The sequence below is a fragment of the Centroberyx affinis genome, unplaced genomic scaffold, assembly GCF_046629955.1.
Source record: "Centroberyx affinis isolate AG114_WGS23_722 - 3 ecotype Tasmania unplaced genomic scaffold, CSIRO-AGI_Caff_v1 ptg004742l_1, whole genome shotgun sequence".
Classification (NCBI taxonomy): Eukaryota; Metazoa; Chordata; class Actinopteri; order Beryciformes; family Berycidae; genus Centroberyx; species Centroberyx affinis.
In genome coordinates this window covers 89,390-161,478 of record NW_027282295.1, presented here as the reverse complement: position 1 = coordinate 161,478, position 72,089 = coordinate 89,390, and the positions used below count along the sequence as shown (strand labels likewise).

At 41.2% G+C, this 72,089-nt stretch overlaps 1 protein-coding gene across 12 annotated transcripts; it reads left to right on the top strand.

Moving 5' to 3' along the window:
• Positions 1-43,442: 43,442 nt before the first annotated feature.
• On the top strand, positions 43,443-62,918 carry LOC139665924 (Wilms tumor protein homolog). Of its 12 annotated transcripts, none has more exons than XM_071544976.1 (11): positions 43,443-43,772; positions 43,881-43,959; positions 48,702-48,824; positions 50,025-50,127; positions 53,792-53,875; positions 57,173-57,205; positions 57,901-57,970; positions 60,685-60,829; positions 61,717-61,806; positions 62,247-62,330; positions 62,797-62,918. In XM_071544976.1, exons 1-11 carry the CDS (start codon positions 43,443-43,445, stop codon positions 62,916-62,918), a joined length of 1,263 nt encoding a protein of 420 aa, XP_071401077.1. The 12 variants fall into 12 exon arrangements, with proteins under 12 accessions (XP_071401077.1, XP_071401076.1, XP_071401072.1 ...); XM_071544975.1 differs by having other exon boundaries at positions 62,247-62,339; XM_071544971.1 differs by lacking the exon at positions 57,173-57,205 and adding an exon at positions 43,838-43,850 and having other exon boundaries at positions 43,443-43,786; positions 57,871-57,970; positions 62,247-62,339.
• Positions 62,919-72,089: the final 9,171 nt, after the last annotated feature.

Here is a 72,089-nt window from a genome sequence, read left to right as displayed (position 1 = left end):
TTTGTCGTTCATTGCCATTTGGTTTTTATTGTTATCGTCATGTCGACTGGGACACCAACACAAGACGTTATATCAGTCTGATCCTCCTCAGGCGCTGCTGTTATCAAAGTAGCACTTTGTAGTTGTGTTGTTCACGGGGCGCAGAGGTTAAGAAGCAAGAGGATGTCATGATGATGCCGGACATTCCTGAGCAGGTCAAATTCCAGTGCGTCTGTTTTCTTTTTTTTAATACAGGAGGACCCACTGCTTGAGTTGGTGAGGATGTGGTATACTAGTCGGTTTCACCCTAAATGAGAGAGCAGTACATGTAGGGAGAGATGCTGAAAAAGTGAAATGTTTGCAAATGCAATTCAGTCTTAGTTGAGAGGTTTAAAATTAAAGTTTAAAATGAATACTAAATATTCTAAACTGCAGGTGAACGAAAGCAAATTGTGTGTGTAATGGAAACATTCAAGAAACTTTAAACTTAAACTAAAGTTTTCCATACACAGATATTTACATTCTTCTTTTTTGAATGCCTGATTAAAGACATTCATTTAGAACAGCCATAAAATAGTAAAGAGATGAAAATCCATGAGATATATATGATTTTTTTCAGTCAGGAATTTCCACATAATACGGAAATTCATATCTCATGAGTTGTACAAAATATAAATTCAGATGTTATAGTGTCTAGCCTCTAGTTTATAGTTGCCTATTTTAATTTACATGGATTACCAGGCTTAATAAAGCTTTTTAGTGTCTTTTTTTTTAAACACACACACTTGCACACACACACACACACACACACACACACAATAATTATTGGCCAGTGGAAAAATAACAGCTTTATCTCCTGTGCACTTCTTTTTTAAAGTGCAGTGCCACGCTGGTAGCATAGTTTAATGGGAACTTATAAAATAAACTCACTGAGCTGACCAGCTCCCACATGCACATAAAAAAGTCCCATGGATATAGAAAGCAATTGACTTTTACCTGCCTTCTTCAGGGGAAGAGGGAGGATAGGGATGGCTTTCCACAAATATCACCTCCCTTCTAATGTTCCTCTTTCGCCTGGTGCTTCTATAAAAGATACGGAGGGATGAACCGGGGAAACTTACTGCGGAGTTCTGGCTCAACTCCAGAGATTTATTTGCCCGCGTGATAGAGGGAGATAACATGTTTTTAGCAGGTTATTCTGTACCACGCTTGCTGGGATCGCACTCTGCCAGCCGTCGCTCAGTGTAAATTCACTGTCTTGTTATTTCATTTAGCAGGTGCCTTCAGATTGTCTGTTTCTGACTGTGAATAACTCCCTCCACAATATTCATTTGTGGTCTTGGCTAGGTTAGGTTCAGCATCATGTAAACTTTGCCTAAATGTATTTCACATGCTGTCTTTCCATGTTTCAGGATGCAGAGACACGCTTTGAGGATCAGATCAGTAAGCTGGTGTTGGAGAAACAGGAGCTGGAGTGGCAGAAGGTACGGCTGGGCCTAGCTGGTTCCACAACAGCAGATTTCATTTATACCTTCCAGGTGTTTAGATAGTCGGTCACTATATACAATACAGCAGGTACTTTCAGTATTTTTTCATTTTAGAAATTGATCATCATTTTTAGATTTATTTTGTCTTTTCTTGTGCGGCAGGAATCGTTACAACATCAAATTGAAACAATGGCAAACCAGCACACAGAGTCACTCACCAATGTTAAGAAACAGGTGAATTTCTAGGGTTTCAGTTTGTATATCTCAAGTAAGACCTTTATGCTGATAACTAACCTTGTGAATAATTAATGTTTTTTTAATTAAGTTTCAGGCCAAAATAAGAGGCATTGAGGAGGAAAAGGTATGAGGAGTTTATTCCCAAAAATGTCGACTTGATCTTGATAGTATTTCACTCAATTGATATTTTTAGTGGAATAATAAATTCAGTCATATTTTAGTTGCACAATCTTGGCCCTTATAGTGAATTCCTTTCTCCTGTGCTTTGTGATTTATTGCTTGTTTTCTGACAAAAAAGGAACGCAACATGCACAATAATAATTTTACATTTTAGGGAAAACACCAGCTCAGTGCCGAGTTGAAAGACAAGGAGATTAACAGCTTGAAAGAAGAGCTGAAGTCGCTCCAGGTACTGAGATGTAAAACACTCTCTCTCTCTCACAGTCTCTTTCACACAAACACACACACACACACACACACCAGTGTACACACCCACACTCACACAATCATCTTTCCTCTCTGAAAGATACATAAACATTTGGTAAAAAAAAACAGATTTTCCAAATTCTCATTGAAATTGAGCTATCATAAGAGATGAGTTTATCCCTGTGAATGTCCAACACAAAGCACCATTTTGTGGAAAGTTATGTCCTATTCTATTTAATCTAATTCTATGCAGCAAAAGCAGCGATCCCATGACCGGCCAGAGTCAAGGGCGTATGGTGTTGGTGCGTAGGCCTGACCCGGTCTGGGCCCGAGAGTGTTAGTGTGTAGGCTTGACACTGCAGAGGTGATATACTGCCGTCCTCACGGTCCACTGCACTTTAACAGCCCAGCCGCGTTATTGAGACAATAGAGACCGTTTTTGATATTCTATCTGGGAGACATTGACTGCGGTGCTTGGCTAAATTGAGGCCCGGGCGTGTTCATTGTCGTAACACGGTCTGGTGGATTCCTTTAATTTAACACGTTTTCAAATCAGTGGCAGTTGGGATTAAAGTGATTTAATTGCCATGTACTTTAAAATATGCTAAATTCCAAATTTGAGCTTTATTCATTTTGTTCCATAAGCCATAATCAAATGCTGGTATTTTTTTATCATAGCATGCTAATTTAATCTTAATAAATAATTTGGCTAATTATTATCTATAGTAATATAGCTTTTATAAGCCTCTCAATTCAATCAAATGACAAACAAATATTACTGGTTATGACTATCCTCAAGGTTTATAGATAAAACAGACAAGTCATCTTAATCTAGAATGCCATCAGTAACCCTTTTAATTGTCCAAACTGACATGTTTTTTTATTAATCAACAGTTAATGTCTTGAAGGCCATTGTTTGATGCTTGTGGACATGAGGTTTGTTTTGATACAGTCATGTTCACAGCAAAAATGTGCAAGATGCTGCAAAATTTCCTGGTCTCAAATAAATGCCTGTCTCTTTAAGTAGGCCGGGAGATCTATCTACTGTATATACTGGCTAATAAAGCGTTGGTTATTAAATACGTGGTCCAAAAAAGCTGATTACATTGCTGGCATTCTATCATGTACAGGATTCAGTGCATGCAACTTTAAGTGCTAGAGGGGCAAAATGTAATCACAGAGGCCCGAAGAAAGTAAGAAACTTTACATTTTATTCATTGCAAAACATCTGTTCCATCTGACATACCAAACAGAGGAGTGTAGGTCTTTTAGGATTTACTTCTTTTTCTTTTTGTAGTTTCCTGTTTCAAGTTCTTCATAATTACACATAGAGAATATTGTATAAAATATATACCCCATATACTAACAAATATTTGTATGCAATTTCTATCAAATCTGGCCTCACAGCTACTCCATAGAATTGCATAGAATTGATATTATCTATGTAGCATGTTGATAAAGGTAGCAAAGTTTTAATGATGAAATATTAGACTATATGCCAATATAAATAAAATGTCCAACCATACATTTTCTGTCTTGTATACAGAATTTAGATGTGGCATCTTGGTTTAATGTGCAGAAAAAGCCTTTCATGGATGATTGCCTGACGCAACGTCTCCTTGTTTTCATTTTTGAAGGAAATAAATCTATTAACATCTATCGGAAGTTTTGCTTTCTGACTTTGACCTCGAGAGAAAGGGTGGAAATCCTCCCTCAAAGCTGCACTGTGTAAACTAATGCTGGGCTCATCAGGATGAAAACCTACACCTTGTTGATTTTCCTTTTACTGCTGTTTTACAGTTGTTCAAGTACAGTTTGGAGAAGAAATCAAGCGAGCTGGTAAGGAAGGATTTTCCAATTAAACAAATTGTTGACAGAGGACGGGTGGGAGTGAGAGGAATTAAAAGAGGAGGATGAGGGGATGGAGAGATGGTGCAAAGGAGGGACAGTTTGGAGGGAACAGCTCATCAGGAGTAACGGATAGGGAGTGTGTGACACTTGAACTGCCAGCGCAGCAGAGAAAATATCTCTATTAAAATATTTTATAACCGGGCCGCGCTCGGTTTAACCTTCTTCACATAACAGTGGCTCAACGGAGTGAGAGGGAGTTTCAGAGAGCCGTGTGTAGTCGAGAGAGGGGGAGGAGGGAGGGAGAATGAGAGCGAAGGGAGTGAGTGGGGGAAACGAGAGAGAGGAAAAGAATCCGCTTGATACAGACAATCAAACAGTAATGGCAGTTTGAAGAGCGATAAAGCGCTGCGAGGCGTGCGCTGAGTTGATTCCCTCGTCCCGGGGAGAGAGACAGGCGCTGGCTGTGATGTTAAACGATGATCCTCTCACTCACTCCACAGCTGTTTCCACTGTCGTCCTCTATGTCTATTACTATGACTTTTATACTCAACAAACTACATACTGAAGTGCCTTTTTTGAAGAATAACTTCCTCCCCATTAAGGAAAAGAAACATTTTCTGCAGAGCTAGTTATTTGGGGTTTTTTTAACTTTGGGTTTTTGTTGATACTGCCCAGGAGTTTATTTAAAATTTTGTGCAAGGCTTTGACCTCTTCGTCACCCATTGGCACCTGCAAAGTTCTTGCCTCCCATCTTTTCATTTTGGCAACAGCTTTGGTGCTAAGCGGTCATTGCGGTCATCATTTGTTTTTTTGTACGGCACGTTAACTACGTAGTTCTAATATTTATTCCAAACAAACCGCTGTTGCTGCTGCTTTTGTATATCTCTTATAATCCTGCCCCCTCCACAGGAGCAGAAGCTAGCCTTGCAGAGCCGGTCAAAGGACAGCCACTTGAACCAGTTGGGGGAGGTGGAGAAACGCTTCAGTGCCCTGTCCAGGCAGTGTGCCATGGTCAAACAGGCCCACGAGAAACTAGAGCAGAACGGTACTGGATGGATGGGTGGATGGATGGATGGATGGGTGGGTGGATGTATGGATAGACCCACAAGCAGCTGGAACAGAAAGACACAAAGCAAGTGATTAGTAGGTTAATCAGTTGATTTTAATATACTTTACTTCAAAGATACGACGAGTTGCCTGAACTCAGACACAGCTGCGCTCATTTGAAAATTCCCCCCAGATCCAAACTCAACAAAAATCCTAATGTCTTGTCAGACATGGGGTTACGTTAGGATACATACAGTACATACATACAGTACATAGTACAGAATGTCACTGAGGTAGTGTGCCTTTATAATGCTGAGTCGATAGCATCATCAACCTCATCCCAAATGTCTCTACTGGGTTGAGATCTGAGGAATGACCATAAGTCACTGTCATGTTCCTGGAAACGTCTTGAGAAGATGGCGCTCTATCCTCCAGGAAATATCCATTTGAAAAAGGGTAGACTGTGGCCATGAAGGGATGCACCTTGTCACCAACAGTGTTTACATACGCTGTGTTGTTAAAACGATGCTCAGTTGGTAGCAAGGGGCCTAATGTGTGCCAAGAAAATGTCCCCCACATTGCTACCATCAGTTGAACACAGCATGGTCTTCTGCTGCTGTAGCCCATCAACTTCAAGGTTCGATGAGTTGTACTTCCTGAGATGCCCTTTTGCATCACTTTTGCATCACTGTTTGTATAGTCAATATTTGAATACTTGTGGCTCGCCTGTTAGCTTGAACAACCTGAGTCTTGCTATTCTCCTCTGACCTCTCTCATCATCGAGGTGTTTTTACGCACAGGGACCAACAATTATATCACGTTCAAAGCTGCTTAAATCATTCTAATGTTTAGTCGAACAGTAACTTGTACCTGATTCACTGAGGAATGAGCTGTTTGCATAAATGGTGAGGTATACCTAATAAAGTGGATACAGAGTATATGTCTTATTAGTTATTGTGAATGTTGACAATAATGGATTGCAGGTTCTATAGAGGCTTACACCAAAGTATATACACTTTTCTAACATAGTGCATTAGCTCGCCTTGGTAATCAGAAAAAAATGTGAATATGTTATGTTGTCATGAGTGCTGTTAACAGTAGGAGCCTACACATTATCAGGTAGCTGTTCTAATCTCAAGTTTTAGCCAGTTACAGTGTTGCAGCTGCATTGCCCAGGTATTTAAAACATATTTATCTTACATTCCTAAACCATAGTATCTGTATTTATGTAAAGGGATGAGGCAGTAATACAGTTGTCTCAGGTTGCCGCGGCTGCTGCTAATTTAAAAGAGATAGGAATGTATTTAACTCTGTTCTGTGGCCCGTCTGGAAAATGTCACACTTTCCATTCACCATAAGGAATGCAGAGCAATCAGAATTACCATCTGAAATGTAAAACTAAATTCTATCATATAGAATTGTATTTATTACTATTATTTAATTAATTAAAAAATAGTGAAAATCATTAAAAGTTATTTTTGTTCATTTTGAGTTCTGTGTTTTGGTTGTCACTACAGCAGCTACAGCAAACCATATTAGGTATGCTGTAGCATTTATGATTTATTTATTTATGTATGTATTCATGATGATTGTTGTCTTACCATGTGCTATCTCTTACCATTTTTTACAGTTGATGAGGCCATGAGAATAAATAGGAAACTGGCTTCTGCTAATGAAAAACAAAAAACAACCATCAACTCCCTAAAGCAGGTGTGTGAGAAAGTATCCAAATTTTTTGTGGTTAACTAGAGGCGAGAAACAAATGTCATATGTCTATGGCAGCCAACTTAAGGCTTTTTCTGAAAATAAGAAATATACAAGATGTCATACAAAATGTTTTAATGCCTTGTGTAAGACATGAATGGCTTCACATAATACATAATTTCCTAAGCGTTTAGCTTCTAAATGTGTTCCAATAGCCTTATGTTTGAATCTACGGTTCTTTCCCCAGGAGTTGGAGGAGCTTAATAACAAGCTGATCAAGGCCAAGGTGTCGTCAGTCGGACATTGCGAGACCCATGGTCACTCAGCCAGAGAGCAACATGTACAGCAGCTGCACCAGAGGCTGCTCATGGTAGATGGACATCAGTAAAAATGAATAAATCTTGAGGATTTTCTGTACTAGCCTGTAAATTTAGTTGACACTCACTTGTGTCTCCTCTCTGTTGCCTCACATTCAGATTCTGGCTATTTAGGGCAATGTTGCCATAGCCTAGACCGCAATGTACTAGCCAGAGGCCAGTCAGCAAGTAAAACTTTCATCTGCAATATTGCAATATGTGTATTTGTGCCAAAGTATAGTAATTTGTTCAGACCATCACAGAGATCAGCACATACAGCAGCTCCAGCACTAGCAGCTCATGGGAAAGCTTCACTAGGATACCAAGTGATCCTGAACTATTTCTGCCTGTGACCCATTGTGCCAGGCTCATTTAACTCATTTAAACATACTTGCACTCTTTGTGTCTTGCTCAAGATCACTTTGATGGTAATTGTTTTGTTTTTATATAACACATTATGTCCTCTATGTTTCTCTCACATTTTTAGGAAACTGAAATGAACAAGAAACTCAGGGATGAGAACGCAGCTGAACGAACAGAAAAGCAGGTGAGTTGGAATCTGATATATGGCGCACACCGTATGCTGCCAGTAGCTCCACCTTGATGCTGTTTTTTTTTCTCCTGTGATACTTTTTGTCAGTGTGATATAGGCTGTTTTGGAGGATGTTTTGCTGCCCAAAGAAATACTGAAAAACAATCTTTTCTTTGGAAAAGATGATATTAGAGAAATCAACCAGATTCCTGGGAGTCTTTTTTTTTTATTTCCTTCATTTTGTGTGTGTGTGTGTCCAGGGGGTGATGAGGTCTCTGCAGCATGCCCAGCAGCTGTTGTTGAGCCAGACTCAGTCAGTAAGCAGAGTCGAGCTGGAGGTGCAGACACAAAGAGAGGAGTACCAGGTCAGAGTCTTTTGTCTGTGCTGGTCTCAGGACTTAGCAAAACTGTAGAGATGGAGGCAGCTAGTGCAATGCTAAATTCTTAACCTTAACTGTTCCATTGGATTCTAGCTTTATCTTGCACTAGCTTTGGTGAGAGCACAAGCAGTAGTGAGTGTATTAATGTACACCATACCTTACACTCATGGAAGAGTACCACCATTTCTAACATATGGGTTCGTTGCAGGGTTCCCACTAGTCCTGGAATTCCTGGAATATATTCTTGGTGTATAAGTCAGGGAATTTAACTAGTTCTCTGTAGAAGTCAGGGAATATTAAGGAATTTTACAAATGGGTCACTTTACAGGGAATACGCAAGAATGTAATGTATAATTGATTCACGCATTCATTGCGTTAGATGGTGATTTTCAGCCATTTTTCTCTGCAGCAGCCCAGCTGTTGCGGAAACCGGGGTGTTCACTCCTGTAGAACCTTTCTGAGCTGAAAAACAACATGAGCAAGACAGGAAGAAATACATTTTTTAGGCCATGGAAGCACTTTGACTTGGAAAGTCTTGGAAAAGTCATGGAATTTTACATTAGGGCCACAGTGGGAACCTTAGTAGTACTTAATATCGTATCTCATAATGTTGTTCAGCTTGCTTGTTTATGCTAAACTAATTTTTGTCATTTTTATTCTTGGTAGTTTTCTTGTTCCTTTTTTCATAGCCTAGTTTTAAACTGTTTGTGCTATAGTTCATTACTGAGCAAATGTATGACAACATAGAATATGTGTTACAACACAGGCAGGCATCCTCTCTCCTGGATGCAAAAGCTGTACATGTGTACTCACTGAAACTTTTTCATTCCATTACAATACCCCAGTGATGCTACACAGCACAGGGGTTTTTGTGTTGCACACTGTTTCATGTACAGCAGTGGAGAATCTGCTGTATGTCTCCAAGGAAAACCCTGCACCACCTATTGGCTTCACACAGTCTATGGATCAGGGATTCTTCAGGCGCTATTTAAACGATTACAGAGTGAATTTATACAAGGACAGGAATAAATGATGACTGTCGTTTCTGCCCATAAACGTGACGGATAGTGTTGTATATCACACCATGCACATTAGCGCATACAGTCCACTCCGCAACCGAATGATAGTTAGTGTGTTTATTCTCCATTTATGGCCTTACAGTTTATTATCCGCCTTCTTCTCTTTTTACCCCATTCCCATTTTAATTCACCTATTTATTCATTTATTAAAATCATTATTAAGATGACACAACCCACCTGATTTGTATTAGCAAGCTCTCTCTCTCTCTCTCTCTCTCTCTCTCTCCTGCCCTGTTTAAGACCCTCTGTTCAGGTTAAATAAACACATAAAAATTTAGTATTGCATTAAAAATCCTCCGGGTGATTAATTTTACTGCAGGCCCTTAAGCGGAAACACGAGGTGATGCGAGAGAAGAGCGAGGCAGCGGAAGACAAGATGGCCCGCCTGATGGAGGACTACACCACCTCCAAGACCATCTGGGACAAACAGGTAGCGCAGGAGAAAAGAAAGTGTGAGAAAAGGTTAATGCTGTGAGATGGTGGAATTGTTTTTAAAAACAAAATGATACTATATGAATGACATGTTTTATTATATTGTAGAAAAAAAAGATGGGTTATCAAAGAGGGTTCTCCATACCAAAACATCTGAAAGTGCAGCCATTTGTTTTTCCTTTTGCTTCTGTGTGTGTGTGTGTGTGTGTGTGTGTGCATGTGTGTGTGTTACAGAGGACAGTGTTTCTGGAGCGTATCAAGAGTGAGCAGCAAGACCTTCAAGCAGTGACAGAGGCTTACGACCAGCTCCATCAGAAACACACTGAATTGTCTTCACAGGCCATACTGCAGGCACAGCACATATATGGATTGGAGGTGTATACACACACACACACACACACACACACACACACACACACACAAAGAGGCCTATGACAACCTCCATCATAAACGCACTTGCTGTCTTGGCAGGGTGCACATACACACACTGGAGTTAGTGGTGTTAACACAGATAGACGCACATAAACACAGAGACACAGGCATTAACGTGCATTTACATTTTGGCATTTAACTGACATTTAACTGCTTGTACACACTGCAAGCAACTTGGTTGATTAGTTGCTCTATTTTGACCAGTTGTGGGCAGTGCGAGAGGCTCAATTGCATCTATGTAGCGGTCGGCAGCTACAAAGTTTTAAATAGTCAAATTATGTATTTTTTGCTGCTTTAGGATTGTCATAACTTTACATTGTTTTGATGAGTTAACATAGCCAGCTAACAAGCGCTAATTAGGTAGCATTGATAAAAAATAAACAGCAACAAAACAAAACTATCTCAGAGTTTGCCATTGACCCCAATGGATACAAACGGTCTCTGCATCATTTTTGAGATATTTATTCCTGTAATCTTTCAAACAAAAGTTGTAGAGAACTGAGAAGCTTTGAATGGCTGTAATCAAATTCTCGTCCATTTTGCACTTGCCAGGCAGAATTATTGTTCATAGATTCAAATCACATTGTTAGGGAAACAACAAAGCACAGATTTGATTTGCTGTGATTTGCAGAGTTTCCCTATTAGTTCACTTCTACAGGAAATGAATGGACTTCTGGTGACCTGTTGCTAGCAGTGTGAACGATGGTTATCCAGAGTGACTTAAAGGAATAGTTCACCCAAAAATGAAAAGTCAGTCATTATCTACTCACCCCCATGCGACTTGAAACTCTGGTGAAATTTGTTAGTTCATATACCACTCCCGCAGATTCCCAGCACGACTCTGTAGCAGCCTTCTCCAAAACAATTGAAGTCGTGGAGGACCAATGTTTAGAGTTCCAAAAATAACAAAAAACAACCATAAAATTACTCCATACAGCTCGTGAAGCATAATCCAAGTCTTCTGACGCCATACGATCGCTCTGTGAGTGGAAAAAACTGAATTTGATCTAGTCGTTCTGCATTGTATGTACTTCGGCATTACCAAACCTCAAGAGTTGGAGGTCGTGCACACACAAACCTTGCACGGCCACGCGAGGTTTGGTAATGCGGAAGCTAGGTAGGCTGCTACAGAGTCATGCTGGGAAGCTCCGGGAGTGACTAACAAAATTCACCAGTTTCAGGTCATATGGGGGTAAGTAGATAATGACTGAATTTTCATTTTTGGGTGAACTATTCCTGTGTTAAAGTGAGGAGAGGGGAAATGATTCAGTGGGGAGACAGTGACTTGAGATACTTTGAAAAGATGAGTTTTCAACCCTATGACGAAGGAAGAGGAGTGACACACGCCTGCGATCACTTTCATCACAAACCCACTGAGCTGTCCTCATAGGCCACATTGCTAGCTTAACACATACACAGATTATGTGGTGGCAAAGCAAAATGAATACCAGCAAAATTCAGGTTTATCGTTTGACGTCACACAGTACATGACAACAAAAATATCAGCCACCTTATCTGTCTATCTTTTCAGACCGGGCTGGAACAACTTGCTAAAGACAGTCTGAGTAGTAAGTCCCTAAACGTCCCTAAAGAGGATTGTGTCATGAATACCAAAGATCAAGCAATGGAATTAGACCCTAACATGGAGAATGCAGATGTGACAGGTACAAGAATTTGTGATTGCATACATTTCAGTTGCGTAATTTGGTAGTCTTTTATTGAAATGTCTTATGACATTGAAAGCAGAATGTGTATATCAGACATGTCTTTCAAGGCACATTTCAGACCCATTCATTTTCATTGATTAAATATTGACTTTTGTAACTTTGTACATTTGTACTGACCTAGAGATCAAATATAGCCTGTAATGTTAACATATTACCATGGAGATGAAGATGTTATCCTCCTGCTTTATATATGTGCCTGTTTGTTTGTCCTTCACAGAAAAAAACAGTGAGGTTGGCCTCCACATGGAAACAGCTTGTGTTGACTTCTCACAGATTGCCCTCAGCCAGGTCATCAGTAACTCCACTAAGACCATTAACTGAAAAATTTAAGAAAATTGATACAGTTTAGACATTTAATAAAACGAATATGATGAATATATTGTCCTCCTTATTGTACAGCAAGTGAAAAGAATCCACCGATACTTTTAGATCAGGCAGAGATACATGGCTAAAATAAGGTATGGGTAATGAAGAATTTCCCAAATATTAAAATCCAATATCAAAAGCCATGATATGTCAGAAATTAAAGCAAAGCAAATTTTGTCTTATTCACACATAAAGGAATGTTAATATATCTCATGCAGGCAAACACACTACATCTCAATCTGAACAGTACACTTAGACCCAAAAGAGGTCTAAGTGTACTGTTCAGTAAAGGTAATGGATCATATCAGGACTCAGTACTTTATGGTTAGCGCTTGGGAATTAGTATCAGCAGTGAAAAAGAGGCATTGGTGCATCCAAAGCATGTGGCTTGTGGTTTGTTTTTCTCTACACAGATAAGAGACTGCAGTCAGAGCCACAGTGTTTCTACCCTGCTGTTCCCCACTGTAGTGGAGGGATCCAGGGGAGAGGGACCTCTTAATGAATCCAGCCCTGGCTCTGCGCTGCCTGGCCTGAGCAGTCTGCAGGGCTTGGCCCCCTCCCACACCAGAGACCCAGACTGTCTGGTGGTCACAGAGGCAGTGGATAAACTGGTTGCCACTGGAGCAACGGGAGGTCAGCCAACTGAATATAAACACAGACACAGAGAAGACACACATCTTAGAGATTATTTTGTGTGTGTTAGTGTTTTATTCTGAGAAAAAAGAAGAAAAACACGCAAGCAATTTATTGACAGAGTACAAGAAGCACATACAGATTTTGGCAGTAATTAAGCTCCTAGGCTTTGGTTATTGCCATTATTATGACCAGTACACCTTTGTGCCATGTGTTCTCTTTCAGGACAAGAAGTCTCAATCCACCATCAGCGATCTGAATGTAACAAATCCCTAATCCCTTCAAATCTGTTAACCAGCCCACCTGCCGCTAACAATCGTTTCAGTCTCTGTACTCTTTCTGGGGCAACAGGCAGCAAGACAAACAACTTAAACACATACATACCCAACTCGACCACAAGTGAGAGTGATCCTGCACTGGTTTCAGATTTGATTAGTACTTATGTCTCTGTGTCTGATGATGGTCTCTTGATTGGCGAAGGTAGCTGTGTGAGCGCCACGTTATCTGTATCAGGCCTTGAGAACAGGTCTGTTTATGGAGATACAGACTTACTGATTGAAGGAAAGACGGATGAAGAGAACAGAGGAAGGGGGAAGCAAGACAAGGGAGGAAAGGATGGTGTGAATGAAGGAAAGACTGATAGAGAAGAGGGGGCGGGAAGAAATGGCGAGCAGGGAGCAAGGTGGAATAGAGAAGAGGTCTACAGAAAGGATGTGGAAGAGGGAGGAAGTACTGGAGAGGAGAGAGGACAGCTCATCACCAAAACAGCAGATGGGGAAGGGTCAATAGAGGATGCAGGGGAAACCAAGAAGGCTGAAACAGAAACAAAAGACAGAGCAGAGGCAGAAAGGAGAGATGGAGAAGAGAGAGAAGAGGCGGGAGGAAGGTCAGCGCTGCACACACCAGAAACAGAGCCACCAGCGCAGACGTCTGCTGATAACGGACACAGAGACGGAGAGAAGAGCGTCACGCCACAGGCCATTGACTCCACGGACGACAGTGAGCCACCGCTGGCCGCCTCTCAGCCCCCGGACTGCTCACACACTCTGTCTCAGAAGGTCAGTGAGATCAGTGCTGACACAAGCCATGTGAAAGAAGGGCATGGGATCGGGACAGAAGGACATTCGCTCCAAACACTCACTTCTGATGAGTTCCAAACCCTCACTCATGGGCCTCTCCCCCTCAGTCATGGAGTCCCACACCTCAGTCATGATGGGGTCCAAGCCTTCACTCATGATGTAGAGTCACTTAATCAGTTGCCGGCTACAATCCATGAGAAAACCACGGAAGAGAATCCATCCAACAAAACAGCAGCACTCTCAGCCTCTCAACCTGACAGTAATCTTTCTCACAGTGCCATCAACATGACACACATTGAAGAAAAGTCTGACATACATGCGAGTGAAGAATGTGTAACAGTGAGCAGAATGGTCGAACTACATGCTTTACGTGTAAGCCAGGAAATCTCAGAGCAGGAGGATGAGCTGCTGAAGTCTCTGGCAACTGATGAGAAAAGGGATAGTCAGTCAAAGGCAAACCTCTGTGAGATTGCACAGCAGCCAGTAGAAAAGTCTTATTTGAAGGATGCAAGGCCCCTCAATGATTCTTCTGTTGATATCACAGTGGAGAATGTAAGCTCAACCCTGTCAGAGAAGGGCAGCGACAAGGGACCCTCTACTACAAACACTATAGCTAAAGAAGAAATTGGTGGACATCAGGAACACATGAAAAATAACAAAATAGAAGATGCAGAAGATGCCAAGGTCTCTTACAATGAAATGATTTTGAAGCTCCCTGACCCTCTAAGTCTCGAGGATGATGTATCTCCAGAGACTGGCAGCTCAAAATGCCACGAGAAGCCTCTAGCAAAGGAAATGCTGTTTGGTGATATCGATCATTCCTCTCTGCCCAGCAATAAGAAGTACAGGTCGTCGTTTGAATGGGCAAGTGCGCAGAGAAAGAAGGTAAGCTCCAGAACTAAGTCTGATGTCTCAGGTCTGCATGGATTTGGTCAGGTACTGTAATATAGATTTTAAGTAGTCTTTTAGTGTTTTTCTAGAGAGTCTTAAGTGGTAAAGTTGGCATTTGGCTGGTTTCATACATGGATGGAGGTTTAAATATCTGTTAGAGCACTAAACAGACTTGCCTTTGGGAGCTAACCCCATCCCGCAGACATTTGTATGTTACATTAAACACTACATGAATGAAATGCCAGCTAGGGCCTGTGGAAAATTAAACCAGGGATTGCTTAATCCCTCTGTGATGCTGGAATATTAAGTGAAGAAAGAATATGATTGATCATGTGATGTGAGTATTTTGACAGTGACTATTTTGGCCTCCTTAACCTTGGTGCTTTCCCCACATCCTATAACCCAGGGTTCACCTGTGTCTGAGCCGAATACAAGTGGGTCCGGTGGCTTCCCTGGGCGTTCCTCTCCCAGCACACTACCCACCTTCCTCAAAGGCAAGCAGAACAAAGGTGATGGTTGCGTTCATATGATCCACCGAGTTAGAATAGTACAGAAGTTTGTAGAACACTGTTGCACTGCAGGCCCACTGCACCATGATGCATCCTCTTACAGCCAAGCTCTTAAAAAGTGAAACATCTACTCTGTTTATATCTGTGTCACATACTGTATGTCATCACCATTCATCATTCATCCCTTACCTTCTTGCTTTTCCATCTCACCTCATTCCACGCAGACCCCTTGGCGATTACCCGGGCGTCAGATCTGTTGAGTGTCTCTGGGCCTCCGGCCTCCTCCAAGAGAGACCAGCAGGGAGAGTGGAAGGCTATCAGAGAGACCTTCAGAGAGACAGCAACAGCAGACATGGTCAGTTATAGAAGCAGTTATTATGCAAACTGTTCCTCTCAGGGCCGCTTTGAAGTTTACAGATCAAGCAAAATGTGTTCTTGTCTTTATTGTCTATATGGAAAATGCTTTTCAACAAAGAACCGCTTTGCCAAAAGACTAGATCTATGGGATAAACTCACAACTTGAAAAGTAAAAATAACATTAAGCTATACGGCAGCATCAGCCTCTACAATACAAGGAGCAGGGGCTAGTTTGCAACTGACCCAAATATGACAGATGACATATGACAAAGCGCAACAGGGCTGCTGATTTAAATAACTGCCTGCCCCTGTCCCATATAATGTATCTTAGAAATGATTCCTTTTTGTATGATCTAACCTTACAGCTATGTGGATAAATGAATTTTAACTGTTCATGTCCAAGTTCATTTCATCAGGGTAAAGCCACAGCATTGTTCTCTATTACAACTTGACGCTGAACAGCAGGAAATGTCCGCGGTGTGCTGCTCACGTAGAAATGTATCAGCAACCCCAGAGGAGGTTGGATACAACTGCAGGGAAAGACCCTTGTGAAAGTTTGCTGTATCAAATAAATTGGCTAGAGCTCATTCTCTTTTCCACCTATTCAGAGCTCCATCATTTTACAGAATGTATCAGAGTGGACTTGAGGGAAATCTGTGTATGAGCTTAAGAAATATGTCTGTTATATCAACCAGACATGTCCTTTTCATGACAGACCCTTATAAGAACTGGACAGTCGAAACATTTTTCAACATTTTTGTGGTCCAAAAAGCACAGCATGTGAGAATGAGCTAAATGCTTCCTCAGGCCAGCACATTTGAAGGACCTGAGAAAGATTTTGACAGTATGAAACTTTTCCTTCACTTGATAGGTTAAGTCCAGTGTTGACTGAAAGGACGTAGTTGACGCATGTTCAGGACATAGACACGTCCCATTGACAGCCAGACAGACAGAGAATGAATGGCCTGTGGGAGAAAACCACCCTAATGATGCTTGGTTACCCCTGCTCTCTCACTTACTCAGTCTTTATCCATCTCCTTGTTCTCTCTCTCTCTCTCTCTCTCCCTTTCACACTTCATCATCTGTCTCTCACTCGTTCACTTACTCCATTCTCTCGCTGTCTCTCTCTTTCTCTCTCTCTGTTTCTCTTTTTCGCTCTCACACACTCTCATTCTCTCTTTTGTCACCATCACCGCAAACTGTCACACTGAGTTTTATAAGATCCAGGTGCTGGCGATTGAGGGAGATAGAGCGCAACATGTCTAAAGTATGAGAGAAAACTGGCTGGATAGGTTAACAAATTGTAGCCAATGCCTTTATTTTCTGTAGGCTATGAACACTGGGAACATGAAACAGAGTACAGCCTGGGCCTGGCTACTTTCTCTGGGCTGGATACTGTTACATATTAATTTCCACTGGTTATTGTCCAACTGATAGCTGATTCTGCCCTACATTTGTTTATCAGATTCTGTTGCTTTTACTGGACATTGTCAGTTTCCTCAGGAGGGAGACACTGAGGCCTGAGAAAGAAAACAAAGAATTTCTCTAACTGCTGTATCTTACAGACTTAAACGAAAATGAGCGCTATTGTTTCGCTGCAGATGTTTGTATTCTGCTGTTTGGTGTCATTTTCATGTAGGAGAGGAGAGCTCCTCTGTCCACCACTTCTTTTCCAGTCTCCACCTCCTCCAGTACAGTCAGCAGACTGTCATGGCAGGCAGCTCCAGGGTAAGTCCATTCACACGTAGTAACCAGAAGACTCTACCTTAAAGAAACAGTTCACCCCAAAATAAAAATTCTGTCATTATCTACACACCCCATGTCAGTCAAAACTCCGTTTAAGTTTGTCTGCCCACCAAACACACAGCAAATAAGCTACTGGAGTTCGGTATCAGTTTTGTCCCAAACAATTGGAGTGAATCAGGCTTTGTTGACCTAGAGTTCCAAAAATGTGGATCATCGAATTTCTCTTTACAGTTTGTGCAGCATAAGCCAAGTGTTTTGTAACCAAACAGTTGCAGTGTGTGGGTCCAAAAAGCCTTTATATATCCCATTAACCCCATTGAGATGTTAGAGAGAAAGCTGAGATGGAACTGTGGTAGCTAACTCACTGTGTGTTTGGTGGTTGTACGAACTTCACTAGAGTTTTGATTGACACGGGTGAGTACATTTTTATCTTGAGGTAAACTATTCCTTTATGCCATCATCATTTTGATAGCAATGTAGATAGGGATGCCATAATGTGTCACTTAATATATCTTAGAGCTCTATCAGTGGCAAAGTCATTGAGATAGGATGCCCCCATTTTCAAATAAAATTGCTGACCAAAGTTAGCTTCTTGATGTCATGAAGTGCTGGTATCACTGTATCTCTTTTCATCCTACCAGGTCTAGCAGAACCCCTACTCCAGGTCCAGGACCATCTCCAGGTCCTAGTTCAGGATCTGATTGTTTTCCCCCCAGTTCCCAGGAGAGTGAAGACCAACAGTCATCTTTCAGAGCCCAGATCTCCAAAATCGAACAGTTCCTCTGTGCAGAGAGGCTCCGCCTGCCCAAAAGACGACGAACTGACAACTAAACCACCAAACATTTACATACAATACTTCTGTATTTAGGGATGCTAACTGTAGTTAGTAGTGTCTTTATAGAGGCAACTAACAGACAATTAAGCCATCACAATTATATACAGGCCCTGCATTTTTGTACTGCGTACAGTGTGTATTGTTGGTAAATATAAAGCAGGAAAAAGCAGTTCTTTTCTGAGATGCTTGTAGAAGAGATTAGACTAAATAAATTCGAAAATCTACTTTTACAGCATAGTAACTACTGGCCAATGTGTTCAGGTTTGGATATTTTGAAAGCCACTTCATTAACTATACAAATGCACTACTGATTTCATTTCCATTTAAGTGTTTCTTTTCATGTGAAACTGTAAGAATCTAAACTGTGTAAACTTATGCAAAGGTGTCTAATTGGCTCAGATCATTGCCTGTTCACATTGCTGTTCTCCAAACAGTTCCAGGTTTTATTGAGTAGATCACCATTCATTTATGAGCAGTTCTCTTGATCACATTGTGAATTTATAGATTGGCAGGAGAAGAGAGGATTATTCAACTGGTTATTTAGATATACTAAATATTTATTTCAGTATTTGTCGCCTTTGTATTTTCATAAGGTGGTGTAGGAATTGATAAAATAATATAAGAATAGACATTTTTTTGCTTGTATTGGGCTTTTCATTAACACTATTCCTGTCTTGTGTTTTGTGACAAAAGGAGTCAGTTTCATCAGTTCTGTTGTTAGTTTACAAACTTTCAAATAAAACTCATAAAACAACTGAGCAATGAACGTTGGTGCATTTCTATGTAAAATCCAGCTCAGTGTCTTGCCCATCTCAGCCCCAACATGAGCACATTTTGACCGACAACTAGGCTACTGCTGCCTTACTGACAACAGCAACCCCTAGAAGCAGCTGGCTTGCCCGTCATAGTCAAAGACAAATTTATTGACGCAACAAAACAACGCATTACAATTTGCTGATAGGAAACCCGTATTTACAGGTTGCTACAGACCTTCAGTGAATTATTTTGGTTGAAAATTCCATATTTAATGTTTTGCAATATGAGTGTTGTCTGTAACATCATAATGTAACATTAAGTTTGAAGAGTTTTTCAGCTCATGCACCTGAGCATCTGCTGCACTCATTTATTTCACTGCAACAGGCCCAATAAACAGCAGAGGCCAGGAGTGATTGTCAGTTAAAAGCGGCTGCTAACTGTTTACATGCTAATTAACATTAATTAACTTCATGGCCAATCAGGGTTGCATGTCTCAAAGGAGCTCTAATTGTGGAAGCACCTTTGGTCTCCACCATGTTGTTTGTACTGCAGCTGTTGTTAGGGCAATTACAACTTGGGACATTAAATGGAATACACAACTGGTTAGAATCAGTTAACACATATTAACATAAAAATTAAGAGAGAACAATTAGCACAAACCCCCTAACCCTAATTAACAAAAATCAATTAGCGATCATAAAGTCTAATTAACACATTCTAATGAGCTTCTCGTTAACTTTATGTTCCCTGTGAGGAGGATATGAAGAGGAAAGAGCAAATGGGCCCATGTGAGGATGAAACAGCTGACAACAGATGCTGCTTGGCTCCTCAGTACTTTGACTGACGTATTCTAAAGAAATGACGAAGCCATTGGCACTGGTCTAGTAGAACAAAACACTAGATTGGAGTTTTAGTTAGAAAGACATTTCTATAGGCAGAGCTGCTCTGGAGGCAGAAATTATTTTATTGCTTAAAGTCACACTGAAATGAAGAATAACTTTTTTGCCTTTTTAGCTCTTTCTAACTACACTTATTTGACAATGTATGCTTAACCTCAATGGGTGAAGTCCAAGAATCACAGCTTTTCAAAGCGCAAGTTAGCTAACTGGCAAACTTGAATGGCAAAGAAGGGATTCTGGTTAAAATATACATAAAAATACAAATGGCAATGACTTCTTTTTTTCATCCGATCTTGGTCATGGCATTCATGATGTTGGAAGGTCAACAGGTAGCTAACTAGCTTACCTAGATAGCAATAGGCTAGTATGGCTAGTTTGAACTTGGAAGGGCAGCTAGGCTAACTAGCAAACCTAGATAACTTAGTATGGCTAGTTAGTAGCAGAGCGCTAGGCTTCATAATATTAGCTATGCTTCTCTGACTTTTTTCACTAGGCTTCAGTCTAATGTTAGCCAGAAAAACTGTGGTTCTTTGGCTCCGCCCCTGAGGTTTAACTCAACCAATGAGATTATTTCTGCCTCCAGAGAAGCTCTGCCTCTGAGAAATGTTTGTAGAACTAAAGCTCCGATCTCTAACTGACTCTTTGGGCTATTGTATAGGCTTATCTAAGACTTGTTGTTTTTTAGTTACAAAAGTGGCCATTCAAAAATTTTCTGTTGTTGAGGCCATCAATTTTTCCAAAAGTATTTTACCTGTTATAATCTACTCATTACCCAACTGTGGGTCCTGACCCAATTTTTTAAAAGATCCAGTGGCGAAAGAATTAAATCTTAGAGACAAGGACAAACAAAGGTTAAGCTGATTTCACTTTTTATGCTAATGCAGGGAAAACAAAGGAACTGTTTGTAATATACCTTAATACTGATTCAGGATAGTTTCTATAATGGCTGTGAGTAAATGTAAAGATCCAAAGCAGAGCCCCTGTTGACTTGACAAGGAAAGGAAAAGAGGCCTCTGCTCCCCCAAGCCTTCGCAAACATTCTGCTCACGTACTGAAATTAACGGCGCACCTTTTGATGGTGGCACAAGGTCTCCGCTAGGTCCATCTTACTACACTTACTGATAATGAATACGCCTGAATGTTAATGCCCTCATAAAGAAATCTGGAGCGTTTGAGTGGCTGTGCCCACCGCTGTTGACCCTTATCCTTATAGGGAGGAAGGGAGGGCGAGGAGGAGAGGTGGGGGAGATGCGGAATATAAAGGAGTTAATTTTAATACACTCACGCATGCAAACACATACACATTCAGTTTCTCTCTCACATACACAGTTTCTGTCTCTCACACACACACACACACACACACAGCCTGGGTTATGAAGTGTTGGCGCTTTGAAACAGTCAATTACCCTCTGGCTAGGGAGGATACCTGCTGTTAATTACTGCACAGTGTTTTATATGGAGAGTAAATAAAGAGACCGCTGACATTCACATTCCATCAATGTGTCCCCCAGCACACACACTACTGGGGTGTGTGTGGTGTGGTGTGGTGTGGTGTGGTGTGTGTGTCCAAACTGTGCTCATCTGATGTCAGAATAACCCCTTAGGGGAGTAGGGCACCATGGGAAAACGCCACACTGTTAAAAAGTCTACTGTGTAGGCAGGACCCATATTCTCTCTTTCTATAGTGCCACCAACTCTGACACTTTGTAAGATACATATTCACATACTGTGTCTTAGGGATGGGACGATATGCTTATCTCACATATATCTCACGATACATGATATGGCGTTCACGATTCAATACAACCATGATACGATGTAATAAATAATTCAATGACAACAGAGTGTGACTGAGCAGAATTATGTTTATTTCCGAGACACAAATCTTTCTAGCAATGGCACCTGCTTGCTAGAATGTAAACAACAATTTTAAATTACAAAGTGCAAATAATATAATTTCAATGGAGAGCTTGTGAAATTGTGTTGGGCAAAGTATCCCATTCGTGATTACCACAGCAGAATAAAATGTAGCTAATATCGCGATTTGTTTTCCTGCCCCACGATACGTATTGTCACATTTTTGTATTGTGATATATTGAATTTCGATATATCGTCCCGTCCCTATGTCTGCATTCCCTGCATTTACTACTGTATCACTTGCTGTATTTCCAGAATGAGATGGAATATGTTGATATTAGCTGTAAAGTTGTATTCAGTGTAGATATGTCTTGTGCCCAGGGATATATCTATGCATCTGAGGCAAGTTTGAGTTTATCTCATGTTAATCCCAGCCAGGCCAGAGGTTTAACCTGTACACTGATGAAAGCCTACCAGTTGTAGAGTCTGTAACACAGTACACTGCAGCGCTGGACAGTACTTACAACCCCCCCCGCCACAACAATTCCTCCTAGCTCAATGCAGAGCCCTATATATTCAGTAAAAGAGCAGTCGCAAGTTTGAATCCAGCCCTGATTTACCACCCCATTTTATTGAAATTCTGTACATGAGAAGGGAGTAAAACAATATATTCGCCAATCCCCCCCCAGCTAAATGGGTCTCACCACTAAACATTGTTGAATATCCCGGGGTTATGGGGCCATGTTTTGTCATATTATACCTCTTTGCCTCAAAAGCCATCACAGTAAATCTGGCCGGGAAGTCGTATTAAACGGTGCAGTGGATGTCTGCCGAGACAGAGGCTGAGTGCAATCCTGGCACTTCGAGTGTACTCCGAGTCTTAAAGTGAAGAAGTGCAGCTGCTTCTTTGGCCCTATAAAAATACTTAAATGAGCAGATTATTATGGAGAGAGCGGATTTTTGCTCCTCTTGACTCGCCATATAGCGTAGAGCCGAGTTTTTTTCAACTGTGGGGCCGGAACTCAAAATGGATCGTGAGACTGTTTCTGAAGAGTCTCCATATGGTGAGAGTCCTAGTATGTATTTATTTGCTCCCGGGTGAGGATCAATTGATTCATTTTGTGTCTGAGGTGCTGAAAACGGTTGACAAGCTCCCACTTTAAAGAGACATTTTCTGGAACGGATTGTTCCTGTTTTAACAACGATGTTAATGTGAACATTGAGTAGATACTGGCAGTCAGAAACATCTCTTCTCCTTTGTCTTTCGCTAATTGGTTCCTAGTCTAAGAGTACTGAGTTGTAAGGTGAAGAAGTGCAGCTGCTGCTTTTGCTCTGTAAAACTACAACACTTCCATGAGTAGATTATTATAGAGAGAAAAAGGAGATTGATCCTCCTGACTCTCTGTACTGTGTATATCCACCAGACACGGTTTTCCTGTTTTGAAGAAACAATGGACATTTCACCCATAATCCATCTAAACTAGTTTGTGCTAGCCTTCAGTGTAATTGATTTTCCAGGAAAAAAATTTGCCATGCTCTTGAGTTCAGTAGATATTAGCACAGAATTCTTTATTTTACTTTTAATTCATTAAAAATAGCAATGTAGTGGAGGGTAAACCCACCTAAACTCAGTTTTACCCACCATTTTATTTGCTGAACAGAGTATACATCAAAGAAAGCAGTATCAAACTAATCAAAGTTATGTAAAGACAGGGTCTTTTAAGGAAGAAATATAAAATATAATTGTTATAATTTTGTTTATATTGGTGGTTGTTTGCCTCAAGATCATCACTACCTTTTTATTTATCACTACATTACTGTTTGAAAAGCCTCATTCACTGTGCGCCACATTCACAGTATGTAAAACTAACTTGAACTTCACTTTTTAACTTGAAAACTATATTTTCCCAGTAGTATCCCTTCATGAGACTTTAAGCCATGCTGTTTTTTTTCTTTTCCTTTTCATCATTTCACTGATCTGAATGTAACACTATAATACCTATCTAAATCAGTTAGGCTCAAACAAATGCGTCTGTGCAAATCCTCAAGCAGGTTTGTGTGAGTTTATGCACACAATAAATCAGTTAGCTGCCCCTTTAACAGTTAAATACATCAGTTGTTGACCCAAGGATTAAAAAAAAATAAAGCATAACAATAGACATTTAAACTAAAGCCTCTCATTGTTTTAGTATTTTCTTCACATAGCAATTCCTACTCACAAGTTTGAAATATTGTTTTGCTATTTGTCCTCTGTGGTTTCTGTCTCTGCACATTTTTACTGTGGTGAAACCTCACAACGCTGATAAATAACGGGCTTCACCTTTCCTTAGCAGGGCTTAGCATGACTGACTGCACTCCTAGTCTCTCTGAGAGTGTGTCCTCAGCTGTGAATCACTTCTATTCAACACACACACACACACACACACACATACACACAATCACACACACTCCTCTCGTCTTACACCGGCGCGGAGAGAGCAGAGCAGAGACGATAATCTCCGAAACGTCGCCCCGCTGTCAAAGGTCAGCAGAGTTGAAAGGTCGCCCTCCACATCATTTATAGGCTCTTAAATAAGCCCAGGCCTCATGCTCCAGCCAACTCTCCCTTTTCAACCAGTTATCAGTCTCTACAAATTATGAATTATCTCCCTGACGCACAGGTCTCGGTAGTGAGAGATCAGAGAAATGGTGAGAGAGAGAAAGAGAGAGAGATGTGGCGAGAAGAAGAGATATGGGAGGAAGAGAGACAGAAAGAAAACAAACAGAGATGGGGAAAGAAAAAGAGATTCCCATTGGCAACAGAAGAACATGGTAAACAGAGATATGGGGGCTGATAGACAAAGCCAGCAGAATGAGGAATAGTTAAAAGGTGCTACATGTAGACTTTTAACATCATCATCAATAACTCATTACCATATTAATTTTGCAACATTAGTGTAATTACTGTAAACAAACAAGACGTTGATGGAAAAATCACTTCTAACATATTTATCTTCTTCAGTAAAGCCAAAAATAAAACCTTTGACCAAAGAAGCAACAGGGTTTATGGGAAATGTAGTCTTAATTTTGAGAAACACCAGCACTAACAATACCACTGGCCTCATTTGATCTCATTTGTTTACAGTAATTATACCAAGGCATCACAGTTAATTTGACAGTGATATATTGATGTTTAAAAATGCTACACAATAGCACCTTTAATTATCCCAATGAGAGAATGCATAAGAACCCACGTACAGAGTAGATAGTTATGCAACTCAATACTAAATCAACAGCACCAAAAGTCTCACCATATGGGACAAAATCTTATCAAGTGGCGGTCTGTGGCCTCTACCATATTTAGGCGTCTGTGACAGGAAAACGTTTGAGAACCCCCGATATAGTAAATGGGTTGGAGACAGTAAAGAGAGAGAAAGAAAGACCAGCCAGAGAGAGAGAAAGATGGGACAAAGTGCGAGATAGAGGAGATGGCGGGGCTAATACTCTGTGGGCCGCGGCTGTGACTGAGTTATCCTCCGTGGAGGACCACCGTGGCGGCAGACATACGTTTCTGATTTCCTGGGAAGGCTTTAACTTCTTATGGGTACATGGTCCTCCCACAGACCGACACTATGTCACTGATGCCTATATATCTGGCAGGAATGTGTGTGTGTGTGTGTGTGTGTATGCACTCCGCTCCAGAGGATGAAGCCATTTTGTTATTGATGGAGTGGGGGCCCAAAGCCTGGGTCTTAACCCAAGCTTGGCCTTGCACATACACGCACACACAAACATGCACACACACACACACACAGACAGACTACAGGAGGTGTCAGTCTGTAAGTCCCTCCCTCAGTGGGTTGCTAGCGGTCAGTATGATGGAGAACCCTTTTTCACTCCAGGGGATCCTATAAACCTGTCACAGCCATGATCTCTGTCTCTCTCTTTCTCTCTCTCTCTCTCTCTTTGTCTTGTCTCTCTCTCGATATATCAGTTTTGCATTTCTGTGAGTGAATCTTACTTGTCAAGTGTTTTGCACTGTAAGAACTTTACGCCTGAATCCTCTAAGTTCAAAAGTCTTCCTTTTCTCTCTCTCTCTCTCGCTCTCTCTCTGTCTCTCTTTCTCTCTCACACACACACACACACACACATACACTGCCTCCTAAATCACTGGCCCAGAACAACCTGCCAAGATCCATTATGCTACAAATGTATTTAGTTACCGGCTTCAAAATGTTAAAGAGACTGGAGGTCTCTCGGTCCTTAACAACACGGTTGTGTTCTTCTTGTTTTGACGTTGGACCATGGCTTGAACTCGTAGATAACGCCCGCTGTGTTCGACCTTGTTTTCCTAGATTTTGTTTCAAATGGATGGGACTTGTGAGGGTGAACCAAAAACAACCCAGGGTGTCATGTAATGTGCGATCTGTGTATCTTCCCGACTGAGATATACTGTATGTGTATGAATTTTAGAGGTGAGCATAGCAGTTGCGTAATGGCATAAGAGGAACAGTCCTATTAATAACTTCAGTGCATTCAGAGGGGAGTGTGAAGGCAAAAGGTCAAGCTGGATTCAAACCTATGGAGTCTTGTGAAATGAGTTGTGATGATGCATTGTAATGCTAGCAAAGACAGTAGCTCCAAAGATTTGCTTTGGGCTTTCATTTGGTCTAGTTTGGGAGCTTGGGGAGTTAAAGAGCTCCATTCCCCATAAAAACATCCTTGATAGTCAATGGTAGACTGGTAAGTCGTTGTTGCTGCTGTATATTGTACTTTTGTTCACCTGCCTGGATACCCAGGATGAATTTGCTGTTCATCTATGCATAGCACATAGGCTTTTTCTCTGAAGTTTATGTCTTTATCACACCTGACTCCTGTTATATTAACTTCAAGTCAACCCACAACACTCCACAATGTGACAGCAATGCTTGTTATCACAGCACATTTGACGATGGCCCACTGTACCCCTGGCAATACCATGCGTCTCGTATCCAGATTGAGTCTAGATTTGATGTAGCTGGATTATATTTACACCAAATGTGTCTCTAGTGTACACATTGAAATCTGACTTTCCTGTCTCTCACCAAAACACCAATTACCACCCACATCACTTCCTCTTGTGACACGTCGAAAAAAATCGCCAGTAAGCATCTCCTCTGGCTTGTTCCCCATCATGTATCCTGATGATCTATTTTTGACCAGCATGCTGAGCTGCCTGATACCTGTAGAATCCGATCACACAGGCTATGCTAAAGCCAGGTATAAAGGGAGTTAACGTTACTGTATATTTAGAGTAAATGCTGTGGAGAAAAGCAAACAGGAGAGCAGAAAGTGATGGCAGTCATGATTAAAAATGGACTGGTAATCCCACTGACCGGCCCATTAACCACTCAGATACAACTCAAGCAGACTTTGTTTTGATAGGGCGGCAGCGGTGACACAGATGGATCTCTTTCTCTATTATGATTCCATTAGCAGAGCCAGTGTCAGTTTTCCAGCTCTCTACGGCCCATGGCCTCTGTGGTTCTCCATGGTCTGCCCTACCCACAAACCCCTCTGCCCAGAGAGGGCCTTCCCTCTGGGGGGGACACGTCTGGATGACCCCCTGGTATGCTGGAGGGATGAGACCCAGGAGATAAAGAGTGAATAAAAAGGACAAAGCAAATATACACTGTGTACCAGGATGGAAATTCTACTATCTCACTAGAGGGAAGTATTTTTTTACTCAGCACCAATAACGAAAATGTTCTCACTAACCACAGTTTCAATTTGAATAGGGTCAAAGATATAAGTATAAAATTGGCAGGTCACTAGGCCCCATGAGCCAGTGCTCATATTCCCTCAGTGTACTTGACAGTCCAGTCCTAATCAAACAGTAGTGTGGTGAGTGGGAGCATGTGTTTTCAGCAGTTGCTTCAAGTAGGACCAACGGCATAGGAAGAAGGGGGGACACATGGGACATGCCCCCTCTATCACTGAAGAGAATTAAACCATCCCCCATAAGCAAAATTACATTTCTCATTGCATGAATCAACTCAGAGGCCGCTGATCCCTAATGGGACTTTTATTGTGAAATAGATTAATGAGAGCCTTTGTATACTTCCTTTCACATTGGCATGCTCTGGGACCAAGGGTATAGTAGAAACGGCATTTCGATGGTGTCTTGCTTCCATAATTCAATGTATTTCCAGTTGGAACAGGGTGTTGGGGCGCTATGGGACATAATGAGGGACAGTTCAAAAGTTGGCAGGTTGGATAACAAACATGTGACTCAGTGCTTTGTGCATAATCTTGAGCATCACATTCCAGATTCTTCAAAACAAGGAAACAGGGTTTTCACTGTCATACCATGTTGTCACTAGTCACTTTGACAGCTGTGAAGTTGCAGGTTTTATATGATGGAAGGGGCGGAGTGGGGTGATTACGCCTACTGATACACCATGTAGTAATCACTAAAAACTAATAGTAATGCTTGATATAAAAAAATTTTGTTTAATTTTGATATAAAAAATATGAGACAATAAAAATCTGTATTTTTACGTTATGATGTGTAGAATCAGCCAACGAGGTGAAAAAGTCATTTTTCATTTCATTGTGACTTTTAAATAATTAGCCCAAAGGCCCATACTGTGGGTTGTTATGGTTGCATAATGCCCGCCACAAAACTGCATATTTAACAAAGGGGAGCCGTGACATCAAGTGGACCAAAGTTAGAAACACTGCAGCAGGTCTTTTCTATGTCCATTATTGGCAGCTTGAATGCAACATATTGTATTTAACAATTCCTGCCCCAACCTAAAAAGAAGAGTATGTATACCTACACATGCAAAAACCCTAACTTGTTTATTGTGTGTATTCCCGTGTGGGAGACCTAGTTTGGATGCAGTTTATAAGTGTCTCCCCTAGATGTGGCTCCTAACACTGAGTTTCTTGTAGAAATTTGCAAGTTGCAAGTTCCTAAATGTATCTGCAGGTTGTATTTTAGTAGCAGTGGTGAGTTGTAGTGTGTTAAAGCCAAGAATCATTTTTCTATCTTGAGGCTAAGCATTCACATGCTGTTGACCAGTAATTTTAGAAACAGCTCTAATGGCTGATTTACTGATATGCAGAGGTCAGCACTTTGATTTACTCACTTCCTGTAGTGTCTGTCTGTTGTTTGTGTTTACTCTTTTTTTTCCTCCTAATGGTTTTTCATGACTGGTAAATGCTATGTTAGCTAATTGATAAACGTATTCCGCTGAGAATAACTTGATTATTTACTTGATTGATTTAACTTTAGTTCTTCATATAACATTTCGAGGATGATACGTAGACTAAGCTGCTCTAAAACAAACTCTTTTGGAGGGAGAGACAAAAGCAACATGGCTGATTGCAATCTTTTAACCCCCCCCCCGAAAATAACCTTTTGATAACTAATTGATAAAATGATGGATAAACTGTTTTTGCTTTCAAATAACTATTCGGAGGGAGGCAATAACGCGTGAGTCGATGGTAATCTGTTAGCTGCAGATTGATGGCGCTCAGCTCAGCCCTTAATGACCTGTCAGATGGCGGGAAAAATGAGGTCAAAGGTCATCGGATTCAGATCGGCAGAGCTCCTGCCCCACCACTGGCCGCTGCCACTGTGGTCATCTCTCTCTCTCTTTCTCTCTCTCTCTCTCTCTCTCTGAAAAGAAGTACAGTGTGTGTTTTTTTTGTTTTTTTTTGCGTGGTTCTTCATGTCGGAAGTGAAGTCGGGCCGTCCTCCAAGAGCAACACGTGAAACTAGAAATAGAAATTTGTGCTTTGCAAGGGAGTTCTGATGGAAAGAAAATAAACAGATAGAAGATAAAGATGTTAAGAAAACTGCGAGAAAGTAGAACAATATCCTACTGGGCTGGAGAGCACAGTATTATTGTTTCTGAATTTATGCGAAACGTATCAGGAGCTTCACGGTGACAGTAATAGTGAATATTCCAGGGAAATGGGAGCACGGATTGGGAATGCTCCATCATCAAAGCATCGTCCAACAGTGTTAGATGCGTTTACACTATTTTGTCCCATACTATGACATCCAAATAATCTATTATTCCACTTGATGACTGAACCCGTACCCCGCCATCATCATTCCCTGTCAGCCCATTCGTTATTAAAGTGCTGGAATGTGTCCGGTGCTTCATCATGGTGAGTGGAGCTGAGCGGTCACTCTGCAGCAGGAGGCCGCATGATTTAGCTAGACACCCCCCCCCCCCCCCCAACACACACACACACACACACACGCAAAAAGATATACTAAGGTACACACACGTATCCATCCAACCACCAGCACAAGTGCACACAGAGGGCACATTATGGCAACGCATGCATTTCCACACACACATACAAACACGATTATGCATGACCGCTACTTTATTTCACGAGAATGGGCTTGATTATTAGTCCTGGATTTGCATATCAAGGGAGTATTAAAGGAAAACTTGAATAATTAGATATGAAATAAATGTATGAATGTACGTAGTTAATTTCCCACTGCATCTTATTGTTTCATACTGAAGCATTGTTTTGCAAGCAAATAACATAAGATGGCTCATATCTTTTCAGAAGTAGAGCAAAATAGATGCTAAAATTTTACTTTTTAGGGGTTTTTTTATTTTTATTTTTTTATCAGAAATGGATAAACCAGATTTGGGATTCATTCTCCACATAACAACAATGAAATCGAGCACTTTAAAAACATGCTGGCACGGCACTTTTCAAGCCCAAAGGTGAGCCACAGGAAGCTTAAAAGCGTATTCTGAAGAGAGCGATGGCTTAAACAGCTGAGAGCTTTGACTGCACAGTTGTAATTTGGCTCGAGGCTTTAAAAGACAGTGCAGTTGTTTAGATTAACCGGGGTAATCGGCACAGAATCAGCTTTGTCGAGGGAAAAAAAAAAAACTTGGGAAAATGCGGATCCTCAAAGAAAAAGGTTTAAAAACCATCGGTTTATGGGGTGAAACCTTTTCTTGTAGCGTAATCCCCTTTTTTATATGAGGACAACCCAAGAATGTCGCTTTTTTTTTTCCCCTCTTGTGAAACACTTTCAAATGACCAGCCGGTGAACCCGACACACACACACACACACACACACACACACACGCGGGCCTTTCCTCTGTATGGTATCTGTTTCGGCGTTCCTCTTAGTTTCCTTGCCAGAAGTTTCTGTGTTGGTCTCCCTGCCCCGGTCTGACTCCCTGCTAGCTGCTGCTTTACTGCGCCGGCTGGCTGGCTGACTCCGGCTCATTATGAGCAGGTGACAAGGACAAGATGAAGATGGAGGGCAATGTGAGATCGCTGGAGCCTGGGAGTCAAGTGCTTAGCAAAGTGAAGGGGGGGGGTGGGGGGGGGGGGGGGAGGGGGAGAGAGAGAGGAACATGTCATCAGGTGGCGTTTTGGAGGGTTAACCCACCTAAACATGAGTTACACACCTTTTTATCTGCAGGAATACAGTTTCCCCTCCCTTTTATCCACAGGAATACAGTTTGCCCTCCTTTTTATCTGCAGGAATACGGTTTAGTCTCCTTTTTATTTGCAGGAATACAGTTTAGTCTCCTTTTTATTTGCAGGAATATAGTTTATCCTCCTTTTTATCTGCAGGAATACAGTTTATCCTCCTTTTTTTCTTCAGGAATATAGTTTGCCCTCCTTTTTATCCACAGGAATACAGTTTACTCTCCTTTTTATCTGCGGGAATAGAGTTTACTCTCCTTTTCATTTGAAGGAATACAGTTTCCTCTCTTTTTTATTTGCAGGAATACAGTTTACCCTCCTTTCTGTCTGCGGGAATAGAGGTTAGCCCCCTTTTTAGACTGATATAAATCTTTCGGACCTAAATTACGTAAACGTAAACAGTATCAAATTGATGTAAGTTATATAGAGCATTTATGAATATTTTTTGAAAGAAGAATTGATTTTTGTTCATATCAGTGTTTGTTTGCCGTATAATAGTGCACCCACCTTCTGATTTACCACTGCTCCCATGGGGGGCGTGTGTGGTTTCCAGTGTGTGAGTCAGAGATTAAACGTGCCCCGAAGCCGTGCCGCCTGTGGCACGACATCAAAACAGCCTCTCCACCGCCTCCATCACCACACTGCCATCAAGCCCTGCTGTGGCCTTGACTGGGTTACTTTCACCGTTTCACACTTTGTTGCATTTCACTCTCATCACAAGTCTTTTATCTTTCTTGACTCTGATCCCTCATGCTTAGAAGGGCGAGTCGAGTCACATTCCTAGAATGTGTGAATCCACAGTATACATGATAACAGATCAAACCGATGTAGGTTATTTGAGGATAGGATGAAAAACATAAAATCCCTCTGAAAGTATAACTGATCCTTGTTTATATTGGTGGTTGTTTGCCTCATGATGATCGCTGACAGAAGGCCATAGTTCACCCTCCTTTTTATTTAGCAATACATTAGCAGCTACAAGCCAGTGATGCATCACCGATTCTCTGCAGGCTGTTTGTGCGTCAGACAATTTCAAGTATCTGGCGCGTTAAATCAAAGGCATCTCGAGTGGTTCGAATGTTCGAATCTATTTTCAGATGTATATTAACTCATGTCTGTGACTTCAGCTCGCGCCGAGCGGATTTGGCTGCGTATGAGGGAGAGAGCCGTGATTTGTTGCTCCCGTGAAAAAAAAAAAAATATACTGATTTGGAAGTTCCTCCTTCATTCGAACGCTGGGAGACAGAGATAGTATCTTTGAAGAATTGTCTGCAGCGGCCAAAACATAACTTACTTCATGCAGCCTGTTAAACCTGATAGCCGGCCAACATCTGTGTCTCTCTTGACTGTCCGCCTCTGTATTTCTCCCTCCCTGTCTCTCCCTTTTATTCTCCCTCTCTCTCCCTCTCTCTCTCCCTCTCTGTCCTCTCTCTCACATCCACTTTGACACAATTCATCTGTAAAGGTTGCTAGTTTGTTCCTGGAAGTCAACACTTCCATACTAACACAGGAAATTTCTCTCATGTACGTGATTACTGAGTTATTTGGTGTTTTATTTTACATATCTGCTATCTGGAAAAAAAGACTTTACAGCTTCTTTTATAAATGATTGATAGCACAAAATTGGAACAAATTATGTAAAATGCATACATAGCATTTTAGAAATAATGTGTTCACGTGTAGCTTCATGATTTTACAGTATTTATTCATAAAGCATGCATATAAAATGTACAGTAGAGAGTACAAATATTAATTATGTGACTATGTCTATAGGTAAATCCTCCACCGCAAACCCCACCGCTCTGAATTCCAGGCAAGAGTTATTTCAAACCATAACGCTTTTTTTTCCGTTGTAGAGTTGTGTTTGTGTGTGTGTGCATATTTGCATGTGTGTGTGTGTGTGTGCCGTTGCAGTGGATTCAAGGTTGTCTGAATACCAGGGTGTATTAATAAATGAGACTGCAGCTGGTAGTACCACTCTCTCCATCTCTCTCTCTCTCTTTCTCCACTCCCCTCCACTGTCTTTCCCTCTTATCTCTCTCTCCCTCTCTCTCTCTCTCTCTCTATCTCTTTGGATGTAGTCCCATATCCGCTGACTAAGACCCAAGTGCTCCCTTTTATACTATTTGCAAGGTGGCCAGTGTTTATTCACAGTAAGAGAGAGAGAGAGGGAGAGATAGTTGTGTCGAGTCCAATCCAGTTCAGTCCGGTCGGAGCACCACCTGTGTTTTCAGAGAGCGTGGCTATCGTCTGTCGGGTTGTAAATTTGAGAGACCTACATGGAGCAGCGGAAAACACTAGATGGAGGGTCAGGTTGAGGATCATGGCATCCCCCCCTTAGTATTGTCAGTGGAAAACATCTGAAAACTTAGGAATTCCTATTTTCGTTTCATTGATCCAAGTGTCATTATTAAAATTAAAGTAAAATTTTGAGTAAAACGGGAAAATACACAACGCCAAACTCCCCTCCTGCTGTGCTAAAGCTCATCTCTGTTATCTGTGAGTCACCAGCTGCAGGGAGTGTTTCTGCAGAGCCGAGCGCGGCTTGAGCCAACTTCAATATGCAAAGTGTCCAGTTGGCTGTTAGAAGGAATTGTTGTTGATACAGTTTCGTAATACCAGTAGCACATTTTTCTTCATAATCCCGACTCCCTCTTGACACCACTTTGGGACAGTATCTCCGATTTTCCTCACTTTCCTTGGCAAGTTCCAAAAAATGAAATAAGGTGAGCGTTTTTCCTCAAGGGCACGGCGCTCTCGGTATTGTTCGAACCTTTTGTCAAACAGCTACAACTCCCTATATGATAATGCACTTTTGGTAATGGTACTCTCACTCGATCTCTCTCTCTCTCTCTCTCTCTCTCTGTGTCTCGTTATCTCTCTTTTCAATTTCTCTCTCAATTCAGCTTTCAGTTTTTGGAATCGCTCTCAAAAAATATAAATACGGGGCGCCCTGATGGCTCACCAAGTAGGGCGCGTACCATTTGGCTCAGGCCTTCCCGTAGCGACCCGGGTTCGAATCCGACCTGTGGTCCTTTGCTGCATGTCCTCCCCTCGCTCTCTCTCCCATACCTTCCTGTCTCTCTCTCACTATATCTCTCAAATAAAGCATAAAAAAAAAAAAAAAAAAAAAAAAAAAAAATATAAATACAATACAGAGAAATGATCTCTCTCTCTCTCTCTCTCCCTCCATATTGTTAGCCAGGTGTATGTAGAAGACCCAAGCCCTCCTCCTTGCTATATCAGTAGATAGCACAGACGGGGGGGGGATCCAGGATGGACATACACACACACATACCCACTCACACACATACACACACACACTGTAGGAGAGCAGGGAGGATCCAGCTGGGCCTCAACGGATCCAGACACAACCTGCTGAAATAAAAGAGGGCCTCACACACATACATACTGCACAAACACACCTGGGTGCGCATGAACACACACACACACACACACTTGGCGGAATACACACTCAAAAACCCAAACTCAGACCCATGTATGTAATGTAAAAAGTTGGTAACACTTTCTGCTAAGGGAACATGAATTATTAAGTAGTGCATGAATTATCGTGAATTAATGCATGATCTAGCAATGATCTATCAGGAATTAATGATGCTACAACATTAATATCCCGGGTGTTTCAAAAGTAGGTATACATTTTATATACATATTAATACTGCATTATTAATGCTATTTTTTTCCCCTAGCTTTTCCTGGTACACTTATTATTTAAGGACTATTGAATGTTGAATAATTTTGTAAAAACTGACTAAATTGTTGGTATTATTATACACATTGTGCCTACTTTTGAAACATATTGTATGATTGAAGTCACACTTTTATAATCATTAGTAAGGACTTGCTAATAACTACGATGTTATAATGAAAGGACATGTGCACCCAAAAAGTCTGCACACACAAACACGTTTATACTCTTGCACACAAAAGTGTATTACTCAGGTACAGTGCATAAAAGTGAAGCACCTGTATGCCTGTATAGGGTTTTTGAAAATTGATGCTGCATGTACAGGAGAGGAATTTCAAAAACCGATGAATTACATTCACACACAATCTTTCTCTCACTCTCTCTCAATGTGTGTGTGTGTGTGTGGGGAAGAGAGAGAGAGAAAGACTAGAGTTGAGAAAGTCTTGAAAAGATGATTGGTGTGATGTTGATAAGATAGTGTGTTCTGTGCAAAAAAAAAAGTGAGAGGAAGAAAGGAGGAATACCAGCAATGATGTAGTGGTAGAATGACCTGTGTCATATAGAAAACAACCACCGATATGAACAAAAATTATATTTTCAGTAAAGCATTTATTTTTATCTTTCCCTTATAATTCACTCTAGTTTCATACTACTTGCAATGATGTGTGCTATAAATTTACTTCAGAAAGATTTATGTCAGCCTTAAAAAAAAGTGGATGAACTCTATTCTGCCAGAGGGAACTTTTTAAAAAAGGTTCAGCATCAGGGAAAGACGGCAAAGCGCCGGTGTGTGTGAGAGAAAGAGAAAGAGCAGGAGGAGGTCGAGGGAGACCCAGACTGGGCCTGGGCGATCATCTGTTATCGAATAAAGCCTCAAATGAAGCATCAGAAACCGCTGCCGAAAGCCCCGCCTTTAAAAAAGCCAGCTCCCCGAGTGATGAAACGTCGGGCGTCTGGAAAAACAAAATATTTCCCGGGTCACTGGGATCCCTGTGTTTCTAGAGAAAGCACTGGGGGTAAAGTAGTCAGGTTTGCATTTGAAGATAACTTGTTGTTTGTGGAGCAGGAATGTGTTCCATTGGCCGTGGGGGCAATCAATCTTTAGACGCTATTTAAAAGAGGGGGAAAAAAAAGGAAGAAATGGCAGATTGGTTGACCGGCGAATGCCTGAAAGCTCCTCTGGGATAGGAGGAAGCCTTCTTAATATGGAGAGTGGAAGGGGGTGTGTGTGTGTGTCTCAGTGTTGTTCCCTGTGAAAGCTAGAGAAAGAAACAGAAGCACAAAAAAAAGAAAGGGAGAAGAAGAGGGATAGATCGACTCGAACGGATGCCCCTAGCTATCTGCTCTCGCTGCCGCTGGCTTATTTCTCAGCCCGAGCGCTATCGGAGATCAGAGGGCTTATCATGATGGATCAGTGTCCCTCTATCAGCAACACGCAACAACAAAAGAGACGCACGTGTCCCTCGGTCAGTCTCATGGAAGCTGAAAACACATTAGACTGGAGGGATGTTACGGACGTTATAGTCGATCAGTGGCGAGGATTTGTATCAGTCAGCGCTTAGAGCTGATCTGGGGCTGGTGCAGCTGCCTACTGTATTAACTTACAGTGTGTGCACGTTTTATATCTAGCCGCACGCTTTAGACATCGTGCACACACACTAGCATGTCATGCACACAAGCTAACACTTCATTACCGTGAAATAAATATTTTCCCTACATGACGGCTACTGCCGGCCCGGTAGGAAAGAAGTGAAGTCATGAACAAGAGGGAAAAAGTAACAAACTTATACACCCACTCTGTCTGTATGTGTGTGTGTGCGTGTGCGTGCATGTACTGTATGTGTGTACGTGTAAAAAGAAAAGCGTATGTATATGCATGACACAGTGTGTATATGCTTATAGTTTGTGAGGATGTGTGAGTGTGTGTGTGCAAGTGTGAGTTCATGTGTAAGTTCATGTTCACATTTGCATGAGTGTTAATGCACATGTGCACATATACTCTTATTTCCAGTACGCTTGTTGATGGCTGAACAGAGTACTTTGACACACTGACTCTTCTCCACATGATGAGCGCTTTTACCTCTCTCTCTCTCTCTCTCTCTCTCTCTCTCTCTCTCTCTCTCTCTCTCCGCCCTGAGTTGAAGAGTTGAATCGTGGGTCAGCAGTTCTTTGCGGAGAGAGAGAGCCAGACTAGATTTCCAGATGGTGAAGTCACCATCTATCTCTGCTCATCAATTTAACACAGAGACACCCATACGCTTACACGCGTGCGCACACACACACACATACACACACACACACACACACACACACACACACACACGTACGTGCTTGCACTCACGGATAGACACAGGCACACACATTAATACATGCACACATATATGCACTCACACAAACATATCCACACAACACACGCACACAGTAAACATCAACAAGCACATTACCGCTGCCGACCATTGCTTCCGTTGTCGTAGCGACGCAGTGTGTAAAACAAATTGAGACATGTCACTGCTGTAATTGGTTGCAGGACAGCTGCTCTGATGTGGCCTGCGAGGAGGAGCATGATGGGAAGAAAACGCTGAGTGGACACTTCCGTTAAGAGGGGGAAAACCCACTTTAACTCCGATATTTTAATGCGTCAGACTCTCTGTGTGTGTGTGTGTGTGTGTGTGTGTGTGTGTGTGTGTGTGTGTGTGTGTAAGTGACCACTGGTGGCAGCTTGCCAGTGTCTCTGGCCTGCTGAACCACCATCTATCTTCAATAGGAAGCACACACAGACACAAGAAAAATCCTAAAATCAAGACATCATCTAGTAAGAGAAGTACAATGTGAGTCCCAGTTCCAGTTAATAGTCACGAAGACTGTCCAGTTGTTTCACAGAGATATCTATCTCAGCTGCTCTCCATCTGATCATGTTTCCATTGCAGTCTGATTCCTTCGTACTGAGGACAATTTCTGGCCACACTGTGTAAAAGCTAACTGCATGTCTTTAATATTTTGGCAAAAGCTTCTTGGTTCCGTTGTCTTCTAGGCCTGTCCGGCACCAAGCCATGATTTGTCTCACAAGAACAAGACAAGAGGATCTTTCCCATTCTTTCTGTCTTGTTGAAAGTTGTCAGAAATGGATTCCCAGCAGGAAAGAGCATTTCTGGCAAGTAACTAAATACCAGTTACTGAGAAATGTTACAACTGAGGGTGGTGTCTGGTACTGTGTGTGTGTGTGTGTGTTGCCATGGCCACAAAACATTTGGCAAAACCAGGAGCGTCAGAGAGATAACCTGAAATGCAGTCATAGATCAGAACCAGTGGCATTGCTCAAACACAACACACACGCACACACATACAAGCACGTACACAGGGTGAATCTCCAATTTGGAAATATTTGTGAGAGAGGAAGAGAGAGAAAGCCCATGATTGAATATAGAAATTCATGGTTTCTTTTCTGGCTATATGTGGCTATATGTCTAGTGTGTGTTGTGTTGCATTGTGTAATATAGTACTGTGATAAAAAGACAGTCTAGTTATTAAACCTGAATGTTTGTATGAGAAATAGAGGGCTTTCAGTTGATGTAGGCTAACGCACCCACAGTAGTCATCTGATTCTGTGTTTAGATGTCAGCTGGTTAGCTTGCTAACCATATCTGGTCAGCTGTCATTGTCTTGTTGGTAACACACTTGCAAACTAGCTAATGTAGGCTAACTTGTAGAAGCTAGTGTTAGTAATGACTAGTAGTTCCCTGTTCACATTAACATTGGTGGTTTTACTAAATTAACCTTCTGGCTAGTTAGCTAGCTAACAATTTGTTCAGGCTAACTGAGCTGACTCTTCTCAAGTGTTTTGGACTAGAGACTAGAGCTAAAGACGAGACAGTCTACTGTGTCACAGTAACCTACATTTGGAAACAAATCCACCTTATCAGACAAGTCACTTTTATTTATAACTGTACTGAATTGACCTTCAGCTCAACGTTATCTCATAAAATTTTGTGAAATGGGCACGAAGTCTGAAACGCAGATTACATGTGAAGATTACATTCACCCACCATGAACTGGACTCTGCAACAGCATGAATTGGACACACCATTTTCACTGCTGGTTAAGTTTAGGTAAGTAAAACAACTGTATTTAAGGTTGTACGGTTAGGTTTAGGCAACTAAAACAACTTGGTTAAGGTTAGGGAGAGGCTTTGGTCATGGTTAAATAAGAAAAACTTTAGCTAAACATTAATTTCACAGTAGAAATCTTCTTGGTAGAAGCTGGGAATTGAACCCGAGTCGTGCCTCCTTATTTCACAGAATTCCAGGAGTTCAGGCTGTACAGCCGCAACACAACAACCTTGCCTGGTTGTTATATTTATCCTTAATTTGCGCACAGGTAATTCTCCACTAGACCTCCATGATGGAGCCGGACATGGCTGCTGGGAGATTTGTGACACGTTTCCAAAGCCTCTAGCTCTCTAGTCTATTGGACTGGAACCTCATTCATAGTTTTGCAACAACTCTCATGACGGAAAATGTAGCCGCTCGTTGAAGTTGAAGTCGTAGATGTTTGTGTATTTGAAGAATGTTTCAATAAACATCTGAATAATGCAGGATGACATACACAGTAGCTGTTGACACTGCAGCACCATGAATCCACCTGAAAGAATCGCCATTTATCACAGTTATTTCTTTTTGCTAATAACAGGACCTTTTGTATATTTCTGGAATAAAACGGCAACAAATATGGTGAGTGGCAATTTCAAACATACACCCACATAAAGTGCACAAGCACACATGCATACACACAAACACACACACAGACATACACACGCATTGAATGATATGTATTTATTTCCACTTTAACTATTTTCTAGCTCTCCACTCTGTCCCTTTGTTTACCAGCTGGGTCATCCTGTCCATTTATTACTGAGCAATTACTCTTACTCACTGAGGAATATACAGACACACACACACACACACACACACACACACACACACACACACACACACACAAATATATGAATCTCAGTTTTAGAAAGTGTAGAGAGTATCTGTGGGGAGACACAGAGAAAATATGACTTTATATGCTTTTCTGTTCCAGAGTGAAGATGGTTCATCATCGTCCTCATATCTCATTTTCTCCTCCTCTGTCTTCAGGGCTTTATAACTTATTAAATTATGGGTAAAGGCTCATAAAAAGATGGTGAGCTTGTTTCTCATGGGTCAGCCCATGTACTGTAACCAGAGCCCTGTATGTCTTAATGAGCAGTAGTGTTGTGTAGAATAGAAGGGTTTCTTTACTTCAACATCAGCATGAGCCTTAAAATTGCAGTATTATTATAAGCAAAATGCTGTTTATTGAATACTGAGCCATGGGAAACTATTTTGAAAAGAGGAAAAAATTAGATACAACAGTTTCAGATTATGTTAATTAAAAAAAGACAGTTTTTTGTTAACCCTTCCTTGTTAACATTCGATACTTTGTCAAAATTAGAAAGTAAATCCTAGTTGTATTAGTGAGAAAATGACCTACTTTAACTATGCAGTGACATCACTGAAGCTGAAATTAGTCACACTTACTGTTGAACAATCCTGATCATTACAGGTTCAAGCTAAGTATAATTATGAATATAAGGTGATTTTTTTTTTATAACTCATTTGGCAAGAGTATCCGCCAAATTGTCAATGTTGCTTTCATTCAATGTTCCATTTTTAGGAATATTAGTGGTATTTATATATACCTGCACTAATTTAGTAGCCAAATGCAAAATACATTGACAGATATGACATTTGGGTGGCAGGGTGGCCTAGAGAGACTGTCCTTCTACCAGAGGACCTGGGTCAGTGAGCCTCTGTCCTGCTGAAGTGTCTTTGAGCAAGACACTGAATCCCTCCCAGCTGTTCTGTAGCTGACCCTGACCTTTGACCTCTGTGGAGGGGGGGGGGTAAACGAAAGAGAATTCCCCTACACAGATCGATAAAGCATCAAGTTATTATTATCCCTGTAACTGTTATTTAAAGTAAGGCTTCATTTCCTATAGGCCTCAAAAGTTAGTGATAAGCAGGGATGTGAACCTACCTAAACTCACTTTACCCACCTTTTTATTTACAGAATAGAGCTTTCTCACTTTTTTAAGCTGACTTAAAGCTTTATTATATGAAATTAAAAGCACCAAACTGATGTAAATTATATATGAAGATAGGGTCTGTTAAGGGGGAAAAAAATAGGCTAGTCTTCTGTTTATATTGGTGGTTGTTTGCCTTATGATGATCACCTACTGGTCAGAGTCCACCCGTCTTTATGTAGCGCTGCATCACTGAAACGGTCGGCAGGCTGATATTTGCATAGAGGATGGCGAGCCGTTATCCCCTGTCTCCGGTCCCCGCTCCGTTAACAAAACAGTAGGAACGGACTTTACATATATATGACATTTTGGACATCCATCATCACAACTAACGGAAGAAAAAAACAGAGAGAGAGAGAGAGAGAGAGAGAGAGAGAGAGTCTTAAGGGAAAACCGGCCGGATCAGGAAGGTAACTGTTAATGAATTAGAATAGGCCTATATAAATACAACTACTAATAATACTAATTATAAAAATACTAATAATAATTAACAAATCATTTTAATTCTAAATGAGATATTGGACACTCCGATATTGAAACGCATTGTTTGTAATGTAATTTGAAGGTGAATTGTACAAACATGCATTGTAAAACATGCATTCTATGTTTTCACTGTGGTACCTTTTTATTTTATCACTTTGTTTCACTTCACAGTGTTTTGTAAGCCAATGTGGGCTGGGCACCAGTATATTGTAAGACACTATAATAAAATGTATCAATCAAATACTAATATTACTAACACTAATAGGCCTACTACTTCTACTACTAATAATAACGATAATAATAATAAAAACTAATTGTTATCTAATATTTGTGCTGAGGAGAATAATATAAATAATTTATCTTTATATCTTTTCCCACTGCTATACATTGTGTCGCAATGGAAAAAGATTTTCCTGTTTTGAAATGTGTCCGGAGAAGCTCCGCTGGTATTCATTTCTAGGTTAAATCTGGGCTATAAATAATAATTAGAAACGTGAGAAGTTGTCAGGACCACTGGCCTTGTTTTGGAGGATTTTTACTGTTTACTACTGAATTTTACAAAATATCTCTACAGACCGATGTGAAAAGTTACCTGAAAAAATGCAACACTAAAAAAATTAAAACTAGAACCATGCATCTACAGGCCCACAGATTTAAATCCAAAAGATTTATCGTCATACGGGCCGTTTATCCGCGACTGCGAATTTAAATTAGGCTTTTATCACTATTTTATCATCAAAAATAATTACAAGAAATAATAATAATAGAATGTAATCCGCGGCAACGAATGAAAAAAACACAAACGAAAATTGTTTGGGGCCTAAGCAATTTTGTGAGGGAGAATAATTCAGCGAGTCATTTCATTGCTTTTTAAAGACGGAGATGTGCAGTAAATTTTCACTTCTTTTACGGTTCAAGTGAATTTTTAACCTTTAATCCTAAAATCCTTAAATCAATCCCACTAAATCTTGGCTCTTCTACAATAAGACACGTTTGAAAATGTAGACGATGTGATGGTTTGTGATTTTAAAAAAAACAAAACGAAAATATATCTGACCTCGAGTTGAAAAAAAAAAAAATTTAATTAGCTGAAAAAATAAATAAGCAAACAATTTCCCAGCATATCAGCCTAAATGCATTAGTTTGGTTGTATTTATAATGCTCTAAAATCTTTGTGAAACAACATAGGCTACTAGTCAAGCTGAGAGAAAATATACTGTGAAAACATATACTAGGCTATATGTTAATATATTAATATATACTGAATATACAGTTTTGTATTGCCAACATATAAGAAATAACCACTTCTTTTTTTATTTCAGTCATTGCATGAAGCCAGAATTTTTTTTTTTTTTTTTTTTTTAAATGTGTGTGAGTGTGTGTGTGCGTGCGTATGTGTGGACTGTTCAATGTACAGTAAATGAATGAAGTCAGAGCAACTCCTATCCTTCATCACCTCCTGACTCCACCCCCCACCCCCTCTCTCTCTCTCTCTCTCTCTCTCTCTCTCACACACACACACACACACACAGCATGGAGGGAAAAGAGGGCTACTCCTCCTCACTCCTCCACTCCTCTTTCTCCATTCACAGAGAAAGCCTCTGGACAGAAAGCTCTCCCCTCCTTGAATGGACTACATCTCCATCTCTCCGAGCCCAAACCCGCTTTTACTTCTGTCCCGGACGGGGGGGGAAAAGTGAAGACTGCAGCTGGTCATCGTGTCGTTTTAATGATGAATGTCTGATTTTTGCTCTTTTTTTTTTTCTGCTGCTCGTGATTTTCTTTCCCCCTGCCGAGAAAAGCTGTGACTTTGCCGTTTTCGACATGAAGTTTTCTTGGACTTAAGGAGATTCCAGAGCGGCCCGGGAGGCTGCAGGGTGTCGTAAACAACAGGCAGAAGAACCAGAGGAAAACTCCTGAAAGAGAGAGAGAGAGAGAGAGAGAGAGAGAGAGAGGAAACCCTGACTTTGCTCTGAGTTTGGATTCAGAGGGTGGAGGCTGTTTTGGACAGAAAGGCGGATAGACAGACACAAAAGCAGAGAGGTAGACAGGTAGAAAGGTAGAAAACCCAAGCAGATTTTCCTCTTCCCGGTTTTTCCCATGATGAGTTCGGACGTCCGCGACCTCAACTCCCTGCTGCCCCCCCTCCCGGCGGGCCCCAGCCCCGGCTGCCCGGCGCTGCCCGTCAGCACGGCCCCCCAGTGGGCGCCCGTCCTGGACTTCCACCCGGCCGCCTCCCCGTACTCGTCCCTGGCGGCGCCCCACGCCCCCCTGGGGCCGCACTCCTTCATCAAGCAGGAGCCGAGCTGGGGGGGCCCCGGGGACCCGCACCACCACGACGCCGACCCCCACTGCGGCCTGAGCGCCTTCACCGTCCACTTCTCGGGCCAGTTCACCGGCACGGGGGCCTGCCGGTACGGGGCGTTCGGGGCGCCCCCTCCTCCGCCGCCGCCCCCCCCTCCGCCGCCGCCTCCCCCGCCGCCGCCCTCCACGAGCCAGCCGCCCTCGGTCGCCGCCGCCCACCACCTCCACCACCAGCCGCCGCCCAGGATGTTCAGCAACCCGCCGTACCTGACCGGCTGCATGGACACACAGTCTGCAGCCAGGGCCCAGACAGGTAGAGATGGAGGAGAGTGTGTGTGTGTGTGTGTGTGTGTGTGTGTGTGTGTGTGTGAGTGTGTGTGTGAGTGAGACAAAACTATCACCGCCCCAAGTTCTGTACTGGGGTTTTACTTTACTCATCTCATACACCCTCCTTCCTTTTCAGAAAGCTTCATTCGTTTCAGGTCAAACATACGCACATCATCAAGTTTTCTAGCTGCTGAGCTGAAAAAAGTTAAAAAAGAGGGTGGAACTTGCACACTAGTTCATGCTCCCGAGGCTCTTTATGCAGAAAACAACAAGGTTTCGAACCCCTGCAGGCACTTCGTCAGGTAGCTGTTAGGTTCAGATGGTGATGGCAAAATTCCCTTGCCCAGGCGAATTAAATAATCTCTGTAGAAGCAGGAGGAACCGCGGCTTACTTTATTTGACTGTGTATGAGTATGTGCAGAGGTCAAGTGGAGGGCAAGAAACCAACTAAACTCACTTTACCCTCTGTTTTCATCTGACGTAACTCTTTCTCATGTAAATTCACAGCACAGTAAGTAGCATCCAACTGATAGGCTATAAACTATATGAGGATATGGCCTTTTAAGGAAGAAGAGAATAACTTTATACTTTTCTGAAAATATGATTTAATTTGGTTTATATTGGTGGTTGTTTGCCTTATGACGATCACCGACTGGGGTTCAGAGGTCACCACTACACCACTGAGATATATAGGCTCATAAGCAGAGAGACCTTTTCTAATATAGAAAGATGATCCAGCTTGTACAGGGATGTGGGCCTAGACAGCTGAGCAGTTAGGATTCCAGGCATAGTCAACAATGTTTGTACAAATATGATAACAGAGTGCTTTTTGCATAAAGGTAGAGACAGACCCAATTCATAGTTGAAGACACAAGTAGCTAAATTACTGCAGCAGTGCATGGGTCATGCTGGTGAACTTGTTTTGACCCTGAAAACTGCTTCTCCGTGCTTTAAGTCAGAGTCACTTTGACACATTGTGAGCTTTGTAAGGTTCTATCTGACTTTTTTTCAAATCAAAATTGAGCTTTCCGCATATTCACGATCTTCGAATGTTACTTTATGCTTGTGTGGTGTTATTTTCTTTTACACAGAACCTTTTGAAGTTAGATATTTTAAAAGATAGAAAGTACATAACAGTTTTACCAGCTGGTTTGCCAAATGTTTGATGCTCAGTATCTTATCTGGAGCTGCACTCCACCCAGATAGAACCTTATGATTAGGACTTTAATGAAGCTGCCCTTTCAGGGTGGTGGGAAACAGTTGGATCTATCAGGACCGCAGCCAAGTCTAAGCTTCATTTTTGACCCTATGAAGTGTACTGTCTGTGTTGAAGAAGGTGAATGCTAAACAATGGGCCTTCAATAGGTGATTAAAGTACTGTAGCTGCTAAGCCTCTTTACAGTAATGATGCTAAAATATCAGTCAAAATGTTACACTATTTATAATTTGCTTGTGGAATTCATAAGTATTGGTATATAATGCTGCTGAATTATTTTTGCTACAGCTGATAGAAATTAAATACTTAATATGCATAAAATATATGAATGAGGTGACGTAAATTTGTCACAGCTAGATGAACTGGATGTTTTGTCAGTCCAGTCCTAATTAAAAGTTATGGACTATGACACATTCATTTCCATAATTTTTCATTTCAGACATTAGGGGAATGTCTTTGTTTTCTCTCACATCGTTGAGTTTTCCTTGTTTGTCTAGTTAGGTGTTGTTTTTACCTACAGTCTTAAAATAACACAAATAAGCTTCACTTTCTTTATTGTGAATTGCTTTTTGATAATTTACTGCCTAAAATTATGAATATTTCAGTGAAAATCATCAGACATGTTGGTTTTATTTGTTACTTCATATCAAACTTTTCTAAAGATTTTTAATCTCAATGAGGCCTTTTCTACTTAAATAAAGGTTAAATAAAAAATAAAAATAAATAGAATGGTTTTAACGAGGTATTGAGCTAGACAGAAACATTGAGTTTGAGTGAAAATGAAAATTATTTTGTAGAATATTAGCAATTGAAATCTATTGCATTTATTCTATTCTAATTTAATTTAATGTATATTCCCTTTTCCTCTATTTAATCAATTATGAACAGCACCTCCAACATCACCTTATAAAATCTCCTTATAAAACATCTCTGCACTGCATGAAAACTATTGACTTTTGTGTTTTAAAAATAATTTTAAGCTTTGTTAGACAATTTGCAGCAGAGAGCCACAAGGAAAGAAATGTGACAAAGGTGACGACTGGGATTCAAACCCCCGATGTCACCGGTACACAGCAGGTTAAACAGCAGGGGGGCTTGTACTCTCTTCTCCTTCACATTCTCACCTAATCCCTCTGCGTTTACATCTGGGGATCGGTTGGAAAAAAAGGGTCGTTAGTAATAACACGCTTATCAAGCAGATCATTGAGGAATAACATGATAATCAAAGCGCTGAACCCGCCTCTAACCTCCTTTATCTGCTCCCTGCTGTGGCTGGATGAGCAGAGACAAACAAACAGAGCTGCGGGCTGAAGGCACACAGGGAGGCTGATAGCAGCACAGACAGGACAGGGTCACATGGAGTTAACTTCTACTGACACTGCAGCAAAAATATGCAGTACGCAAGAGGTAGTGATTTAATATTTCTAATAGATTTCCTCTTCATCCCACCTGAAATTCTTCATGTTAAACTTTAAGCCCGTTATGAGCGGAAGTTATCAAACAAATTGAAATTTCAGTAAGATTCATTTTCATTTGACTTTTCAATTTAGCTTCACATTGCATCAGGTTTTCTCAGTTAAACAGCCTCTACTGTGCATTTTCTTCAAAACACTTATCAGTAAACTGTTCCGGTAGCCAGACTGATGACCTGTTGACTAAAACAGGACTTAAAAAGTTCTCATCTAGTCCTTGCCCTTGGACATGCAGATACAGTCCCAGTCTCTGTGAAGCTGTCGAGCGTGTATAATTTAATACAAGCATAAATATGCAACTGTCAGGGCGCAAAACGAAATGAAAGAGAGTCAAAGGAAGAAAGAGAGAGAAAGAAACGAGATTAAATGAAATTATAGCACATGCAAAAAAGAATGAAGAAGAATGAAATTTTCCTCAGGTTCAGTACATTTAGCAGCGTCGTACATGGACAAAAAATTGAAATTGAAAATTGAAATTCTAAGCTTCAAATATTTAAACAAGGCTGAAATTCACTTTGTGAGCGGGAAACAAAGACTTTGGGTATTTCCAGACTTTGGGTTTTCCAGTTGAATACCAATTGACCTCATCGCTTGTCACCTCAGTGCTGGACTTCAAGGCAAGAACAGTATCACCCTGCGCACACACACACACACACACACACACATACACACACAAAAGTCAGTCAGGGGTGAGTGGAAGACGAATGGAGACGTTTAATGAGTTTTTTTTGTCTCTCCCTCCTCCCCACTGCTCTCACCCACCGGTCCACCTAGTGAAGTCAGGGAAAGTGGTGCATTGTAATTAATGAAGCATGGATGCGTGAGTGTGTGTGTGTTTGTGTGTGCGTGTGTGTGTGTGTGTGTGTGTATTCGTGCGTGTGTGTGTGATTTATGGGAGTGTGTTGTACCCCAGGTCAGTCTAAGTCATGACTCAGGCCTGGTCGGGGGTGTCAGGCACACATCCAGTCTCCCCCTAACAACAGCACTTCGTTTTCACTCTCCTCCCTCAGTGTGTGTGTGTGTGTGTGTGTGTGTGTGTGTGTGTGTGTGTGTGTGTACTGTGCAGATACGTGTGTGTATTGTGTGTAAAAGAGAAAGAGAGAAGCCTGTTATCATCATGTTGCTTACAGTAATAAAGCCAATGGAAATAAATATTTTTTCCCCCCTATAAAATTTAATTAAGTATTGTCTTTCTATTGTCTTTCTATTGGGTTTTTGGTGTGTTTGTTACTGAGCTTATCCCTATATTTCAATAAAATTACACACTGTCTCTGTATAGCTGAAACTATAAGGATGCTCCAAACACTAAAAGAGTTTTATTCCAAAATGAGATATCCACCATTTGAAAAACATTACAAAGTTGCAAATTGATAGCGAACAAAATTAAAATAAATGATGTTACTTTTTAATGACAGTAGTTAAATTAAGACCTTGGTTGACAAAATGCGAACACTTTTACAGACTGAATTCTCTACATTTTAGAGACATTGAATGATCAATTTAAGGGGATCAATCTTTGTTACAAAATGACCAACACTAAAATTGAACAGATTCAGTTTTAAAAAAAAAGGTCTATTAACTAATATTGCTGCTTTTGAATGTGACTTACTGTGACACATTTGGGGTCTCAACCCACAGTTTGAGAAACACTAGTTTAAAGACTGATAGTGTTGTTTAAAAAAATGGGTTCTTTTCTTTTTCATTGCAGTCTTTATATTTCTGTCTAGCTCCATGTTTAGATTTGTGCTGTTTTCTGCTGATCTGTTCAGCTGTGACTTCACTTGTAATATTTTTAAATCATAATTTTGATATAACTTGATTCTGTACTTCCTGTTCAGCATGGAGAAAGTAATGGATTACACATAATGGCATTACATTAATCTGGTTACAATAAAGTAGTAACTGTATCCATTGCACCGTTTGCAAGATTATGGACACTAACATCATTTTATACATCTTGCACTGTTTTTAATGGTTGTATATAATGATGATAATACCCTTGCTGTGACTGTGTGTATTCACTGCTGTGCTGTGCTGCAGGTTACGGCGCGGTCGCGATCGACGGGCCCGGCGGCTACGCTCACACTCCTACACACCACAGCTCCCAGTTCCCCAACCACTCCTTCAAACATGAGGACGCTTTAACTCAGCAGAGCACTATGGGTAAATATCACCTTTACTCTCACTGTGTGTGTGTGTGTGGTTGACTATGTTGACGTGTGGGTTTTTGACACATGTATCCTAAGCTGCTGTCATTTTTGTCCCTCTAGAGAACCCGTAAGAGTTTCACTGGTGACAAAATTTTCAATCAGAACTCATTTTTCCTAATGCTTGAAACCATGCATTGTTAGATACGGATCCTCTATGTAAACCCCTTTTTTTGAGACAGTCCTATGTAAAGGTTTTGAGTCTAACCATGCAGGTTTTCAGGCAATTTCTAAAAATGTTTCAAATCTAAACCATTTTAAGCAAATACCCCTTTAGAACTGAGGTTTTCAAAGCTTTATTCAAAACTAATTTGACCAACTTTTGTTCAAAATCAGTACAAACATATTGCACATATTTGGAAAAGTCTTTGTCTATAGCGTTACTGCTTTGGACCCAATTTTTTCCTGAAAGTTGGGTACCTATTTTCATCTTTCCTTAGTCTTTGAAAAACAATACACCAGAGCTTTCCAATGAGAAAAAAAAGCAGATCTGGTTTTTAAAATACTGTATGCATACACAGCTGCGTCTGCGTGTCAGCTCCGTGCCCCTCACCTTGGGACCGCCCTGTCCCTTATCCCGACGTCTCCGCGGTGACCTCGCTCCTCGGAAGTATAAATCAGCCACATCCTGACTCACAACTCCCTCAGCCCTGCTTTCATCCGCCCACCTATCCCTTTAATCCCTCCGCTGCCCGTGTTATTGGTAAATATTTAGCTGTATGTGCTGTTTTTTTACGAAGCCGCCGCTGTAAATTTCTGGCTATTTTTTTTTTTTTTTTTTTTTTACGGCAAAGATAACTGGGAGAATCGGAGCTGAGAGGCGTTTTGGAATGTGGAGAAATTATCCAGGGAGCCATTCGCTATATCGGGGTAGAAGGGAGAGAGAGAGAAACACTAAGCGTAGGTCTTTTATTTGTAGTAGAAGCTGGAGAGAAAAAGGGAGAAAAATAAGAGAGAGAGGGGGAATAGTTTAAAAGGAGATGAGAGATGGGAAAAGTTCAACTGATGATGTTCATGGATGATATTGCCATCTTCTTCCATCTGCGTCTCCATCTTCTGTTTGCTTGTGTGTGTAAATGTGCAAATGCATTCGTATATGTGTACTTATGCACCTGTGTGTGTGTGTGTGTGTGTGTGTGTGTGTGTGTGTGTGTAGCAGAGCAGCAGTATCCCGTCCCCCCTCCTGTCTACGGATGCCACACACCTTCAGACAGCTGCACAGGCAGCCAAGCTCTGCTACTGAGGAACCCCTACAACAGGTAACACACACACACACACACACACACACACACACACACACACACACATTTAGACATGCACTCTAACACAATTGTGCACTCTCTCTCCTGTCTATCTCTGTGCAACATCTACTTTTGCTGTAAACAAACAGCAACAATTAAACCTGAAATCGGATTGGAAATATTTCAAACACCTATTGTTGATTGTTTCATGTCAAATATAGTGAACAACAGCAGTTCAGTGAAAGGCAGCCAGGATATAGTTCTGAACAGGATGTTCACCTTCAGGACAGGTCTGTCTGCCTTTGTGGCTTCCTTTATGTTTTGTTCTTCTTCCTCTCTCTGTGTACTTGGACAAAAACGGCCAAGGCTGGATTCACAAAGACAGCAAAAATCTAAATCTCCACATGGATTCTTGTTGTTTTCCTGTTAACGGGTTAAAAATCCGAATTTCCGTTCCCGCGCGAATGCAAATGACTTGCTTTCTGATGGACGGACACCTCGAAAAGTCACGGTGCCACTGAGCACGCCCAGTGGCTCCAGGAAGAAGGAAGTGAAGCAACAGTGGCAGGAAGCTCTCCTGAATGAGACCGGCTTGATTTACTGACGGGAAAGGATTAAAAATAAAAACCACACTGAACATCCAAGTTATTCTACTCGCTACTGACTTTCTACAGAACTAAGCCAGCCAGTCGTTATTATTTTACTATTTTTAAAACCGCTGATTATTTCCTTTGGCACGACGTGTATTTTCTTCCAAAACAGACGACAGGCCTGTAGAGTAAAAGCCTTCTAAAATGATTCCGGGGTGACTTCTAGGAGATTTTCTCCTATCTACCATTGACATAAGGTAGGCCCGGGTTCAAGCCCCTGTGACAGCAAGCATCCGCCCTGCTGCAGTGTCCTTGAGCCGGATAGTGACTCCCTACCAGCCTGAGGAGCGCTGTTCTGTAGCTGACCCCGGAGCTCTGACCTCCCTGTCAAGGGGGGACGCAAAATGATAGTAAATCCCCCAAAAAGCTGTTGAGCAGATACAGTAGTAGGTACGGAGGCTCTGGCAGTCTGAATATATAAAAGCTGTCATGAGGAGCAGGACAGAGTTCAGCAAAGCCAAGATAAACTCACTGCTGGTGACTCGACTCCAACCAGCGGTGAATTCCTACAGAGGGGGGGAGCGGAGGATAGAGCAGCTTGGCATCATGGGAATTTGTAGGAAAGCATTCGAAACAATCTACACAACAATCAGTCACATTTTGTCTCTGTTAGAGCGACATTTTGCAGGTGAACTCCACTTCCAAACTGTTTCTATTGGTACTGGTGGAAAACTGGACTCTATGGCTGTTTTTCCTAATCCTACAATAAATAAGCCTGTAGGCTAGCTATGCGAACCATTTGAGCAGGTTTACTATACTATAATACTATACTTACTATAATATTACTTTTTAAAACATTACTTTTTAAAGAATTACATAGCATTATGATGAAGAATCAATAAAAATATAAAGAATTATGTTTTTTAAAATGATGGTTTATACACACACTTATTTTCATGAAACAATAGAAAAAAGATGTTTTCCAAAGCGATATCATCTGGCGTTTGCTTGCTTGCAGTATGATACAGTAAGATATAACAACAGGATTTTCTATTAACCAAACATCTAACTAATGAATTCTTCCCTGAACCCGACTGGGAGAAACCGCATGTGACAAAAATCCCCATATAGGAGATCCATCACTACAAGGAGATTGTACACGCATTTCATAAACAATCCTAGTCAATCGTGTACAATTTTTCATCCCGCGATTACAATAATGAGAACGTTTTGAGGAGTCCGTCCAAACTGTTTGCTAGTTCGCATGTTTCTAAATGAGCTGACATTCCTCCCATGCCTCTGACATGGTGTTTTCCCGCGGCGGGGGAACAGAAAGAATCTAAATACCGGAGCAGGGCTTGATAGTGATGTTGGGGTGGGGTGGGGAGGGGGGGGTTAGTGGACACCGGCTGTCCTGGAAGTCTCCGTCTGAGGGTTCCTCTCTGTCATAAACAGAACTGATATCTGCTTACACACACACACACACACACACACACACACACACACAGGGCTGGGAAGGCTCATATGAGTTGGGTCAGTCCTCTAATCTCGCAGCCTGGTACCAACAGGACTGTATTTACTCTGCGGGCCGTCAGCTTGGCCGGCTGGAGCAACATGAAATAAAAACACACGGAGGTCTTATCAATCCAGAGAGAGAGAGAGAGAGAGAGAGAGAGAGAGAGAGAAACCCAAGAGACAGTATAAGACTATCCCTCTCAAAGTATTCACGTGCAATATGGAGTGTAAAGACACAGACAGACCCTAAATACGGCAGCAGCAGATTCTAAAGAGTTAGTTCCTCTGTGTTTTATCAATCAATGGACTTCCAATTAAACTTACTCAATTTCAGCTTTGACAAAAGTCAGTTTTTAAGCCTGTGACAAACCTGACAACTCACTGCTAAAGATCCAGGCTCACCCAGTGTGTTTACAGTACATGCACCTCAGTTTCCCAAAAGAGAGTATGATGAATCATTCGTCATACTCAAGCATTGCTGCATCATTTGCTCAAGCTGTTTTCCAGACTATGGGAAAGCTGAGTCAGGCAAACACTAGCTGGGATACAGACGCACGTAGACACATTAGCCCATTTTCTAGTTTTCCCAGTGGGCCGGTTGACCTGTTGTGGTGTTTCTGCTCTGCTCTTCCCAGAGATCAGCTGTCAATCAAACAGCGTGTCCAGCACTGTGACGTCTTTCTCCTTGGATTTTCTGTCGATGCAGTTTGAGTTTCTCTTGTCTTTGTCTGTTCAGCCATGGTGGCTCTCACTGCTCATGCTAACTACCCAGTTCTTCTTCTTCTCTTTATTCCAAACAAACCGCTATTGGTGCTGCTGGAAACGATTTTTCCCAGGAAAGAGCTACCAGAGAACAGCAAATGTAAAAAACGTTCATGAACTGGATATACGTTGAATCACTGTTGTGTCACATAAATCAGCGATAGAGAGTACAAAAATGGACATTGATTTATATGAAAATGTCGCGGACTATCACTTTAAATGCTCGACCTCCATTCAAACCATTTTTCACTCACCACAAATACCATTTGTGCTCTGCTGGCTCCTTGCCCCTGCTATACTGTAAAATAATAGCTGTGTAATGAGCAGGGTACCAGGCACCACATCCACCCCATCCAGACTGCTGCGATCCTGCAGGTGGTATGATAGAGGGGGCTGGGGTGTTAGGGGGCGGGAGCTATAAATCCAGTGTGTGTGTGTGTGTGTGTGTGTGTGTGCAGATTTGTGGTAGTGTATTAAATCACATGGCAGGTCTAAATAATGATTCTGGAGTCTGCTGTGTTTAATAAAAGATGACTGTTATGGGGGAATTTTGCTTTCTTGGTGTCTGTCTGAGGCACATTCTTTAACCGGTTACCTCAACTCCACCTGCAACTGTGTGTGTGTGTGTGTGTGTGTGTGTGTGTGTGTGCGTTAGCTTTTTTCACGAGAGTGCTTCTACTGAGGATACACAAAGGGAAAGACAACCAAGCAAACACACACACACACACGGCACTGCTATCGAACTCCTAGTAAAGAGTTACAGTACATGGCACGGCTCATGAGCTTTTCTTCTACATTTTGTCTTTCCTCCACAGCGGAGACAATTTATATCAAATGGCCTCTCAGTTGGAGTGTATGGCATGGAACCCTGTCAATTCGCTGGCATCCACCATAAAGAGGTAGGAACTCATCTCTCACATTTGTTAAAATTGGCAGTGGTTGGTCAAATAGCTCAGACACCAGAGAGGTAGTTCTGGTGAGGCTTTTTCTCATTTCTCATCTCATCATGATATTTTTGGGCCTGGCAGCTTCCGTGCTTAAAGGACTAGGTTTTTGGGAGTGTGGCCCATTGGTCACCTTATATGTGACGAAAGGATTGGCACCAAAATCATCTCTGTGTCTCTGGTAGATAGCTCTGTCCGGTGTGCATGCTAACGCTGTAGCATACAGTATGGTAAGTAATCCTAGGTGACTAGCATTATCCAAAAAGTGAGAAAATGAGAAGTTGTAGCAGCTCTAAGACTGGAGGTTGTTCATTTTAATGATGCATGTAAACCTGTCAGGTTAAAGTATTGGTAAAACAGACATAAAATTAGACCAAAAAAAGGCACTTCAAGTGGTAGAAGATCTCTCTTCCCACAAGTCTTTGAGCGTAATTTGTTTTGTTTACACAGCAAGTGAGCAAAGTTAGCCAGACAGCTAACGTTTTAGCGCGGTTGATTCATAAAGGACTTCAGTAATGATGAAGAATAAGATTTTGTTTTCAGAAGTTATGAATCTGTAGGCAAAAAAAACAACTTAACATACTGTATGCTAAAGCATTAGCATGTGCACCAGGCGGAGCGATCTACCAGAGACACAGAGATGATTTTGGTGCCAATCCCCTTGTCAAATATTGGGTAAGATGACCAATGGGCCAAACTCCCAAAAAGTTACAGTCCTGTAATTAGCTGAAGAATTGTATTGTGGGTATCCTGCTGGATCGGTATACCAGCTACATTTTCAAATTGTGCCATATGACATCCCATTTCACCATCAAATTAAAGCAGAAACACCTCCAGAAACAGAGGAAATAATCACTGTAGTGTCAGCGTTCACTAAGCAGGCAGCGCTACAGCCACCATTAAGAGGTATGTAATGTATGTCATCATGACCTGCATAGCTGCATGCTGGCCAGCGTCTGCGTCAGCTCACAAATACCTTTCTGCTCCGAGCCAACAAGCATTCATCATAGTTACAGATGAATGTGTGTGCGTCTGATAAAGATTGCTAATGTGCACAAAGGGGTGGTAGCGAGAGGGAACGGGTATGTTTTAGGTGTGTGTGTGTGTCTGTGCATGCAAGTGTCTGTATGCGGGGGCGGTGGACTCAGGTTCATTAAATCAGATATCTGAGCATTGTTGGGCCCGGTGATTTAGGGGCCTGCTAGGGGTCTGTCTGTGGTACACATCATTACTCACTTCAGTGATCGGAGAGCCAAAAATGCTTTCAATCACACACGCGCGCGCACACACACACACACACACGCGCACGATTTTCAAAGTCTTCTGGCAAACAGAGAGTTGTGTGCATGTTTTCTTATACAGAAGCACTCGTTCACTCTACCTACTTTACTCTTTCTGTGTTAGAATTCTGAGCTCCTGACTTTATTCTCAGAACTCTGACTTTATTATCAGAATTCTGGGATTAATCTCAGATCTATTTTATAAGGACAGATAGGTGCAACAGCTGTATCAGAGCACTTTTTTTTTTATTAACCAAGCAAGTCAATTGAGAACAAATTCTTCTTGAGCTTGTCAAGAAGCAAAATCCTCTTGAGTGGCAGTGGTTGGGATTAAAATAAATTAAACAAAATAAAATACAAAAATATAAAACACATCTTTATGAAATAACATACAAATATATAAAATAAAATGAAATAAAATAAAGATAGGGCGAGATAGGACACAGGCAAGGCAACAACAGTCAGAACTACAGACGAATCTTCAGAGAACACACACATTTCATGGTGTTTGTGTTTAGTTGGCCTTGCTCAGCGGCACGTCAGCCAGCCTGCCTCTTCTGACTGTGTTTCTATTTCTTTCTCATCGGCTTGACCGCTCTCTCCGTTGTGCTTTCTCTGTAAATGAGGGGGAGTGGGAGAAGTAAGGGGGAGGTGGAGGGGAGTAGTAAAGCAAAAGACGAGGAGCAGAAAGGAAAGGAAGGAGGAGGAGGAGCAGGGAGCGAGCAAGGGGACAAGGAGACAAAGAGGAACGGGGCTAGGAGGAGGAGGAGAATAGAGGAGAGGAAGAGGAGATGGAGAGTCCGCTTTGAGCCTGTAGTTTTTTTGTTTCCAGTCGACATGCCAGGTTAGATAAGGGTTGAAACGCTGAATGGAGGAAAGAATGAATGAATAAGTACCAAAACAGGTAACAAACGTCCTGCAAACGAGTAAAGGAACATACTGTAGGAAGAAAAAAAATAAAAAATTCCAAACAGATTTACACCCTGTCTAGCGCTGACGCAGCTTCCAGCGCTCTCCTCCTGTCCTCCTGTCCTTGGGAGACGCGAGAGCAGACAAAGAGCACCTTATGACCGGCCCCGGCCATATACTGCGCGTTCACATTCCACGCGGCTACAGGATGCAAACTCCCATCCTCCTCGTTTGGTTAGATAGATTGAAATATAACACATTTTCAAAGACAAGAGCTTTTCTGTGTCCCGGCGCGTGTGTTATCATAAGGCGATAGGAGAGGCGAGCGGCGGCAGCTGCGCGGAACAGAGCGGGGTTTTGTTCTGCTCTGTAGCCCGGAGCGAGGCGCTGGGAGCCACTTGCGTGTTGCGTTGATATTAATGTTTCTTTATCAGCCGCGATGAATTCAGAGGCGTCTGGGGTGTTGGAAATGGCTGTGCTTGCGAGTTGAGAGTGCAGCATTGGATGATAGTATTATGTATGGGAATCGGTGTCATCTAATGGGAAAAGGTACATCTTGTGGTGTCTGACCAATGCTGGAACAGTTCCCAACAAACATTTAGACGTTGAATAGATGTTGATGATGTTGAAAACAGTGGGAAAATGAAAGTTGAGGAAACATCTGTAATCGTCCATAGCTGCTACCTGCATCTTGTGAAATCAGAACCTAAATATCTTTCTGATATCAGTTCTAAACAGTTTCCAAAGCTGTTTTAACATAATTTTTTTTACAGTGCTGTAATATCAAACAGTGAAAATTTTGTGCTTGTTTGAGTTGATGTTGAACTTGGCCACTTCTTGCACAACTCCAGGGTTTATTAGGGTTTAATGTAGCCAGGTCAAAGATCAAATGCTAAGCTACCCGTACACAAAAACATAGACATGCATACACACACACACACACACACACACACACACACAGTCCCTCTTACATCTCTCCTCCAGCCTCCTCTCTACAGGGTTTAGCTGGATAAATGGCACTCTGACAGAGCAATTTGCCCCAGTACATCAAGACAAGTTACAGCTCCGCTGTCGGCTCTGACCCGTCAAGCGGTCGGTCTGTGTTTTGCGTTATGGGGGGAGGGATTTCCCTGCTCGCCAACGGGACAAAGTGAACATGAGTGAATAATGATGCTTTCATGACCCTACCTGCACACAGTATGCTCAGCCAAACAGCATTTTATGCTGTATATTCCATCAAGTATGTATTTATATGTACTGTACGTCTATATAGCACTGAATCATGTTCTTGCATCTTATTTTATTATATTTTTTAGATGTTTTAATGATTGATTTGCCTGTGCTGGATACTTTATGTTCATCCTATTTGGCACCAATCCACATGGAAAGTGTCCTTTTACATGTAGACGAACTAGGCCAAATTTCATTTTTCTGTTTCCAAGAGGAATTAAGCAGCACGGCAAATGTTTCAGTACTGATGAGTGTTGATCTTTCAGTGATAATTATTTAGAGTTGACAAGTGTTGATTGGAGACGTGTTCTCTCATAGAGCTGATATGGCTCTGGAGTAGCTGTCCAAAACTATTATAATGTGTTAAATTAACTCTGACAGTGTTGATTTTTACACTCAGAGTTAAATTAACACTGACATTTCTGCTGTGAATACATGAACAAATTTTTCTCTCCCTTTGTCTGACTCACTCTTCCTATTACTCTCTCTCTCTCTCTCTCTCTCTCTCTCTCCCTCCCTTTGCATTGGCAGCCATGCAGCAGGCTATGAGAGTGACCCCAGCACCCCCATGGTGTACAGCTGTAGCACACAGTACCGCATACACACACATGGAGTCTTCAGGGGAATACAGGTAAGACTCACTACTACTACTACTACTGCAGCATCCGGTGTCTGTAATTTAAATATGAATGACCAACTTCCAATGAGTGTTTTTGGATATATGCATTTGTGATTTTTTTCTTCTCTTCTTTAAGAGTCAGGTCAGTCAGTGGTGAGACAAGTCATGTCTGTTCTTCATTGAGGAGTATCTAATTAATAAAAGGAATTAAAAGTTATATTATTACAAAAAATTTGCTTTAACTATGAATCTCAACGCCTTAGCTGTGAATTCTCCCACAACTCCCACAATCCTCTTCAAATATTCTTAAAGACGTGTATGTCATCACCATGAATGCGCTGCGGGACTGAACAGAATCCATACTTGTCGTTTTGGTTTTTTTGGGGGGGGGGTTTTCAAGCTGCACTCCGAGTCTGCAGAGGTCGTCTTTAGGTCACACAGCCCTTCTGTCTGCACACACATACACTTTCCTTATGTGCTTAGGGTCAGGATCAGGACACACACACAAATATACACACACACTTGCATACGTTAACTTGCATGCACATAGAAACACACGCAAAAGCCTTGGTCAGTGTTTCCTAGCCAACGCTGGATGAGAAAAGCATTAATGAAAAGAGAAAAAGAAGAACAGGTTTGTTTTTTTTTAAATGAGTGGAGGAAAGGAGATGAGGACAAGAGTGGAGCCTGATGCAATGAGCAGGCTATGTGAAGAGGAAATACTGATCTGTAGCAGAGCCGAGATTTACAAACACACACACACACACACACACACTCACACACACGCAAATGCCCACGCACACACATACGCACACGCATATACACACATTTTTAAAAGGCAGCTCAAAAGGCCAAGAGGAATCTTTTTCCACAAATCCATTAGCAGTAAAGAAACACACACACACACACACACACACAGTGGTACGCTGGGTAAAGATACAGTTTCCATTCGAGGATCAGCATGTTAATAAATCATTAGATTTTAATTATTGTCTGTCAGCAGCTCTAAAGGACAGAGAGCAGAGATTCTCCAGACCTGCTCTTAGTCCAGAACAGGACTTTTTGACATCCTTCTTTCTTTCTTTATTTCTTTTTCTTTCTTTTGGAGTCTGTTTGGTGCTTCACCCTGGTCTTTTTCATTTCTTCTTTTTTTTTTTTTTTTTTTTACTTTTTATAGAAATGGATTGCACAAAACACTCATAAGAGGTCTGGCTCAGTACAAAACACTAAAAAACCAAACAAGCTCTCCCACTTCTGCCTTTGAAAGTATAATTTATGAGCTGCAAAAATGTTTGATAACATATTGAGTAGCTGAGTGGTAGTTTGCTCCATAATTGTCATTACAGGTATTACGCCAATTAATACAGTATATAGCAATGGTTCATGAAAATCGGTTTACGACTAGCAATTAACAAAAAATATTAAACAGCTTTATTGAATACTCAATTATGATTGGCCAATGAACAGACCGCTGTTTCACATTTAGTCATATCACTCCGCAGTCAAGAAGTTCATTCCAACTTATTGATTTCTAATAAAATTTTTTGGGCGGAGGCTTGTAAGTACATCTGTACTTTCTCTGGCCTTACATCGATTCAATGATCAAAATCAGGTCACAAAGGCCCTTCTTTTCCTGACTTTACACTGTCACCTTTTACTGTTTCAGGATTATTTGTGATTTTAGGTTGAACGTGTCAGTCTGATTTACACCACATATCACTGTCAACACCCTAACCCAGTCTATCCCTCCTCCAGTGTGTAACTGCTCTAATTTACTTATCAATAGCCGCTAACAGTACTAATTACAACACGGCTGACCTCTGAATCTCTGGGGTCATTATACTAAACACCGAGGAAATGAAGAACAGATGGCTGTAGAGAGATGGGGGGGGAGGGGGGGGGGGTTAAAAGGGGCGTGGAGTTAGGGAGGGAGGAGGGAGACTAGTGCAGATAAAGAGGAAAGAGAAGAGGGATGGAAGGGAGGAAGTGATGGAGGACGAGGGTTATGGGTGAAGTGAGGGGAACGGGGAACTATGCATCCCAGCCCAACAAACATGCAGTCAACCCACACAAGCACAAAATTTTAATAATATGATATTATGGCACAGTAAAAAAAAATATATTAGAACAGCTTTGTGAATTGTTTTGAACGGATATCAGAAAGATATTTAGGTCTTAAACATTTTACATTTTGTGTGTTGACAGTCATATGTGAGTGTCATCATGGCTGAAAACATGACAAAATACAAAAGTGATGATTAGATTTAGTCTATAGGGGACGATCTAAAAGCACATGGTTTGGATTGGAGCCTACGACCATGTAAGCCGCTAATGTGTTTTTTCCTCTTATTTTCTTGCCTCTCCTCCAAGTGTATCTGCAGTGAGCAGTGTGGATCTAATGGGGGGCTCTGGAAGGGGGTCTGTCTAAAAGGCGTGACTAACAGCTCCCTCTGGACTACAGGCCGTCTGGGGGTCATTTTACTACTAATTCTCATCTAATGAATATATGACCGCTTTAATATAATGAGCCCCACAAGCCAGACAGATCACATCCACTTATTTACACACTGGACAGATTTAATCGCCTGTTATAATTATCTAAATTGCGATTTACTGGTTTAATTATTGATATCCACAGAGAATTATCTTTTTGTGTTAATTCATGCCTCGAGTGGATTATGTTTAAATGATTGTGTGTGTGTGTGTGTGTGTGTGTGTGCGTGCAGGATGTGCGGCGGGTGCCCGGCATCGCCCCGGCCATCGTGCGGTCAGAGAGCAGCGAGAAGCGTCCGTTCATGTGCGCCTACCCAGGATGCAACAAGCGCTACTTCAAGCTGTCTCACCTGCAGATGCACAGCCGCAAACACACAGGTGAAACCAGCACCGACACAATGGAACCAGTCCTGTAATAGGATATATACATATACCAGATTTATCTTGGGTGCTGCATGTAGCATTTTTAAACATCAATATATCACTGTCAAATTGATTGTGACACTTTTTACTGTAAACAAATGAGACCATGGTTGAGATGACTGGTAGCCTCTATCTCACACCAGTGGTATTGTTAGTGCTAGTGTTTCTCAAAATTAAGACTACATTTCCCATATATCCCCTCGCTTTCTGTCGTAATGAGGATGTTGCTTTCTTTAGTCAAAGGTTTTCTCTTCACTGAAGAGGATAAACACGTTGGAAGTGATTTTTCCATGCATGCTTTTGCCTCATAGACTCAGTTTAGAGAAATCAAGAAGGAAATTAAGGACTTTAGACCAGTGATTCTCAACCTTTTTCAGATCAAGGACCCCTAATTTAGTCCACATTAGAGCCACGGACCCCCATTTGATGAGATCTGAAAATATTTTTATCGTCAGATATGATTTTGTCCAGAATTCCATGACTATCTGTATTGTAGGTAGAGAGATAACAGAGAAACTATGACCAGAACAGTCATTCTTCTACATTTTCTAATTGGGTTAACTTCTTGTAAATGAAATAATGCCGAAGTTTAACAGTTCATCAATTTACTGGGGACCCCCTGGAACCCCCTCAAGGACCCCTAGTGGTCCCCGGACCCCACGTTGAGAATCTATGCTTTAGACTATTGTAATCTGTATATAGACATGAGCATATAGCACAATGATAGATCACAAGACTCTAGACTTCTCTTCTTGAGGGTATCATGCATGCATTATCTGTAATTATAGGAAAGGCATGTTAAGAAAAGCTGAATGTCTTCCTCCTCTCCTCTCTCTGTCCAGGAGAGAAACCGTACCAGTGTGACTTCACAGACTGCGGCCGGAGGTTTTCTCGCTCCGACCAGCTCAAAAGACACCAGAGGAGGCACACAGGTTCGCTTTTTCACATCTGCCTCTTTTGTCTTCCTTATTTTCACGGTCTCCTTTTGTTTCTTTTGCCCTCTCTCTCCTTGCCCTGCCTCGCTCTTCGCATGACATGTCATTTTGTGGACAGTACAGCCTTTTGAAGTACACACTTAACTGATCTCCCCTCAGATGTGTTCTTCTTAGTGCACACTTCTGAGCGTTCACTCTGAATGCTGAAGTTGCTAAACGCTGGGCATACTTTGGAATGGCTTCCCTGCAAGCCTCTGCTCTACTATATTTTTCTATCTCCCTCTGTGTGTGTGTGTGTGTGTGTATGTGTGTGTGTGTGACTGTACGGATGATCCTGAACGTGTTTTTGTGTGCATATGTGTGAGCTCGCACTTGTGTGTGCTGTGTGTGATTGTGAATGTGTGTTTTTGTGTGTGTGTGTGCATATATGTGTTTAGGAGTTAAACCCTTCCAATGCGAGACGTGTCAGAGAAAGTTCTCTCGGTCTGACCACCTTAAGACACACACCCGGACTCATACAGGTAAAACAAGTGCGTAAACTTTTATTTTTCCACATCTTCTTCATCTATTTGACTTTTAGATATATAGTATATCACATGTGATGCTATTATTGCCAAAGATGAGCGGTAGCATAATTTTACAGCATAGAGTTTTTCTAAAGGTGCTTATTCTTAGTCTTATGCCATTATTAAAATTTTAAGACAAATTTAAAGTCTATCTCATCTTCCCCTACAACTCATCACCAGCATAATGTTCTAACATTTCTCTCAATTTCTTTCTCTCTGTTCCAATCTTTTCCCTCCTCCCTTCCTCATCCTTTCCCTATTTATTTAATTATTACTCCATCTACCTTACATCTTCTCTTAATCCCCCCTTTCCTCTCTCCTACACTTTCTCCCCCTCTTGTCATTACTCGTTCCTCTTCCTCCCTCTATTCCTCTCCATCCCCTCTCTCTCTCTCTCTCCCTCCCTCCCTCCCTCCCTCAGGTGAGAAGCCATTTAACTGCCGGTGGCCGAACTGTCAGAAGAAGTTTGCCAGGTCTGACGAGTTGGTGCGACACCACAACATGCACCAGAGGAACCTCACCAAGCTTCAGCTGGCCATCTGAGGCTGCGTTCACCCTGTGTGACTGTTTTACATGTAAACATCTGAGTTACATCGGGGTTAAAACTCAGATTTTCTGCTTTTGGGTAAATCCAAAACTTCTTGCACCCCCCTCAAAAAACAGCCTCTAGGTTCCAGGGGAGTCCACTGTACAGGGAGGTCAAAGGTCATGGTCAGCTACAGCACAGGGCCCCTGGAACTTAGCGGCTCTTCCACTGATTGATTGCTGTATCATACTATACGGCAAGCCATTGTCATTCGCAGCACTCTGGTAATTCTGTATTTGATGAGGAAACATTGTTTTTCTTATGGCTGTTGTAAATATCTCTAGGTTGAACTACTTTACTTTAACTTTTAAGTGTATAAGATTTATTTATTATCTTTTGTGAACAAAAAATTCTTTCACTGGAATGATTTTGTCTCATTGGTTGACAGTGTCAACCATTGAGGCTAGTTTCTCTTTGCCGTATTCATGTACATGACAGACCTGTCTGCCTTTTTCTTATTCTTGTCATAGTTCTGCCATAACAGTAAATGCTGGTTTTTATTTAAAAAAAAAAAAAAGCAATTACAATTGAATTGAACAATTTCCATCTCATCACACAAATCCACATTGCAAACACAATATGCCTTTTGGGTTCTATTAAAAAAGCTGAAGCAAATATCTTCTTTTATTTTGGAGTGAAGTGAGGTTAGCATTTTTCTTCTAGCAGCGCTCAGTTCTCTCGGAGCTAAATCGTCTCTTGTCTCTGTGGTGTGTAAATATTGCTGGACTTTGGCAGTGTTTTAGACATTGCGAGCTATAAAATATGTCTGCTGGGTCACACTGGCTCTGTGGCCAGGACATTATGGTCAAGATGTAAATAATAGTTCTTCGCCATGGGAACTGAACTCTTTTCATGGGGGAAAATATGTAACTTAACTGATATAATTTAGACTTAGAATTCATTGGATGGATCCAGGAACTGTTTGTAATTCCTTTCTCTTTCTTGCTTTCTTTTGATGTGTAGTAATATTTGTGTCATAAAACACCAAAAGTCAATGAAACATTCTGTTGGATTTTTTTTTTACTCGAAAGTGTGGGATAATTGGAAATTATAGTTTGTTTCCCCTCTGTTTAAATGTATTGTGGCTCTTTTGATACAGTATCAATTTGTCTCTGTGGTCTTTATTTTTTTTTAACATTAACTCATCCTTCGTTATTAATCTGCAAAATTGGAATGAAGTAATCAAACTCACATAATAGTTTTATTCCAGATAAGATTTTTTTATAAAGATTGCAAATAAAACTTTAGACACCATTAATTTATAAATAATGGTCTTCAAAAGAAACATTTCACTGGGATACAGTGTACAGTGAATCACCATGTTAACATACAGGGCAGTTTGGAGTATCCCCCCATAAAACTGTTTTATAATACTAATTTTAAAACATTGAAACATAATTAGATTTGTAAGTGACAAGACAAAGTTCCAACTCCCTTTAGACTCTACCGTGTGCACTCTCATAGACACAAAAGAACAAAAAGTTGCACAAGCATAAACGGACTTGCGCGCACACACACACACACACAGAGTACAGTACAGTGCCATCCACTTTGCTCTCTTTATCTCTCACCAGATTCCTCATCACATTCCTTGGCTGTCCTCACAGTGAAAAAAAGGAGCAGCATCGGCAGATAAAAATGAATGTGTTTTCTCTCAAACTCTCTTTCACTCTTCATTCTTTTACTCCCCCCTCTGCTTCCTCTCTCAACTTCTCTCTCTCTCTCTCTCTGCTGTTCATCCTTCCTATCCCGCCATAAACTCTCTTTCTTTAAGTGAAAATCCACTGTACGTGAATTTATTTCCATGTACAACTCCTATGATCTTCACTCAGTATCAACAACAACCTAAAGCTTCACAATAACATATGAAAATACTATTTTAGGAAAGGCTGTCAACAACACTCACTTAGATGCAAACGGCAAACTTCAACTTTCAATTCACAAATTTAAAATATTCTTCACAAAACACTTTTTTATACAGAGAGAAAAAGCAGAGGAAAAAAGAGACAGAGACAGATAGAGGCAGAGATGGATAAAGAGAGATACAGCAGTGTTTAATTTGTGAACTTTTATCATAAGTTTAGCCAAAGTGTTAGTGTAAATCAGACAATGTGTCCAATTCCCCTGGTGGAAATCCCCTGAAACTCCCCAGGGCTCTGGCGCTATATCTCAGCTGTCTGACTAGGTCTATATCTCTCATCTCTCTCTCTCTCTCTCTGCTGTGTGTGTGTGTGTGTGTGTGTTTAAGTGCTTCATCTCTGTCCCAGCCTGAAGCCGCTCAGGCCCTTTGAAGTGAGGTGGCTGGTCAGTGTAACTCTGGTTTTGTCCACTTTTAACAGTCACAATAAATGCTGTATCAAAATGCTCTACTTAGGGCAGATAGAAAACATGTATTGGACCCCTGGCAAAGCACTGAGAAGAACAGGCACATCCTGAAGTTGCCTAGTTGACCTCTACAAAACATTTTTTGATGTGCTGGAGTAAACCACTCCTTCCTTACCTAACTTAACCTAACCTAACTAAACTAACCTTACCTTACCTAACTTAACCTAACCTTACCTAAATAACCTAACCTAACCTACTTTACCTAACCTAACTTTACCTAACTTAACCTAACCTAACTAAACTAACCTTACCTTACCTAACTTAACCTAACCTTACCTAAATAACCTAACCTAACCTACTTTACCTAACCTAACTTTACCTAACTTAACCCAACTAAACTAAGTTAACCTAACTAACCTAACCTAACCTAACCTAACCTAACCTAACCTAACTTAACCTAACTTAACCTGACCAAACTTAACCTAACTCTAAGGAATAAGGTGAGGATAACAAAATTATATGATTTGAACTGTATTAATATTGCAGAAAGCCAAACCAATTTGGTTAATGTTAGCTTGCTAGCCACTTCATATAGTTAAAACAAGCCCGGATCCTATACAGACCCATGGCGCGTGTGTTCAATTCAATTCAATGCACTGAAGCATTACGACACGGTTATCGGTTAAATAATTCCACTAACATCACTTAAATACCACGGGTAAAAATGTTACGTTAAAGTTTATAGGGCAACGGAAGGCGTGGATGTATGTAAATTAACGGCAGAGAGTGGGGCTCAGTGTGGGAGCGATGCTCAGCTAGCGCGACTCATTTATCGATTAAATGACCTATTCCTTGTTTATCTGTTACATTACCTATTCCACCAACTTCACATACCACAGGTAATAACGTGACCTACCGTAATGGTTTGCAGGACAGAACAAGATGTTGACGTCTGTAAATTGGCGGTGAAGAGTGAGATCCAATATGGCATTATCAGTGTATGGGACTCAATGTGGCATTTAGCCCATAGGCGAGAGGCCATCTCTAGAGGGCCAGATGCCCTCATCAGGCCATTTCACAAAGCGTCATCTCACTAAGCGTTACATGATTGACTGACTGACTGACTAACTGACTGACTGCCTGCCTGACCTCAATATGCCTAATGTTACCCTCGGCTGTGCCGTGGGAAAAATCACCACAAAAAAATACCAAACCAGCAAAGGGTAGGCCAGCTTTGCTGTGCATGCGGTTCGCTAAATGTTAGCTAGGTGTCTGTGCTTCTGTGGCTTTAATATAGCTGACCTTATAGCTTGCTGAGTCCTGGGTTCAATAGCACAAAGTTGATACGTGTGTCCCGCTGGAGAACGATCTTCCGAAGTTGCCTTGGAGAGAACGAAATTCTTAAGAAAGCAAGCACAGACAGCATTGCTACAGTTTGAGAAGGGCTGCGTGCTCGTTCTGATTTGTTCTTGTCGGCCAAGTGATTCAATAACTACAGAAACGCTGACTGGCTCCAACACATCACTAAATAGTGGTGACACAGATATACCTTTAGTGTCACTGGCCTTTCTTTGGGGATGAACAGAGAAGAGAGAAATGAATGTGAATGTCTGACTTGATATTGTAGCTGTGTTGGTCACTGTGCCTGGCGTGATGTCTCACTCAACTCCCTCTGCTCTTTACTCACTGAGGTTAACCTTGTTGAGATAAAATATCAGAAAAAAAGTGTTTTTCTGAAGATAAGAGTGGAATAGATACATTAACAGTTAAATTCTGGGCTTTTCCATTGTAGTCAGCTGCCGCAAACAGGACTCATAAACCTTTCCCAGAAACAGGTGGAGAGTAAAGGAGTGAGGGGGGGGCATGAAGAAAGAAAGAAAGTTACACAAAATTACACAAATAAATAAACAAATAGTGACAGAGTAGGACATAGAGAGGACAAATTTGGGGAAAAGAGTAGAAGAGAACCAGAGAGAAAGATGAAGAGAGAATGACAGAGAAAGAGAGAGAGATCCTCTGCGGTCATGTTGTTCTGTGATCTGGAATTGGAGGAAAGGAGATGATACTGTGGATGTTTAGGTCCTGGTACGGCTCAGCACTACTCATTCCCCTGGAAGCTGAGCACACACACACACACACACACACACACACACACACACATACACACACAGTGGTGCTGGAAGTGCTCAATGCAGTCCGTTCCTCAAGAGGCTGCATTCCTTCACTTGCTGTCAGAGACTTTTGAGTTGCGTACCAGAGGATGAAAACTTTGACATGAGTACAGCAAAGCCACAGAAGCACAGATAGCATTAAAGAAGTGCAGAGTAAGTGCTGAGTAAACGGAAAATAAAGTGAGCAAACATGAGCGTTTATCATTATGTTAGTTTAATAGTTTTGGTTGTATTTGTGTTGTCTCTCTTAAAGGTGCTACTTGTAGCATTTTAACATCACCAAATCATTATCACATTCCTTTTGAGACATTTGTATAATTGTTGTAAACAAATGAGAAGATCGCTGAGAGGACTGGCAGCCTCTACACTGCATTTTACATTCTGCTGGATTGCTTTACAGCACAATAGAAGATTGCTTTATGGCACAAAACAGGAAGAGGGCGCTGTTCTTCCACCACAAATGGAGCTAAAGCTTTCAGAGTTTCTGGCGATGGGAAAGTCACTTCCAACATGTTTATCCTCTTCAGTAAAGACAGAGAGAAAACTGGAACGATGCCAAGGAGGGGGAGGAGGGCAAGTAGCAACAGATTACAGATGCTTTAAAAATAATAGGTGATTACTTGCTGGATTACACAGAAGCATGTTTGAAGTGGATGACATTTTGATGTTCAAGTTTAATGACAATTTTACACCTTCAAATAATTAAATAAATAAAGGTATATGCAAGTAAGGCTATTCAAATTACAGTAATGTCTGTCTGAAAGTTTGAACAAATTGTCGATTTAATCAGATTTTTATTTGATTAAAATTAATCAATTTAATTATCCATTTGACAACATAAAAGTAGTCAATAGTAATCAGATTATTCTACTCAGATGAAACAAATGAATCTGCTACAATTTTATCACAGTGATCAGAAATCTGTAATGGAATATTTTCTGAAACTAACCTTTCTAACCCTGAATATATGTGCTTTTGTGCTAACATGTTCAAACCGACCATGATCTCTCTGACACAAGAAAGCAAACAGAGAGAGAGAGAGAGAGAGAGAGAGAGAGAGGTCACTTCTGCAGCTTGGGGTATACTACAGGGGCCGAGGGAGGTCAGACACTTTAGAGGCACTTTAAAATCACGCACACATTAACATACCTATGTAAAATAACTCACGCACGCACACATACACACACATCGGCTGCTCTAGGCTTTTGACGATTCCTCTCACTAATGATTTATCTCTGTGGTGTAAGAGAGAAGAGCGGGGAAGAGAGTGATGAACAGAGACAAGGAGAAGAGTAAAGGAGAATGATGAGCAGAGATGTTATCAGGCAATATTTTGTGCTTTGTGTGGTCCTGTCCATGTGATGCTGTGGGTTACAATCTGGCTCATAACCTCTCTCAGCCCACCCACCCCACAGAACCCCTTTCTCTCTCCACTATAGATCTCATATCATCGTCTTGTGGTGTTGGTCACTTGTTACACAGTGAATTAGCCTGCTGGTGCATTTTAAACCTCAATATATCATTGTCAAATTAATTGTGACACCTTGGTATAATTACTGTAAACAAATGAAACCATGGTGGAGATTACTGGTAGCCTCTGTCTCATGCTGTGCTATTGTTAGTGCTGGTGTTTCTCAAAATTAAGACTACATTTCCCATAAACCAAGTTGCTTCCAGCCACAAAGAGGATTGTTTGTTTTGGCGAGAAAAGCTCTGAAAGCTTTAGCTCCATTTGTGCTGGAACAACAGCGCCCTCTTCCTGTTTTGTGCTGTAAATTATACAACGGGTAACTTTGATCCAGCCTCCTGATTGGTTGATAGCCATGGCACCTAACAGAGAAACAGCAACACCGTAGCTAGCCTAGAGACATGTTGACTAATCCGAACAAGATGTGGAGCAGCTGGAGTGAGAAAGGTGTGGAAATGTCAAGCAGACCAAGTGGGCGGTTAAGTGTTTCGATGACTGGTGTGCTCAGAAAGACATAAACGTTAACCTTTTTATTGCTTTTTACTAAGTCAACGAAATACTTAAAAATAAATGCAACAGTCCACACATCCAAAGGCAAAATACTATATGGCCTAAGCAGCTTCCTGGGTCTCATCGTTGGCCTTAACAGGTACAGTAAGTCTTCCTCGGTCACTCCTAGTGCCTGTTGAAGGATAATGCATTTACAACAAGCAATAATGTGTTCGTGGGCTTTGTCAAAGCGTTAAGAAAGCGAGGACTGGATCGTACAAGCCACTACAAAGCCTTGATTGGAGAAGACTTCACTGCAATCAAGCGGTCTCTGGATCTAGGCACACCAGAGAGGCTGGTGCACAAAGTTTGGCTCGACATCCAGCCAAGACAAAAAAAAAATCCTAAAAGATCCCCAAGACTGGAACAAAGTAGACCGAAGAGGTAGCGTGTATGAGGAACAGGAGACCCACTCTGCCCTGAGGCTTCCCTGCAGAAATACCTGTCTGCCTTCACAGTACAGCTGTCTAGAAACTATCAGATGCAGGACTGGAAGCCAGATGGATCATCAAGTGTGAAAACTGCCTTAGCTGTTACTGGAAACCCAATGTAAGAGATTGTATGAAATGGGGCAGCATTCTCGCTTCCACAGGTTCACATCCTCCTCCTAATGTGAGAGCAGTAGGCCGAGGCAGCTCAGAGACTGAGGTTGGTCATTATTTAACTGGCAGCACAGGTACCTGTAACATTCAAGTAAATATGAATAAGAAAGAATAGGCTGTTAACCCCTTCACCGACTGTAAATGAGTCACCTGCCCAGCCCTCTGTCTGGCTGTGGTAGGTCCTGCTACAGGTAAACGAATCAAATACTAATTTTCGAACTCACAGAACTTGAATGATTCCGGTTGCTATGCAGATCCGAGATTAATTTATAACTTATAATTAACTGAAAATTTGTGGTAGGTGCGTTTCCTGCCCTCCACTGCTCGTCAGGTAGTAACGGCCTTAGCTGTGATATAAATTCCACGATCTGTTGTAGGTTATTGCTTGATCAGTTTCCATTTGTGCTGCAAAGCAAACCAGAATTCCCTCCAAATCCAACCTGGTGGCACTCAATGTAAAATGCAGTGTAGAGGCCAGTGGAAGCTGCCAATCCTCTTGGCAATGGTTTCATTTGTTTACAGTAATTATACCAATGTCTCAAAATGAATGTGGTAATGATTTATTAATCTTAAAATATTACACTGTTATAATACCCTGTTATATACCCCAGCAAAATTTGAATTAAAATCTTCAACTTCAGTCAGAACATGGGAAGTAAAATGACCCACAAACTATTACTCCAAAAATGTCCCCAGGTTTCAGAGACTTACATGAAGGACGGTCAAGTTAATATTTTCTAACAAACACCAAGGGGTGAAGTGCGTCTTTTTGTCAGCACTGACAAAAAGACATGGGATCTGTCTATTGCCATCGGAGTCCAATGCAATGGGGAGAGATTCAGTCTCTGCCTCCATCCTGTGGTTGATCTGTATCATGACATGGAGGTCTTTTCCAGCTCTTTGCTCATCTCTCTGTCAAGTTCAAGTTCAGATTTTCTTTGTGGGGTTTTGACATTCCTTCAGAGGCTAAGCTTGAAAATCATTGTAAAGTTTGTGAATATAAAAATAAAAAATAGTATTTAATTTAGTTTTTGAATAATGACTGAAGGTTTATAATGAGGGTTAGGGTTAGACAGACATTAATTGGCAAAAAGCATGACAGTTAAAAACCAGAGGGAACGTGCATGGTTCCACCAGCATCATGTGCTGTATCCTAATCAAAGGAGTGTCCATTTCACTTTTGTCTTTCAGAGTGAGAATTTATGAATCTATGTGTGTTATGTATTTATATGCACACATTTTCATCTCTGCTCCATGCCACCACCAGGCCTAAGACCTGGTAACATTATGGCTTAATTATTATTTCTCCCTGATTGTTTCTCTCCAGCAATGAGTTGTCCTCCCTAAGGATAAAGGCTAACATCATCTGAATATAAAAACAACATTGGACTAAGATGTAGGGTATTTAATCTTCCATCTCTGCCATAATTGGTATTCATATTCCCATGATGTCACATAGACAGTTCATTGGCTGTGGCTGTCGTTTGATTTAAAAAAAAAAAAAAAAAAAATACTTAACAAAAATAACAATACAACATAAAAACACACAGAAATGACAGGAAAAAAAACATAAACATGTAGACATCAGAAAACAGAAGAAAAACACTGTAAACATAACAAGTGTAAAACAAAGTATATTAACTAGAGAGAATGGAGATCACAGCTCAGTTATGAAGAAAAAAGGTAGAGAAAGTCTAACTGATATAAACAAATGCAGGTATAGCTTATACATAAATAAAACGTATAAGGTTACATAAAAGAACAGAACATAAAGTATTATACACTCCATTTACAGTTTTTATAAATAAAGCCAATACACAAGGCAAAAAAAAAAACAGGACATATCAAAGCTCAAAATCCCATGCCTTTATAACTGATAGTTTTTCCCACGTATCAGTAACCTGTTATGTTCCTACCAAGATGGCCGTGTGATGATGTAACAGAATACTATGAATATGTTACCCAGGAGCTACCAACATAAGTTATTAACAGCTGCTGCTAATTAATTCACTC

Excerpts from the sequence above, each read along its gene's own strand:
- LOC139665924 (XM_071544967.1), top strand. The coding sequence starts at position 43,443 with ATGATGAGTTCGGACGTCCGCGACCTCAACTCCCTGCTGCCCCCCCTC. Across the intron at positions 43,960-48,701 it reads TGCAGCCAGGGCCCAGACAG|GTTACGGCGCGGTCGCGATC; the intron begins GTAGAGATGGAG and ends GCTGTGCTGCAG. Across the intron at positions 57,971-60,684 it reads GAGTCTTCAGGGGAATACAG|GATGTGCGGCGGGTGCCCGG; the intron begins GTAAGACTCACT and ends GTGTGCGTGCAG.